Below are 72089 nucleotides of genomic sequence, written 5' to 3' on the forward strand. Positions count from 1 at the left end.
CGAGATTGATAGGGAATGGTCTAGAGGTGGTTGTGAAGCTATTGGAAGTGACGGATGGCCGTGGGTGGCGGCGGAATGGCCGGAAATGGCCAAAAAGAGCAAATCGGAAAACAAGCTCGTGGGAGCTGCTCCGGTGGTCGTTGGAGGCCGGAAATGGGTGGGTTAGGACGGCAAGAGGCCGGTGATGAAGTGGTGAAGAAATGGTGGCCGGAGGTGGAGCGACGGCGGCGGATCGGAGTGAAATCCGTGGGTGCTTGTTGGGCTTTTTCCGGCCAAATGGCCGGCCGGTTGGGGGTGGCTTTCGGAGGGGTGGTGCGCCGGAGGGAGGGGGAACTTTTGGGACCGGTGGGGGTCCGGTTGGTGGCCGGACGGCGATGGGCTGGAAGAGAGAGAGAGCCGGCGCGGGGGAGAGGGAGGAGAGAGAGAGAGCACGGGGGGGTCCGAACGCGGGAGAGAGGAAGAGAAAAGAAAAAAAGAAAAGAAAAGAAAAAAAAAAGAAAAAGAAGGAAAAAGGAAAAGAAGGGAAAAAGAAAAAGGAAAAAGAGAAAAAAAAAAGGAAAAAGATGTGAAAAGAGATGAGGTCCAATCCTCACTCCGGGAAAACGAAACAAACCGCCAAAAAGAGATTAAAACCACAAAACAACTTAAAGAAATAAAACACAACCTCAAATAAATTAAATTAAAATAACTGATATATTAATTAAAATAAAAACAATTATTTCAGCGAAAATACACTTAAAAGCGGGTCATCACAAAATATCTCTTGCCTTTTTCTAATAAATGTCCAAAATTCAACACTAGTTAGCCTCTTTTTTTTCTTTTCCATTCATATACGTCCAGACCACCCACCTCCATGTCCTTCACTTATTTTTCTTTTTAACGTGCCTCCTCTTGGTTTCAGCCCACTTTTTAGACTTTGACATTGCATGTTTCTTTGTATTTTCTCTCAATTGTACTTTTGGTCAAATGTTTTAACCGGATCCTATGTGAATTTTATTTAAGCTGAAAATAAAGAGAGAAAAATAATACTTAAAAGAAAAATAGATTATCAAAAATAGATTATATATGTGAGGAAATATTGTCCAATTAAATCATAGTTATAAAATTAAGCATAAACATTATATCAATCAATTAAAAATCACAACTCGTATTTATGCTTATTAACCATTTTTTCATCTAAAACTAATAATAATGTCACAAAGCATTTAAAATACATTGATTTTAAATAGCTAAAATATGCAATATTTCAACTCAATCAATAGGAGCAGATTTAGATTGTATACAAGAAGGAATAATATCTTCTAAATATTTTAAAAAATAAAGGAGACATTATCTCAAGCTAATGAAGTAAAATTAAATATAAATTATAAATTATCAAATGCACAATATTTGCAATAATAGAATTTGCTTTAAAATAACATTTATTTGAGAAAAAAATATCAACATTAGAATAATATTAAGAAATCCGTTCTGTGTTTTATCTTATCATTTCTATGTAACAGATGAAGGAATTTCTAAAAAAATATTAGGTAAATAAGTTCAATTTAAATTTCTATTTCGTCCAATTTCAAAAGGAATTAATGTTCTTTTATACTTTTTGGAATAGAGAATAACATATAGTTGAATTACCCTATGAAAAATATTTCCCTAAAAAGAATATTTCTACTAAAGCTAGACCAATTCAAATGAATAATGAATTATTAGAATTATGTTAAAAGGAAATTAATGACTTTTTTATTAAAATGATTAATTAGAAAAAGTAAATCATCATAGAGTCGTACTGCTTTTTATATTCAGAAACAAATAGAATTACAAAGAGATGTTTCTCGATTAGCCATAAATTATATGCCATCAAATAAAGTATTATAATGGATAAGGTACATTATTCCTAATAAAAATGATTTATTATCCCGACCTTATGATGCTGCTTTATTTTCAAAATTTGATATGAAAAGTAGATTTTGGCAAACCCAAATTGTTGAAAAAGATAGATACAAAACGGCGTTTACAATCCTATTTGGACATTATGAATGGAATGTTATGCCATTTGGATTAAAAATGCTCATAATGAATTTTAAAATATTATGAATGAAATATTTACTCTTTTTATTCATTTTTCAATAGTTTACATAAATGATGTATTAATCTTTTCTTCATCTATTGAACAACATTGAAAGTATTTAAACATTTTTGTTTAAATTATTAAACAAAACGGATTAGTTGTTTCAACACCTAAAATAAAATTATTTCAAAATAAAATTAGATTTCTTGGACATGATATCTACCAAGGAACTATAACACTAATTAGTAGAGCAATAGAATTTTTTAATAAATTTTCTGATGAAATAAAAGATAAGCAACAATTATAGAAAATTCTAAGCAGTTTGAATTATGTTGCAGATTTTTATCCATCTCTCAAACTATTATACAATCCATTAATCAAAAGATTAAAAAAGAATCTACCTCCATAGACAGAAAATCATACAAATATTATAAAATATATAAAAACTCATGTTAAGAAATTACCATGTTTAGAACTTCCATCTCCTCATACTTTTAAAATTATTGAAACATATGCATCTAATCTTGGTTATAGAGGAATTATAAAACAAAAATTATCAAATGATTTTGAATAAATTATTAGATTTAATTCAAGATGTTGGAATCCTACTCAAAAGAATTATAATACTATTAACAAATTAGCTATTATATTATATATTTCTAAATTTCAAGATGATTTGTTGAATCAAAAATTTTTACTTAAAATATACTGTAAATCAGCCAAGAAAGTTTTGATTAAAGATGTGAAAAATCTGGCTGCTAAATAAATATTTGCTATATGACAAATTATATTAAATATTTTTTATCTTGATATTGAACATATTAAAGGAGAATTTAATTCTATTCCTGATTTTCTATCTTAAGAATTCTTACAGAGAAATTCATGTCATCCTCAAAGTCCATAATTAAGTCTAAATTTTCCTATGCCAGACCACCATTTTCTTCTTATCCTTCACCTTATTCTTCTGTCACTTCAAAACCTTACACGGTATTAGAGACATTACCACAAAATATTAGACCATCTTACAATCTATTTTCACCATTATCTTCTTCAAAATTAGTAACATATTCAAAAGTTGTTTCTCCTTCTCCTTCTACTCATTCTCATATTATCAATTCTCCATTATTATCTCAGCTTTCAACAGCTCCTATTATCCTCAAAACTCATTAGCACCTAGTCTTTCTATTGAATCTGAATCATAGCACCTTTTCGATCCTAAAAAATTACTTGATATTTTTTTATTACTAGATTGACATTATGTTCCACAAAATATTACAAAAGTTTAGAATTTTTATGATTTTATTTTAGTAGATACATGTTCTATTATTATTTCTAAAATCTCATTTTCTTTTCAACCTCAACTTTCTCCACATGCATCTCTGATTATTGCCTTTCATAAAATTATTATTAAACAAGTCCTTACCTTAGAACAGTGGAGAAAAGGCCCTAATCTAACAAGAAGATTTTCTCAATCATATGATTCACCGTATTTTGATTATTATGACTATCACCAGCATGGACAAAAACTTTTTTAAGACAACAAAAATTTGCGTCATTCCTGATTTCTTCAATTTGACAAATTACAGGAAATTAAAACACTCTCACAATAGTTCTTGCTATGGTAAGATCAGTTTAAATCAGAATCTTTTATTCTTCCTACTCCTCTCTATGAAAGTCTCTAGATTTTACATAACAAAATGATTATCTACCTTCCTTATCACATTATCCACCACTTCTTCTTTTATTTCTTAAGACAAAATTAAACTAGATTATAAAGTGAAAATATGTCATTAAATCTCATCCCTCTCTTAAAAATATTATGTTCTTGACTCGCCAAGTTTCTATCAAATACCGGGAAAAATAGAATTATGATCATGTTATAAAAATATTTTCAAAACTACCAAAGTTCTTGAGGTGTTAGTCCAATGGACTAGATTTCAAACTTAATTAGCATCAATTATCATAAGAAAAGATCTGAAAAAATTGGTTGAAAAAATGTCACAAGTCTCAAATAGTGACAATGAAGAAAATCCTCAATAACAAGCCAAATTATCTCCATTACAGCAAGTAACATCGTTAGCAATAGCATCATCACAAATTAATCAGGCCTCTCCTTCTCAACAGGCCTTTCATTCTCAAAATTATCTACTACATTGGATGGATTTTCAGGATCAATTTGATTCGAAACTGTTAAATTATGACCCTCAAATTATGTGATTCCAAAATATTATTGTTTCCAAAATTATTCAACATAACAAATTAAAGTTGTCAGAACATTATCTTTTCAGTCGTCAGAAGCATTATCTCCTTAAAGAACAAGACAAGAAACTTTGTCTATTAAGATTACTATCCACCGTTCTTATCAGATTACTTTCAGATTCAATGCAAGAATTATTCAAGGGGACAAAAATGACTATTCAAGGATAATAAAGACATGTGCGTTTCAAGATTAGTTTCCATGTCCACTAAAAGATAAATAATTTTGTCTATTTTTGCTTTCGTAGGATGATAGATAATAGTCCAAAAGACTTTGTATATTATTTAGTCTTTATAGTGTCAAATGGTCTTGATGGGATTAGAGTCAGGCGACACATATTATTGATCTATATTGCACATGTGTCTATATAAGGAGAGTCTGTATGTGAAGGAAGGCATTCAGAACTTCTCATTTGAAGCCATTCCTTCTTTTGTCTTCTTTACTTCCAAATATTCTCTCTTGTAAATTAAGTTTCCTTTCATGTTTTCTGCTCCTAATTCATTTGAGAATTAATCTCCTTATAAGTATTATGTTATGCTTTCAATAAAGTCAATTTTATTCTCTTCTGTCTATTATTTTAATTTATGCAAAGGGTTGGTTCTACCACCTTTTATTATTTATATATTACTGGCAAGTTCTACTGTCTATTGTAATAATTATTAAATATATATATCCATTATATATTACCTTGGATACGCATATAGTGTCAGAGCCATTGGCTACTATATATTGCTATTTTATTGCTTTTAATTTCATAATGAACTATTATGTTATTCATGCTGTTTTCGTGATCATAAAGAATTAATTTGTGAAGAATACAATACAATACTTGAGTTAAACCATTTAATGGAAAGAATAAAGCATCTTAAAGAAAAACAATTAAAAATAAGACTAGATTATTGTTTAATGATGGAAAGATATTATATATATCAAAGTATACAAGTAGCAAAAGAAGAATTTAAAAATCATTGTAAGTTCTTAAAAGAAAAAATTAAAAGTATAAGAAACCAACTAAGTATTCTTGTTTAAAAAAAAAATCACTGATGTAGATTTTTTAACAATGATGACCTATATAAAAGAAAATGAAGTATATTGGGAGTCTTGTGGTGGTAAGTCATAAAAATTTGTTGGTCAGCCTATCTGTGCTAGAGAAGCTTTAAGGGTGGTCCATGTGGTATTCCTTAATATTTTGATCTACTTATTTTTCTTTGAATATAGGAAATCTTTGTTTTAAAAACCTCTCTCAATGAATTCTTTATTTAAGTTAGATGAATACACTACTAGTATACCTATAAAATCTAAACCTGATAATATTAACCAAGAAGACTATAGTATAATAGATATAGAAATAAATTTACAAGACTGGACAATTCCTAATGTTCCTAAAAATCAAATATACAAACAATGTATTTCTTTTCTAAATTATCATTTCTTACTAATTATGCTATTAAAACGGTAAAAAAACTATTAATCTAAATAATGATTATGAATCATTACAATTATTAACAAAATAAGCTATTAAAAATTATAAATAACAAAAATATTCTTTTACACATGTTGGATTAGTACAGGTGGCCATAAAACCACTCACCAGAAGTGGATTAAATACCTCACTATTATTCTGTCTAAGAGACGGAAGATACTATAATCTTCATGATTCATTACTTGGAATGGTAGAATCTAGCCTGTTTCAAGGACCAATTTATTTCAATTGTTATCTTAATTATTCACTTTCATTATTTGATATTAATGTTTTACGTACTTTAACATTAAATATTAAAACAAGAGTAGTACTACACAACCTTCCCATTTTACTTACATCGCACGAATTTCTAACATCTTCTATTTCTTTTTTTTAAATCTCTTATTCCTATTCCAACTCCCCCCATTTCCCACCCCACACCCACATTCTCCCTCTTGCTCCCCCCTCCCCCGCGTTCTCACCTGGCATTTCCCTCCCAGCCCCTACGTCGCCACCCCGCTGTCCCATCCCCTGCATCAGACATAAGGCTTCTCCCTCTCATTTTCCCCCCTCCCCTGCATTCAATCGAAAGTCCCTTGCCTATGCCAATCCGTACAAGCTCCTCCCCCACCAATAAGTTTGCTATGTTGTGCTTCATTTAAAAACATATTTTTTCACAGACTGTTGTGGGTGCTGAACCTGCTCTTCAAAGTAAAAAAGGTTCCTTCTGTACCAAAAGGACCAGGCCATAAGAAAAAACTTCTCAGGATCTCTTGGCTGCCCTTCCTTTGTCACTCTCATGGCTATCTCCATAAACCCCTGCTGGTTTCCTCCCCGAAATAAAAAACCAAACAAAGACTTCCATAAGGGTAAAATGGATGGACAATATATCAGAGCATGACTTGTGTCTTCCCTTCCCTCATGGCAGAACTTGCAGGTATCTTCAGAAACAACCTTCCTGACCCTCAGGTTTTGCAAGGTGGGCAGTCCATGCTTGCATGCTCTCCAAGAGAAGACTCTAACCCTGTGTGGTATTGGCATTGACCATAACTGCTTCCAGAATCCCCGCAATGCCTGATAGTTTGAGCAACCCCCTTCTACCCTATGGTTCTTTATAGACCAGAACAGCCTATAAGCACTCCTCACTGTGTATTCTCTTGAGTTTTCATAGTGCCATATGAGCTTATCCTCTCTAGGTGAAGGTCCTAGGGGAATCCTCAGAACATCAAAAGCTTCTCTTGGAGGGAGAGTTCTCCTAACTATCTCAGTATCCCACCAACCTGTCTCCCCATCAATCAATTGTGCAACACGTTGACAACTGCTTCTACTTTCTTGATATAGGCCTAAAGGGGTTTGATTCTGTCCTGGTAGCCAGATATCAGTCCAGATATTTATGGACTCCCCATCCCCTACTCGCCACCTGCACCCCTTCACCATTAGTCTTGTAGATTCCCATATCCCTCTCCATGCATATGATGGGGCATTTCCCAACTGTGCGTACTAGATGCATGAATTGGGGAAGTACTTGGACTTGTAGATTCTATGGAGGAGAGAAGACTTTTCATTCATTATCCTTCATGCTTGCTTTGCTAATAGGGCCATATTGAAACTATGCAGGTCCTTAAACCCCATTCCCCCATCTTGCTTAGGAGCACACATTTTTGTCCAGCTCACCCACCTGATTTTGTTTTCCTCCCTCCTTTGGCCCCACCAGAACTTTGCCATCATATTCTCTAGCTCTTTACACAAACTTTCAGGTAACTTGAAGCATTTCATAGAGTATGAAGGGATTGATAGTGCTACTGCTTTAATTAGTACTTCCTTCCCCCCTTGTGAGAGTAGCCTCTCCTTCCATCCTTGAAGCTTCTTCCAAACCCTGCTCTTGATATTTGCAAAGGCCCTTTTCTTTGATCTTCCTACCACTGATGGGAGGCCAAGGTACTTTTCATACTTCTGAGCCTGCTGTATCCCCCAAGATGCCATAATTTCCTGCTGCAGTTGGGGGTTAACATTGGTGCTAAAAACCATTGCTGTCTTCTCTTTATTGACTTTCTGACCCGATGCCAGTTCATACTCCTTTAGAAGTTGGTGGATATGTGCATTAGTTTGCAAAGTGGCCCTGGAAAAAAACAAACTATCATCTGCAAAGAGGAGGTTGTTGATCCTTGGGCTGCCTCTACAGATTTTTACTCCTTCCACCCGCTTGTTCTCCTCTGCTTGTCTTAGCATAGCTATCAACCCTTCAGTGCACAGAAGAAAGAGATAAGGGGAGAGAGGATCCCCTTGCCTCAGACCTCTCGAGGGCTTAATAGGGCCCTTTGGACTACCATTCACAATAATAGAGTATGTAACAGTCTGCACACAGCACATTACAAGCTTTCTCCACCTTTCATTGAACCCCATCTTGCCCATTATATTATCTAGGAATCCCCACTCCACCCTATCGTACGCTTTGCTCATATCCAATTTGAGTGACATATACCCTTTCTTCCCTTTCCTCTTCTGTCTTAAGTAATGAACCAATTCATAAGCAACTAGCACATTATCTGTAATTAGTCTCCCGGGTACAAAGGCTGATTGAGACAAGGATATAACCTGAGGCAGGACTTGTTTTAGCCTATTGGAGAGGACTTTGGATATAAGCTTGTAGGCAACATTGCACAGACTGATTGGTCTGTATTCTACTACTGTTTCTGGTTTATCCTTCTTAGGAATTAAAGCAATGTGTGTGTGGTTAAGTTCAGCTGGGAAGACCCCTTCATTTAGTACTTTTAGCACAGCCTCGGTGACATCCTTTCCTACCACAGTCCAGTACTTTTGGTAAAATAAAGGGGGCATGCCATCAGGTCCAGGGGCTTTGGATGGTTCCATCTGGTTTAAAGCCTGAAACACTTCTTCTGCTGAATACTGCTGCATCAGAACCTCATTCATTTCTTCAGTTACACAAGCCTGCAGATTATCTAGGAATCCCACTTGTTCTTGATGGCCTGAAGAGGTGAAAATGGTTTGAAAGTAATCCATTATGATTTGATCCCTTTCTTCTCCCTCCTGCCAGGTATTATTGCTATCTCTTACCCCTTTAATATAATTTCTTTTCTGTCTTTGAGAAGCTTTTTTATGAAAAAACCTTGTGTTCTTGTCCCCCTCCTTTAACCATAATGCCTTCGATCTCTGCCTCCACATGATTTCATCTCTTTCCAACCAAGTTTGCAACTCAGCCTTTGCTTGCTTGTGCTCTTCTGTTCTCAGGCATCTTGGATCAGTTTGGTACAGCAGGTTCATCTTGTCTCGAGCCTTAGTAATATGTCTCTTCACGTGACCAAAGCTGCTCTTATTCCACTGCTGGAGCCTCTCCCCACAGCCCTTTATCTTCTTCATAAGTGAAGAGATGTCCTTGTCCCCTCCCTCTAGGTTCCAAGTAGAAGACACCACCTGCTTGCATCCTTCTGTCTCAGTCCACATGGCCTCAAACCTGAATCCAGGCCCTCTACTACTCAGATTAGGATCGACTTGGGGTTTCAATATAACAGCAAGGTGGTCCGAGTAGGCAATTGGCAGATGAACAACATGCCACATAGCAAATTTGGAGCTCCACTCTTGATTAGAACAAAATCTATCTAGCCTTTCTGACACACTGTGTTCTTCCTGTCTCCCATTCCACCATGTGAATTGAGGTCCACAGAACCCCAGATCCAATAACCTGCACTCAACTAGCATGTCACTAAAATCCTCCATCTGCCACTCAGGTCTGCTTCTTCCTCCCCTCTTCTCCCCCATATGCAAAATTTCATTAAAATCCCCCATTACAAGCCAAGCACAACCTGCTGGTACCATTAGGGACTTTATTAATGACCATGTATCATGTCTTCTTGCAGCTTCTGGGTGACCATACACTCCCGTCAAGTACCAGACAGCTTCCCCTTCCCCTTGCAATTTAATTTCAGCATGTATATGAGACTTTGAATATTGGGTAATCTTAAGATCAATACTGTTTTTCCATAAGAGAGCAATACCTCCCCCTCCTCTGTCATTACTCACTGCTAAACAGTTTGGAAAGCCTAAGATATACTTAATTTTCTCCATTCTAGTGACACTCAATCTTGTCTCTTGTAGAAACAGGATTGTGGGATCTTCCCTTCGAGTCAAGTCTCGAAGTACTTGAACTCCCCGTGGGTTCCCAAGCCCACGTGAGTTCCAACTGATGAATCTCATTGATCTTGGTGGGGCTGTAAACCAGCCTCCACCATGTTTGTGTGTTCATTGCTTTCAGGCCCCTCATTCTCAATCTTTATTTTTTTGTTCTTACCATGGTTTGCAGAGGATGCTGCAATTCTTTTACTTCTCTTTAAAATTGGACTTTTGGCTCTCTTTTTGCTGTATGATACCCCTGATGGGCTTCCTCCCAATCCTGGTGAAAAGTTCTCAGTTTTCAGATTTCTTTCTCGTCTTCTCCATGTAGGATCCTTCTTTGGTTGATTCAGTGCTTTTAGTTGGTCAGACAGGAAACTCTCAATGGAATGAATCTGTGTAACTAAGTCAGTTGAGATCTCCGTACCAGTTATCCCATGTTGTACTGCCTCTTTAGCTGTCAGTGGAGTGTGTGCTATTCCTGTAGGCCTTGTCTGCTCATCGAGCCCCCTTTCTAGTTTTTCATGGGGTACATTTGGAGGGTTTAGTGGAGGGACTCATTTTCCCGCCATCTTTTGTGTACCAACTTGTCTAGGGAAGTTTCCTTGCCTAGTCAACCTCTCTGCTCCTTGAATGTCACTTCTGTCTATTGTCTTGCAGTCCAGCCTGTCTGAAGCTAAGTTTCTCTCCTGACACCCATCCGTGATAGCTGGACTACCACCCTGGAGGTCTTCCCTACCCTCTGTTTCTCTTCTCCATGACTGATCATGCACTTGACCTTCTGGATCCGCAGCTTCCCCATACTTTTTCAATTGCAAGTCACTATCTCTGGTGGCCGGGGCCCTCAACCAGGCTCCATACTGTTGGCTTCCTCCCCTGCTGGTGGCACTCAAACAAGCTAGATGGTTATGCTTGATGGTACCACACTTGAAGCATATAGACGGCAGCCTCTCATATTTGAATGGCACCCAACACTTCTTTCCCTCCACATTGAGAAAAGTACCCCTTAATAGGGCTTTTGTAATATCAACCTCAACCCTTATACGTAAATACTTCCCCCAGCTAATGCCTCTGTAGTCTGCATGGACTTTTAGCACCTTTCCCACGTAACTACCGAGTAGTAATCCTGTTTCTTGTGTCATACAACTAAGAGGCACATCATAGACCTGCAGCCAGAACTCCTCTTTGTTGAAAACTATCTCGTTAATGGATTTGGAACCATCATATGTTTGTAAACACAGAAGCCACCGATCGAAAGCCCACGGTCTTCCTTCTATCACCCTTTTCAAGTCCTGATCACTGTTGAACTCGACAAGAAACTTGTTTGGACCCACCTCCGAGAACTGAATCCAGCTCGTGCATCTCCAGATTTTAGCCATAGTGCTCTTGAAAGCCTCCTTGTTAATAATCTTCTCGGCCATTATCATTACCATAAGACATGAAAGGGCTTGTTCACGCCCTGTTGGCATGTTATGGGGAGCTAGAGACACCCCCTCCTTTTCCCTTTCTGTCAGACTTAGCTTTTCCCACTGCCTTGATAATTCTTCTTCCATTGAAACTCTCTTTCGAGCTAGCAGAGACCAGCCACAATGAGAACGTACTCTATTTCAGAGAAAGACTCTCAACCAGTGAGAGACAGAACTATTTATGAGGTGGTAAGGGAGTCTCGACAACCAGTAAGGGAACTATTTGTTTAAGGAGTCTCGAGAAGCTCAAGCCAGCACTAAACAGAACATGGTAAGGGATATGAGGTGGAAACCCCCCCTATAGGAGCTCTAAAAATCAACACGGATGGGGCTATGTTTCAGGGATGCTGTACCTCAGGTGTGGGAGTTATCTTGAGAGATGAAAAAGGAAAGGTAATTCTGGCTGCGTGTAAAAAAGAACCTGAGTTCTCTGACCCTATGGAAGTGGAGCTTCTTGCCATCCTGAGGGGGCTACAGCTGTGTATCCCATTGGGCATTGGTGAGTTGATTGTGGAAACAGACTCAATGCTCAGTGTAAGAGCCTTAACAGCAGAAGGGGAGTCCATGTCTCCCCATGGTAACCTGATCTATTCCATACTCAGCCTCTCTAAACAGCTACCAAAGGTGACATTCCAACATGCCGGCAGAGTGCACAATGCAGCAGCTGATGGTCTAGCAAAACTAGCAAGATTTGTAGAGGATTTAACAGTTTGGTGGGAATCAATTCCCGAGTGTATTTCCCAAATTGTTTGGCATGAGGCCAGCTTGTAATTCTCTAGATGACTCTATTTTATGAATGAATGTTATAAAAAAAAAAAAAAAAAAAAAAAAAAAAAAAAACATATTTTTTGTGCATGTCTGAATTTATGGCTCAACAAGTTGTTGCCTTTCCAGTTATGGGCTTCTAAGCTTCTCATTTCTTTTTGTTATGGCGATATTTCCTGTCGTGAATGGGATCAGTAGAGACTTTGTATTTTTTACCTCCCACTAAATGTACTGTTCATGTTGGTTTGCTCCATGTTAGAAAATACCCAAAAACCACGTATTTTTCCATAATTGTTTTTTCTTTAATTTATTTCACATCTTCTAAAGGGAAAAGGAAAGAAATTTTTTTTTTTTTTTTTAAAAAGTAGAAAAAGCTTCAGTGGCTTTGCAATTAAGTAGTAATTTTTGACAACTTTCTATTCAATTCTAATTAGAAAGTAGTATTTTGTTCACTTCTCACATTTGTCAAAATATGAAAATCCTAATAGAAACCTTTTAAGCTTGAAAATGTAGTGTTGTGTATACTGAAAAAAGAAAGGATCGCTTTGTACTTTAATTTTTGTGCTACTCTAATGGTGCTCTTAGAATTTTGGTTAATTTAGGAGCTGAGTACTGGATCCTTGAAGAATGTTGGACTCTGGTTTGTTTATAAGACATCAACTACATGAAACAAAAGTTTTTCACTAATTTGTCTGGTGACTGTAATCTCCTATATAGAACACGTTCTCATCCCTATCAAATTCATTATGGTTGAATCACATGTTTGAACCTTTGCTATATAGCTAGAAGGCAATAACACCATGTTTAAGAATTCATTAGCCCTATCAAATTCTCTTTCTTGAATGTTTGACGATGATATTTTGATATCAAATTTTCTCTATGTGGATGTCATAGATTCACTTCTGAGCAATGGCACTATGGCATTGGTTAGTTGTAAAGATTGTAAGGTTAGAGAAGAATATTACAAGATGGAAGGCACGGAGGAAGATAGAAAGTTGCCTAGGCCTTCTACAATGAATTCACCAATTCAGGTATGATAAATGTTCATCATTTGGATATGTTGTTGTCTCTATTGTTGTGTTTGATATTTCCAAGTACTTAATATATTGTTTATTTGTTTATGATAGGGATATTTTGGTCCCAAAAATCTATACCATCCAGCGTATATTATGCCTCAAAATATGTATCCAAATTGATATTTGTATCATTGGGGTAGCCAGGTAGATGCGTTTTATTTTTTTAAAAATCTTTTCGATATGTGCAATTCATTTTTTTCCTATCGTCATGCCTAATTGCAACATCCACCAACTATGCTTTACCCTCCATCGAGTAATCCAAAGGAGTTTAGATGATTTCAAGAGACTATCGAGGTACACGCATTTTAGATTCATTCAAAAAGTCTTTCCCGTATGTGCAAATTTTTTCTAATGCCGTGCCTTATTACAGCAACCGCCAACTATGTCTTACCCTCCGTTGAGTAATCTAGAAGAGTTTAGATGATTTCAAGAGACTATCTAGGTACGTGCATTTTAGATTCATTCAAAAAGTCTTTCCCATACGTGCAATTCTTTTTTTTTTTCTAATGCCGTGTCTAATTGCAGCATCCTCTAACTATGCCCTACCCTTCGTCAAGCAATCCGAAGCAATTCCAAGAGACCTCACAATGCCTAGTTCAATCATCAACTATGCCTAATGAAAGTGAAAAGAATGTTGCAAGTATATCACACACGAGTGCTTTGGAGGTGGAGGGAAGTAATGAAGTATCGAACGTGGATGAGACTAACAAAGTATCGGAGGTGGAGGGGACCAATGAAGTATTAGATAATGATGATGAATGAGTTGAAGAGCCGAAATCTAGTATGAAGGTTGCCACTAAGAAAGACCTTCTTGACTATTACAAACGATATGCGAAACAGTCAAATTTTGGTGTAAAGACATTTAAGACAAAGTGAGAGACAAATAGGAGTGCAAAGTATTTGACCATTAGGTGTGTGCGTGGTGGCACCTACCATCCTAGCCGTAGTAATGTCTCGAGACCACGACCTACAACCAAAACGAATTGTAAGGCAAAGGTAAATGCAAAATTGGTGAAGGGGGTATGGGTTTTTATGACGATTCAAATTGCTCACAATCATAGTATTGTCAGCCCACAGAAGTCTAGATTTTTTAGATCCCACAAGTGTTTAGATTAATAAAATCAGAGGATGCTTGACTTGAATGACAGAGCAAGTATCCGAATGAACAAGAATTTTGAAGCACTTGTTGTTGATGCCGGGGGTTTTGAGAATCTTGAATTTCAAGAGAAAGATGCTCGAAATTTTATTAATAAAGCCAAACACTTAAGGTTAGGTAAAGGAGGTGGCGAAGCACTTAGTGACTACTTTGAGAGAATGAGTATGATGAATGACAGTTTTGTTTCAATCATGGACGTGGATGACGAGTTTAGAGTCAGAAATGTGTTTTGGGCTGGCACATGAAGTTGAGCGGCTTATGAGTACTTTGGAGATGTTATCACATTCGATACAACATATTTAACAATTAGGTACGGTATGCCTTTTGCTCCATTTGTTGGTGTAAACCATCATGGGCAGTCCATATCGTTAGGCACTGGCTTGATTTTAAGTGAAGAAACAAATAATTTTGTCTGCTTGTTCCAAGCATGGTTGAAGTGCATGAATGGTCAGGCTCCCAAAGCAATCATAACAAACCAAGACCGAGAAATGAAGAGTGCTATTGTGATTGTATTCCCAAACATTCACCATAGATATTGTCTCTGGCATATCATGTGAAAACTGCCAAAGAAATTGGGATCCCACTCCCAATTCAATGCAGGGTTGAAGAATGCTATTCAAAGTGTTTTATATAATTCACAAAGTTGCACAGAATTTGAGGATAAATGGGGGGAACTACTTCAAAAGTATGACCTTGGTGAGAATGCATGGTTGTAAGAGTTGTACAATGAGAGCGAGTTCTGAGTACCAGTATATTTGAAGGGCGTATTTTGGGCAGGCATGAGCACTTCACAATGATCTGAAAGCATGAATGCTTTTTTCGACAAGTTTGTGCGTTCTAGTACAACGTTGAAATCAATTTGACAATGCTCTGAGAAAGAAGGTGGAGATCGAAGCGACTGCTGATTTCAATTCCTATAACCAAATAATCCCATACGTATAACCACTCCGCATTGAAAAGCAGTTTCAAGCATTGTATACAAAATGCTAAGTTTAAGGAGGTCCAAAGAGAGGTGTTGGAGATGATTTTATGTAATTGCATAGTTGTCAGCACGCAAGGTTCCATTTCCAGCTTCGAAGTTTTCAACAAAATTTCCACAGATGACTATATAAAAAAGGTGAAGTACTCAGTTTATTATAATGATGAAGAATGCGATGTTAAATGCACATGTGCCTTATTTGAGATGAGAGGAATTATTTGTATGCATATATTTAAAGTCTGTCAAACAAAAGACATTAATGTGCTGCCTGACAATTATGTCTTGTATCGATGGCGAAAGGATTTAAAGAGAAGATATACACTAATCAAAAGTAGTTATAATGACTTACGGAACAATGCGGATGCACAGAGGTATGAGCTCGTGGTTAAGAGATGTTTGAAATTTGTCACGCGTGTATCCCCCAGTGATGAGCATGTCGATGCATTTCTACAGTTGTTAGATGAGTTTGAGTTGCAATGTACAGGCTTAATAACTGACGATGGTTTAAACAAGTTGAGAAAGAACATGGTATTGGAAAAGGGTAAAAAAGTATTAAGCTCTCACGTGTCAGGGGAAAGGGAGACCCCCAGCGAAGAGAAAGGTAGGGGCTATAAAGAACGTTGTCACGAAGAGAAAGAAGAAACAAGTAATAAGTTTTTTGCATTAATAGTTTTTTATATTAATATTATTCTTTTTGGATTGATATGAGATGCCACTTTTGTAATTGTTGTTTATGTTTTTGTCATGGAATTTAGACGTACAAGAAAATATTCAATGATGACGAACAAATGCATGCGGGCCTAGAATTTGCAAGGGTTGCTACTGTGGACAATTTTGTTGTTGAAACCCAGTATAGTTTTGTCACACATCCAACACTATCGAGCAATGAGGAGGTAAGAGGTTGTCAAAATTCTAATTACAAACTATGGTTTTAATCATAACACAAAGATCCAATTCTTAAGTTTAATCCATCCATATACAGTAACAGCAGTAGTTAAAGTATTAGAGTTTTTAAATATGCAAGCATAAGTATACTTGCAAAAAAAAAAAAAAAAACCTAAAATAAACCTAAAATAAAAGAACATGTTTAAATATCCTTAAATTACTACTCTTTAAAGATAAAAATTAGAATAACAGGACAAATTGAAATATTAGATAAATCTAACATAAATCCCCTTGGATTTTTTTTTTTTTTTGACTATTTAACATGAATCGTAACAAAAGTAAACTATTTATAGAGATGGTTCTTTATTTAAATCTAAAGATCTGATTATAATATTAATCCCCTTGGGGTGCTATTATATTGTGTTATTAATTGATGATTATATTGTATTGTTTACAAAGATGTGCTGGTACTGATCATGTATAACTGAAGACATGAATGTAAGCTTGCTCTGTCATTACATGGAGGATGTGTGTTAGTACTGGTTTTGAAGTTTTTTTTTTTAGTTTTTTGTTGGGGAGTTTGTACCAATGTTTTGGTTGTGCAGCTCTGGGGGAGTTGGTACTAATGTGTAGATGATTGTTTGGTTGTGAATGTTTGGAGTGTTGTGGGAAAAAAAAGTCTCAAACTCCATATTGTGTAGATAATTGTTTGTTGTGAATGGAAGGGGATGAACTTTCTATAATTTGTTAGTGTATAGTTTATGTCCTCCCTTTAATCCTTTTTCAAATTTGAAGGCTTTCAAATTTGCATATCTGACTGTGGGCGTTGAAATTAGGCATGATTGGATGTCACCAGATTTCAAGTTCTATCAATTGTTTGTGATATTTTGATATTCTGTTATCTCTCTTTCAAAATATACTTAAATTAAATTCGTCTATGTAAAAGAAACTTGTCTGAAAGGTGTGCATCTCTAACTTCAAAATTTCATGTCCATTTGATTTTCATTAAGACAGGCAAAAAATAGATAATCTGAAATTTGAAGAAATGGATTGGATGTCGTATGACTTCAAAGCTATCATTCTTCTAACATAATCTCAACCAAAACTTGAAGAAATTTTCCACTAATTACAACATATTGTTGGGGTAACTTTTGTACATTAATTTGGCATAAATGAGAGACCATTTTCCTGGACTGGCACTGCATGAAATCTCGAAACCTACCAAGAAAAAAAAATTGTGGAAAAGAAAAGGGGAGCGGGAATGACAAGTAGCATGGTCTCCACATCTCCATGCAACTGAATAAACAGCTAATTTTAAAATTTCAAAATTCAACACTTCACTTGATCCCAAAGAATAGTCTTTTATGTTCATAGCATGGTGATATTTACGAAGCCCCTTTTTTCATACAATGCATGCTATTCCAAGACTTTAGCTGGCCAAACTCGCTTCCATGTGAAAATCTCATTCTCATTCTTAAGCTTTCTGATTCCTCCATAAAACCCATCTCCCTCGTTCTTCTGGAAGAAGTCTTTTTTGTTGGTAGTTGCAGGTCTCCACCACGAACCAGGGATGTAATAGTTAAATTTCAGCACTATAGTATCTGTGGCAGATATTGAAGGTTGTGATTAGCATTGCAAACTGATTTGGCCTTGTTACATGTCAAAAGATCACAGCAAATTGTGGCAATTTAGGTAAAGGAGATAAGGACTTATGTAACTTCCCTAGCTTTTTCTGAAATTTACAGTGAATTTTAATGGCCATTTGAACAAAGCATGGAAATCAAAATTTTCATATTTCATTGTCATGCCCTTTCAAAACACTCTAATAGCCTAATGAATCGTGCCACAAGTGCAAAAGCATGGACCCAAATAATCCTTAGACAGAAGTTGGTAAGGATAAAACAACTGAAACTGGGACCAACTATGTAAATAAGTTTTTTATATCAGAAATCGGTTAGAAAATGAGTTCACTTGCTCACTTGCCCAAAAAATATTTTGGCTGCTTAAAAGTGAACTCATTTGTTTTAACATGCAAAATTACAGCACTTCATCACATGGCAAGTAAGCACAAATTATAGCACTTCATTAAACATATGTCATGACATTTTGTGTTAAAATGAGTACTAATTCATCCATCATCTGAGATTACTTGAAGAGTTTTTTTTTTTTTTTTTCCCCGAAAGAAACTAGTTGAATGGTTTACCTTTTACCATCCTAAACTCAAAGAACGGTAGGTAGAAAATTATTTTCAAGAAAAAATCTTAGTTGTTAAATTGTCCAAACACTTAACCCCCAATAAATCATAAACCACATAAATTTTCATATCAAATCAGAAAATCAGTTCAAATAACACAAAAATTAGGAATAATCCCAAACAAATCGTGCTACCACTGCCTAAAAAAATAGTAAAATAAAAATAAGAGTAAAAATAAGATACCGAATGGAAGCATGCTTACCAGCTTTGGAGGAAGATGCATGGATAGGGAGAGGGCTAGACTTGCACAAATTTGCCATGTTGTGGGACATATTTGCACGGTAGGAGAACGGCGCATAAAGAGGAAGAGATTCTCAGATTCGGGGAGTTATTCTTGTAAATATTATACATATACCAATATATATTGTTAATCATACTAATATAATATCCACCTCTTGAAATCTCCAACAATGAAAAGAATCTTATTCTCCAACATATTTACAAGCAATTAGAGATGATACTCGAATATTCACCCTGAATAAAGAAAAATTTAAAATTAATAAAAATTATCTTAAACAAGATTATATGAAGGAAAAAAATAAATAGAAAAGATTAGCTTTTTTCTCTACTAATAGAAAAGATTAGCTTTTTTCTCTACTTTCACAAAAATAGAAAGAGATTATATCTAAACAAAATATTATGAGTACTTAGAAAGTATACAGATTAATATACATTTCTTTACATGGTTTAAAATATATAGATCAAATCAATTATCAACCATAAATATGACTACTAATCAATGGATTAAAGGAGATAATAATTAAATTATTTATAAAAAATATCCCATTTTTGAAACTATAAAGTATAATCAAATAAGTACACAAATATTAGCTTTACCAATAAAGAAATATAATTCTACAAGAAAAATTAAAAACACTGAAAATATAATCCAATAAAATAATTATAATAATTTATATCTAAAAACCATGAGTAAACAATTAGAAAGAATTGAAAATCAATTATCTCCTATCAATACTCCTTTCAAGGAAGCAAAAGAAATTCTTTTATTCATTCTCCATGAAATTCATTCTCACTTAAAATCTAATTTTTCTAAAACTAAAGATGATTTATTAGAACAAATCTTTAATAAATTAGAAAATTTAAAAGAAAAATCTAATTGCAAGTACAACTATATACTAATATGTATACTAATTTAATGTGATTGATGAAAAAATAAATTTTATTAAAAATAATGTTAATTTAAATTTTAAATATGAATAAATCAATATTGATACACAGATTAGTACGCGACTTTGTTTGTACGTAACAAAACTCAAATTTAAATATTACTAATACTACATCTAGTTCAAAATAATCTCATATTAATATATTAAATAAAATAGACTCATCTAATTTATTCGATTCTAAAATTAATAATATTAAAAATTAATTTAAAAATTTAGATTTATAATTATACCCGATATTTATTTTTTAGCATGGCGTAACTCAATTCAAATTGAATGTTAACCAATAAATTTGTCCATCACTTTATTAAAAAAAAAAAAAAATTGACTTGCGTATGACTCCAACCTCAAAATCAAGAGCCCTGCATCTCTCCCTCCTCCCTAGGGTTTTAGGAAAGTGCTTTTAGATTCTCTACAGGGTTTAGTGGGAGACGCTTACAGATTCAGATTCTGACTCGGGTGTATAAGAAAATCCTAAGACTTTTTGATTGATTGTTGGATAAGGGATTGAATACAATGGCGGCGGCCCTGAACGTTCCTCTCACTACTTCAACTACTACAGTTACTACGATTCCGCAGATGACGAAAGGGGAGGAGAAAGTGGATTACTTGAACCTCCCTTGTCCTATTCCCTACGAGGAGATCCACCGTGAAGCTCTCAGTTTGTCTTTCTCTCTCTGGATCACTGTTTTTCCCATTTTTAAAGACTCCAGTCTGTGTGTTTGGTTGCATGTTTTTCAATCTGGAGCTTACAATTGCTGAAACGTTTGAATGTTTTTTTCTTTTTTCTCTTTGTTTCTTTTTTATTTTTTATATGCAAGGTAAGACGGTATGCAATGTGTTGACAATGTGCATTTGTTTGGGCAGTGTCTCTAAAGCCAGAACTTTTTGAAGGGATGCGCTTTGATTTTACCAAAGGGCTCAATCAGAAGTTCTCACTAAGTCACAGGTAGCTTTGGCTTTCTCGATTTTGTTTTCAGATTTCTGTGCATGATTTTCATTTTTTTAGTATTGATTTTGATGGTAACTGTTCGTTGTTCACCGCGTAACAGTGTGTTTATGGGACCAATGGAGATTCCTTCGCAATCTTCTGAAACAATTAAAATTCCTGCTGCTCACTATGAATTTGGTGCCAACTTTATAGACCCAAAGGTACCTGACCTCTTGTCCAAGGACATTGGCTCTTTCATCATGAATTGTAGTTAACAATATGCTGCTGGCATGTATGGATTTTACTTAGCTGATGCTTTTTGGGAGAATAATGACTGATGGGAGGCTCAATGCTAGAGTGAAGTGTGATTTAACGGAAAATCTTTCGTTGAAGGCTAATTCTCAGGTGAAGTATACTTGATAACGTCTCCTTGATGGAATTTTTCCCTTTTTTTCCACACACATCTTTTACATACATATGTATATTTTGCTGACAACGTCCCTTACAATGTACAAGGCAGTTGATAATCTTTTTCTTGTGATTTCTCAGCTTACAAATGAGCCACATATGTCACATGGCATGGTTTCTTTTGATTACAAGGTTAAATTCTTTTGCTTAAAAGCATGCTATTTGTTTTTACATTGTGATTTACTGATGATATTGTGGTAAATGAGCATATTTATTATTTATTTAAGCATCAAATCATGCATAACTTGTAAACTACCAGGTGTTTTACTATTTGTAGACCAAACTATCAAAATTGACACATTGCACCCTCAAAACACTAGGACTTGGGAAATAACTCTTCATCCAATCTAACCATTAATATGGCAAAAACTAGACACGTGACATAATCTTAACTGTCAAATCCTACTGAATGTTGCTATTTCCTAGTTGGCAGTAGTTGCTGGATGCAATGGGTTGGGTTGGATGGTTTTGAGTGCGAAGTGTAAAACCCTTGGTAGTTTAGGGATGAAAAGTATTAATGTTTTATTTTATTTTGTTTCCTGATTTGCTGAGAGTTCTTTTCGACTCTAGTTGCACTTTAATTTCTTGAAAGTCTGTTACCTTCATAAGTACTAAGAGTGCTGGACTTCTCATTTTCTGAAATTCATACATGGACACAAATTTCTACTAATAGAGTTTATTTGGCCCTTCATGTAACTATAGTTAAGTGGGCTAAAAATGCACATTTTTTAAAAATCAATTAAACTATTTAAAAAGAAAGTCATTTCAGTATAGTGATTATCTCATCTTATTCAAATTAAGCATATAGCTACCAAGTTTCTTTTCTTTTCTTTTCTTTTTTTTTTTTTTTTTTTTCCCCTTAAATATCCAAGAAGTCATCAAAATATATTGGAAAACCCCTAGGGGTTGGCTCAAGTGGTAAAGGGCTTGGTCTTGGAGGTATGCTCCCTCCAGGTCTTAGGTTCAAATCCCATTGGGTGCAAATAATCTCTAGGGGTTATTGGATTGGGGGATTTTTCTCTTGAATTACCCGAAGTGCATTTGTGGGGAACTCTTTGCCGAGAGCCTGTGCACCTCCAAGATTAGTTGGGATGCTGTTCTAGGACACCGTGTGCCAATTAAACAAAAAATTTATATTGGAAAATGTTTGGGAGTTAATCAATTCCACTAGATTTTTCGTGTTAATAATGAAAATAAAACCCCTAGGGGTTGACTCAAGTAGTAAAAGTCTTGGGTTTTGGAGTATGCACCCCCCCAGGTCTAAGGTTCAAATCCCCTTGGATTCAAACAATCTTTAGGGGTCATCGAGGTGTGGAATTTCCCCTTGAATTGCTCGATTTGCACTTGTAAGAAATTCCTTGCTGAGAGACTGTGCATGATCTTAAAATGAAAAAAAAAAAAAATGCTTTTTTGCAATGTTCTCGAGTATTTAGTTGATATTGACTATCATTTACGTACAATGCCTCATGTTGTCATATGTTATGTATATGCTTTGAACCCTATATAATAGCCCAAGTTGGCTTTCTAGAGAGATTGATATTTGACTGCTTATGTTAGCATAAAAGTCTATACTACAATTCTTGAGCTTCTTTGGTCATGCCTTTTTTTAGTGTATTTTTTTATTCAACCATGTAATTTAATTTAATTATGGCTATGACATATCATAGATGCTATACTTAGAGAAGCACAAGAGAATTATATAAAATGTTGTGTTTATATTCTATGTAATTAGTTGATTTAACTCAGAAAATATATGTAATTAGTTGATCACTTAATTTTCATGTTGAATAATACTATAATAAATTGACTTAAGAGACAAATTGTGTTACCACCTTGCTTTTTAAATTGGTTTATTGTAGTTTGTGGATTTTTTTATTGTTATACCATTTTTAAAAATGTGCTCTTTACTTCAGTGAGTAGTGCGCTTAGGCTGTAGATGGCGTTTGTGCTAAGTGCACCTAGCCCGCTTTTACCGTCACTGAGTGGGTGAAGTTAGGTAGGTTATAGGGTTAAATTTTTTTAGTGCATGTAGGGCTGTAAATGAACCATTCTGTTCGATAGCCCGCTCGGTTAAATTCGAGTCGAACTCGACTCGTGAAAAAAAAAAAAAACTCGTTCGTGAAAGCAAATACTCACTCGATATGTAAATGACACATACCCGACAAAACTCGATTCGACTTGGCTAAGACTCGTTTAGGCTCGCTTGTTTCTGCTCGAGTCTTAGAACGAGTCGACTCGATTAAAACCCATTCATATATTGATAAATATATATATACACTTATGCATGTATATATGTATTAGCTAATAATATAAGCATATCACTTTTATAATTAAATATATAATATGTATTCTAATTACTTATGTCTATATAGTGAATATGTTTCATAGACATAAGTAATTATAATTTGTATAATAATTATAATTAGTTGATAAAATTTAATAATTTCATATACTAGTATGTGGGAACCATATTAAGTGTATTTATTAATAATATATGTAGGCATATAATATATTGTTGTTGTGGGTAAATATCAATTAGTTAGATATTAATTATTTATAAATTTTTTAAAATTTTATAATTTAGTAGAGGTTCTACTTGTTAGTTGTAGAAATTCAATATTAGTTTTTTTTTTTAATTTATTTATTAATTATTAAATCTTATTCCAAAGAAAAAAAACAATTCAAACTCGAGCTCGAGTTGAGAGTTTAGTTTATTGAGTCGAACTCGAACAAAGAATAAAAAAAAAATCTCGAGCTCGAGTATTTTGAGTCGAGCCGAGCCGAGCTTAGCAAGGCAAAAACCGGCTCAGTTCGGCTCGATTACAGCCCTAAGTGCATGATTGTGACGCCTCTAGATATCTGTTTGGGATCAGACGAACATCTGAAGTGTCGGGACATGCAACACAATATTACCTGCTCCTGTTAATGACAAATAATGATATAATGCACCTAGTATGCATCTATTAATATGTAATATTCGCAATTAATAATTTTTTTCTTTAACCAATACTATGCACTAACTAAAGATATCCCAAATACATAAAACATAATCCATACATATTGAAATGCGAAACATCCACGATTACTGTGCGAGGATTAAAAGTATTGTAATTTCAAAGTATGAGAGACAAAGCTCCATCATTACATCACCAAAACATAAATACTGGGCTAGTTTGTTAAGCAACTCAACTAACGAAGCCATAAGACTGTCCAAAAATCTAACTATGGAGGCCGCAAGCTCCGTGTCGCATTGGCACCTCCTAATCAATCTCCTTTAGTTTGCCAGGCTCCTTCCTCTCTAGGTCCTGACACATTGTCTACCATTCAGGAGGAATGATAGTTGGGACTACCACAGTGTAGGGCTGTACAAAAATCGGCCAAACTGACCATAACCTCCTTAGACTGGATGCCAGAGTATGGAACCAATTGAAACAAGCGTAGAACAGGTTAGGTAGAGGTAGAATTATGTCAAAACTGCTGTTGGCCAATTCAGTCTTGGTTTGAGGCTGGATCGGACCTCTGAACTGACCGTATATATAATTATATATTGTAATTATACATATACAAAATGACGCCGTTTCACTTGAGTGAATGACATGGTGTCATTTTGAACTGATAGTTTAAAAAACAATATAAATGAAATAGCGTGCCATTTTGACCTAGGGTTTAAACACCCCCTCCCTCTTCTTCTTTCCTTCGACTTCCTCTCACTTCTCAAATATGCCGCCCCCAACCCCCCCCCCCTCTCTCTCTCTCTCACAACACATGCAGGGCCACCTCTAACGTGAACTTAAAGAAGACATAAAGTTGAACGTGAATTGAACTTGAACTGAAGATGAACTAAACATGAACTGACTGAAATTGAACATGAACTGGACGGAATGTTAAATAACATGAGTATGAATGCGACATACATGAACTTTTAATCTTGTTCAATAATTAAGCATAATTAATAAAAGTGAAATGTGGGTGCTATACGGTTCCCTTTGTGCCGTATATCCCTACCGATTACCACATCACAACACAGGTATCTGTACCAGCTGTGAATGTGTTAACATATGTGCCAGTTCACAAGTATCTGCACCTGCTATGGATACACACAATGTACGTATCCCATGTCAGGTATCTGTACCAACACGAGTATGTATAAAATAAAATGGAAACGTATGGGGGCACCATCGGCGTTAATGTCCTTCACTTCAGTGACTAGTTAATAGATCCTATTCGAAGACCTTTGAACTTTACCTTGTCAACCTAGGGGATTTAACATTAGAATTAGACACTTCAACGTGAGCAAATGAGTTCTACTAGGATATTACCCCATCATAGCACTTAGGGTCATGATAAATGATAACTAACTTGATTTGTCTTGAAAGGCTGTTCTTGAGATACACAAATTGTACTCAAGACAGAAGGGGACGGGTGACGAAAGGACAAAAGTTCTAATGTGAACGTGAGACGTAAGAGAATGATGTAATATGAGACAAACAGTATTTCATAACATGGCATCACATGTAACAGGCAGCATTTTGTAACATGGCATAACTTGTAACAGATAGCATTCTGTAACATGGCATAACGTATAACAGTTAGCATTTTGTAACGTGGCATACATGTAATAGATAGCATTTCGTAACATGATATACGTGTAATAGATAACATTATGTAATATGGCATACATGTAACAGATAGCATTACGTAACAGAATAAGTTGTGTGACAGATAAGTGTTTTGTGACAAAGTGTAATACATAACAAACGTACATGAGGTGACATGGCATAACATGACATATAGGATAACATTACATAAACAGTAGTTCCCTTACCCATTACACATATACAATGATCTGATAGTAAGTTAAGAGCTAACTTACAGTGATTGTTGTGCTTTACGAGGCAAAGTACAAAACATGAGAAAATGTAAGTAGGAGTTCTAAATGTTAGAAACTTTATCACTAATAACTTTTTTTTTTTTTTTTGATAAGTTCTTTATCACTAATAACTTAGAAACATGAAAAATGCTAACTTAGAGTAAAATTACCATTTTACCATCTCTACATGTGGAAAAATGATCATTTTACCCATAATTTAAGAATTCCACATCCTAACTCAAAAAATACCGAAATTTACATTCCTTGTGTAAATTTTGTTCTAAATTCAAATATCAACTTAGAAAAATTTAAAACCAATCAAACTATGAAAAACACTAAGGCTGAAACTTCCAAAAGCCATATTTGTTGATTTTTGTTATAATTTCATTCAACTTCAAAACTCATGATCAAACCGAAATATTGCAACAAGGATCCTCATATCCTAAGCTAAAAAATATACTTAAAACATACAAGAAAAGTTTACTTCACATAAACACACAACTTTTTAAGCAAAAGATCTATATTTTTAACCAAAGCACAAACCCTTGAATCTCGAGGTTTTGACTTTTTTCAAAGCATCTCCAAGAACTTCCAAAAATTTAAAACTTTCTTCTAACATGTCCATAACACACTCCTAAAAATTATCATGCTTTGAATCAACATATAAAAGTCACCAAAAATCACAAAATCTCCCTTGAAATACTCGGCCCCAACACTTAGTCAAAAATATAATTTTTTTTTCAACGTTGGTTTGATCAAATACTTAATCCGAAATATACCTTGATGAAATCTTCAAACCAATAATATCATATGGTTTAAAAATGTATCCTAAAGTAGATCCAACATTAAACTTAAAATCACATGGTTAAAAATAAACCAAAATATGGATCCGAAATCATCAAACTTTTGAGCCAACCAAGTATTCTCTTGCATAAAAATTCATATCTTTGAAACTAGCACAAAAAATCTTCAAACTAATTTACTAAGATATAGGTAAACGGCTAAAGATCATCAAATAAAATTATCAAAGCCATTGGAGTAAGATTAAATTACAAAAGATTCACACTTTATTTAAACAGAAACTGCTTTTAGGGTTTCACTAGGGTTGAAACTCTCTTTAGTTTGGCACAATTTGGTTGGTTGGATGAAACAGTGTTTTACTTAGGTGGCATGATCTCACATCTTGATTTCCTTCACATTTCCATCTCATAGTTTCTCTTGGTGCCAAGTGTCCAACACTATTCATTAAATGTGACTAAGATCTTGTCAAGTGTTTAAATAAAACTTTCCTAACTTAATTCGGACATTCCACACTGTAATTTTGAAAACATTGCACTTAGTACTATTATCGTCAGAAAAAAAGTGAAAATAAACTTTGCACTGCAAAATCCTAAATATACACACTAACCTAATTGTGCAATTCATTTATCCTAAATATATAAACAAAATGCATTTTTGAACAAGTGTTTCGTTTGAAAACTAAAAATAGGTTAATTACTCTATAAAATCCTTATAATCAACTAAGTCTAATGGCGCAGACCATATTGCATCCTTTTTTGATAAGTAATAATCTTTATTGAATAGAATGAAACTAGGCAATGCCCAAGTATATAGGAAGTATACAAAATGAGACACCTAATTCCATTCTAGTAAATTGGAAAGAAGATAAAAACTCATGAACATTCCCACCCTTCAATACAATATTAGAAAACCATTGGAAAAGAGGGAATACAAAAAAATCCCAGATTTCCCCCACTTCATGCTCCTTCTTGTGCTCCTTCTTGTTAAAGCACCTATCATTCCTTTTTGACCATATACACCACATTAAGCACAAAGGTATCATCCACCACACTATGCCTGTTCCATATTGCATTCTGACACTTCTAACTACCTCAAATAAATAAAATCACGTTTTTGGCACCATCTTACCACTCACTATGCTGACAAACTAAAACCTACGCGATTGGTCGATTAGTGAAAACTTGCAGAGTTTTCACAAGGTTCCTAAAGTCTAGAGAAATTTCACCATTTAATTTCTAGTAGGCTGTTACAATGATGATTGCTGCCCATGAGCTTTAACTCAAATGACATATACTTTTTTTTATATAAGAAGTAAATTTTATAAAAAGAAAATTATATGTCAAATGAAATATACTCCCTATATAGGAAAAGGGTTGAGGGTGAGGTTGTGATTTATAGGGCTACTAACTGATTGTATAGCTTACTAATGAAAAAAACAAATAGTACTTACCTGTAATGATATCCTCTTATCCTTCGTACATCTTTGAGTTGAGTACTTTAGTGCTCCAAATTAGTAGTTCTTGGAATTAAAACTTTGGAATCTCACTGTCAAGGTGCTGCCAAGTAGTCAAAGGCCAGGTTTAGAATGGGGTTAGTGGCGGAACCAACAATTCTTTTGAGGTGGGGCCAACTTTTCTACTGTGTAACACATTTATGTAAAATAAAAAGAGATTAACAAATCATAAAAACATAACTATATGTAAAATTAAACCTTGATAATTTGCTACATATACGTAGAAATAAAATTCTAAAAACACAACTTTATATATGTTTCCGATTTTTGTCAATAATGTTTCATAGAATAATATTCATCCATTATTATTTTTGTAATGAAATATTTAAAATTTTTTTTCTTCATAAAAACTATCAAGTGATATGTAAAATCTAAATATTTTCATGTCACATTAAACATATAATGCTATAAGTAAGACCTTAAATAAATTGTGTCTTGCTCAATGAAGTCTAGAGGTTAAAAGCTCTAAACTATTTTTCATATAGATCATCAACCTTAAATGATTTTTCCTGTATTTTCATTTTTGATTCCATAAGAAGCATAATAATGTATAACAAAAAACTCTAGGACATATTAATAAGTTTAGTACTTCTCCTAAACTTAGTTTTAACTTAATTTTAGTGGGGCCACATCTTAAAAATAGATAATATATAGAAATTATACAAAATTTTGGGACTATAGGAAAAAATTGGAGGCATTTCTAGATATATTGAAAATTTAGAAAGAGAGCATAGGGGGATTATAAATTTTTTAGGGGGCCATTTTCTATATTTATAGAATTATGAATAAAATCTAGGGGTATTTTGAATTTTCAAAAAAAATTAGGGGGGCCATGGCCACCCCCCTAAGCTCAATGTGGGTCTGCCGCTAGATGAGGTGTAGACTTAGACTGTTTTTGGGTCCATAACATACTACAGAGTTCATAATTTTTTTGGTGTTCTCTTTCCAAATTTGTTGGTTAAAATCTAATGGTGGACCTTCAAGACCCCTACAGAGTGTACTTGGGCTATGCCTATTTACTTGTTTCAATAAAACTTCTTATTACTTATCAAAAATAAATAAATTCTTGGTTAAAATCTAATGGACCTTCTAGTGGACCTTCTATATCCAATAGGACTTCTCCTGGATTGCTTAATAAGCTGTTCTAGTGGGTGTGTTTGTGTATTTAGGATTTACTCCCAACAGGTGGGTCCAAAAGGCCCTGCCTTGGTGAGGTTCTATTTCACAAAACAAAATATGGATCTTTCAATTTGTTGAAACCCATTGTATTCTGTGCAGGGCAAAGACTACAGGACCCAGTTTCAACTGGGAAATGGTGCCTTATTTGGAGCAAATTATATTCAGGTATAAGATATGCATTCTTGCGATGTCTTTATTTTTATTTTGGTTTATTGTCTTTAAAACCCTTTTGTGGTGGTTGGATTATAAACAATTTTGCAAAAAGTGTATTATGAACTTATAAAAAATTGTATTGAAAATCTGCTCATGGGTATATGGAAATAAAGGAGTATTATCAGTCATAGGTGGCATGTTGTATAGAATTTGTTGATGTGTTTGTATTATGGAAAGACCAGCCTGGAATAAAATAGTCAACTACAGGAACTGAGAAACATGATGTTTGTAAATTCTTGTCTAGCTATGACCATATAGAGAGATCATTCATTGTAGGCCCTGGTTCCTGCAAAAGATTGTTCCACCTAATATTCTCTTCAAGCATACAAAGATAGTTTTCATAATGATGCTTATATGGCCTCATCCATATAAGCATTCTTTGTGTGGTCTGCTTCATTGGGCAAGATCCTCACAACGGATAACTTGAGAAAACGAAGGGTGATCATCGCAGATTGGTGTTGTATGTGCAAGAAGGGGGGAGAATCTGTTGACCATCTTTTATTACACTGTGAGGTAGCTCGAGGGCTATGGAACGAGGTTTTCTGTAGATTAGACTTGGGTTGGGTTATGCCGGAATCAGTTGTGGCGGTTCTTGCTAGCTGGACAGGTTTGAGGGGCAACACCCAGATTAAGGCAATTTGGAAGATGATCCCGATATGCATTATGTGGTGTGTGTGGCAAGAACGCAATGAGCGGACATTCGAGGACAAAGAGAGATCAAGGGAGGAGCTGAAAGTCTTCTTTTTTAGAACTCTCTGTACTTGGGCTATTGCTGTTAGTTTTAATGGCCAGAATTTACATGAGTTTCTTACTTCTTTTGATCCTACGTAGTGTAGGACATTCTTTGTACTGAACGTGGCATTTTGCCTATTCTTTTGAATATATCTTCTTACTTTTCTCAAAAAAAAAAAATATGGCCTCATCCAAAACTGCTTAGATTTTTATCCAAACATTCTTTAAAGTTAAATGGCACTGACCTTGCAGTTAGTGTGTTTTATCCTTCTCTTAATTTAATTTATTTAAATTTGGTTGATTTTTTTATGAGAAAAGTAAGTTATATTAACAATCAAAAGGATAATATCCAAGTATATGGGGAGTATGCATAAGATACCACTAGGAAAAAAAGAAAAAGAAAAAAAGGTCAAGAGTATTCCTGAAGCTAAAGCTAGAGGAATATAAGTGAGCAGACATCCAATGGTACAAAATGTATTAAAAAAAGAAAGCTTTGAGTACCTCTGTTGCCCTCGTGTTTCTTTATAACCATATGCATCATTAAACAAATTGGGATCATTCTCCGCAAGATCCTATCGGAATCACTCTCTAAGTCTTCCTTTTCAACATGATAGTAAGTTTTCCATCCATCTAGGCATCACCCAATCTAGCCTAAAGAGAACAAAAACTACTTGCCTCATAGTTCTAGCCATCTTACAATGAAGTAAGAGGTGATCCATGGCTTCCCCGTCTATCCCACACCTGTAATAGAAATTTACCATGTTATTTCTTCTACATAGTGTTTCTAGATAAGGATCTTCCCTAGTGCAGCCATTCAGAGATCAATGCACTACGAAGTTTCTTGACCTCAAAAACCCGTCTCTTGGACATAACCAATGTATTTTGTCTTCCCCATCTTGTCTCAATCGAGCAAAATAAAACTGACTGTGAAATGAGTTAAAGAGATCCATCTCCAAATCCTGTGCTGCTGCTATGATAAATTATACTTCCCATCAAGAAGATTTACTTGAAATTTAGAACCAGGGGTGATGTTCGAGGAAGAAGAGCCAAACCCGCCTGAATCCTAAGGACGGAAGCTTGTCTATGTCATAGGAGCGCATCATTTTGATTTGTATCTAGTTACCTACCAAAAAACGATTTACTTGAAAATTGTAAATGATCAGCATCGATGCATCCTTTGCCCAAGCAATGAGGAACTAGATTTGGCAAGAACCCACTAAGAGGCTTATCTCCACAATATAGATCATGCCAGTATAGATCATGCTAGAACTTTTTCTTTTGTTTGAAGTTTTAACATGTGGAGATACACTATTCTACTTCTAAGATTATGGATAAAAATTCAAAACATGTGGTATTTCAAAGATAGCTAGATCATAATGGGGTCAAGAAATCTAGAATGTGCAAGATTTTTGGCACAAATCAAGAAACAAGATTATTAAAGCCAATTCTCTCTTTTGTTTTGCTGATGGGTGATATGACTCTGAAGATTTGCTGGAGCAACTCAATAATTGGCGTAAAAGGGCTCGTTTGGACACTTAAAATATCTCAAAATATATGTGAATAGTAGTGAAATGATTTGTGAACAATAGTAAAATGGTTTGAGTTAAGATGTTTTATTGGGTTTTGGAAGAGAGAAAAAGTTGAATAAAAATATTATAAAGTTAAAAAATTGTTTGAATATAATTTTTTTATATTAAATATGTTTTAAGATTTGAAAAAGTTGTATTGTTTTTGTATTTTGTTTGAAAGTTTGAGAAAGTTTTTTTTTTTTTTTTAAGTTGTAATGATTAGATGAAAAAGTTGAAGATTTGAAATTGAAAAGTGTTTTGTTTTAAGTTATGTTTAGGAAGGAAATATGTGAGAATACCTTGTTAAACAAACAAGGCCTAAAAGATGCCATACCAACTAACTGGTAACCATGAATTATAGCTAATAATTAAATCATAAAAAATTGGTAAACTAATGTTCACAGTGAGCATTCTCATTCACTGCCACTCATTTGCAAAGCCTATGTAGATTGTTATTAGGTCCATTACAGTCTAAAGAGTTCAAACTTTTTCCTGCTTTTCTATTTCCAAATTTGCTGGTTAAAACTTTAACCTTCCTTTCATTTCTAGGAGGTTTGGTGTTGCCAAATGGTGGTAATATATTGGACGTTTTTAATGTAGGGAAATTTAAGAAAAATATAAGGAAGAGTACGTTTGCACCCCTAAACTAACACCAAATTTTCAATTTATGACTGAAACTACCAAAATTGTCAATTTTCACCCAAACTACCTTTTTATTTTATTTTTTTGACAAATTGATGGTTTTGGTAGTTTGGGGTGAAATATGAAAAAAGAGTTGTAGTTTGGCAGTGCAAAATCGATTTCCCCAAAAATATATGAATGTTGAATGCAATGGTGACCATTTTTTATCCAATATGGACATTGATTCTTCCTAGTTGCATAAAGTTCAGGTGTATGTTAGCCATGTTGTTGCTTCTGCAATTTTTTTATCTTCTCCAATTTTTTGACTAAAAGTTAGAAACTCAAAATTATGCTCTTTTTTATTTTATTTTATTTTTATTTTTATTTTTATTTTTATTTTTTATAAATTATATTAATACAACTCTTCTATCATAATGCCTATTAAGCCTCGGACTGGGTAAGTGGAGTATGATGAAGTGAATGAGCATGGCAAAGATGTATTGAGTGGCAAGCCCGACATTGATTCCTTACTACATGTAACCAAGTTTTATAATTATTTTAATGAGCTCTCATTGTAACCTTAATCGGTTCTTTTGGAGTATAAGCCCAGATGTTGCTTGATCTTTCTGTGGGTTGTTACAAATGCTATCAAAGCCACAAGTGCTCTCAAGGCGATGTCAGGCCTGACGAAGATGTTAGGGATTTGGGTGGAGGAGATTGTAATGCCCTGCTAGGTCCCACATTGGGGTGGGTGAATTATAAAAGCAGTGAATGAGTATGGTAAATATGCTCCGAGTGTTGAGTTGCACATTGGTTTCTTATTGGATGGAATTGGGTTTTATAATGATTTCATCGAGTTCCCAATTGTAAATTTGATTAATTTTTTTTCTTAAGTACAAGTTCTGGTGTTGATTGGACTCTCATTGGGTTGGGACATTTGTATATTCCATGTGCACTTGGACAACACCTTTCCCTGTTAAGAAAATTTGACTTATCAAAAAATTATTCTTCATAAGATTAGAAAAGGTGCGGGATGCCACATTAATCGACTTTACTAAAGATCTTGCTTTCATACTTTGACCAATGTGTAAGAAAGAAGGGAATATCATTTTAACTTTTAATATCAAGGCAGAGGAAGACCAATCTACACGCTGCTGTGATGTTCTTCATGGCACCTTGAATCACAAAATACGTAATGTGTATATTCTACATGCTACTTAGAAAATGCTTAGGAAAGTGCTTAGAAAATGATTAATTTCTTGGATTATATTTGTGATTTTCAGTTTTAGTAGCTTGGTATGTTCTTTGGAGTGGTATGATAAATTCCAAAAAATATGTTTTCCAAAATGCCTTGAAATTACAGAACCTATATTGTTGATCCTGATGCTAGTTATTGCAGATATGCTTTATGCTATTACTTTAAATTACCATGCTATTGTCATTCTGTTTTTCTGCATTTGCAATCATCAACCTCTCTCTTTTTAGAGAGAGAGAGAGCGAGAGAGAGGAGAGGATTAAGTTTTTTCTGAGAGAACTTAGTTTTTTTCAGAGTGTGACCCCCCATTTGTCTTTTGGTGGTGAAGTATTTTGGGCTGGTCAGCATCGGAAGTCTGGCATTGGTTATGCTGCTCGATACAATACAGATAAGATGGTATGCTGGCCACAGTTTTTTTTTTAATTATTATTGCACAATCATTATAAAAACAATGTACTGATTTTTTATGCATTTGTAGTTATTTATTTATTTTCCTATATAAGCTTCTCTGTTCTTTTCTATGCTACTAAGATTTTTTCTTCTTTTCTTGTTTCTGTTGTGAAATTCCCTGTGGCTGTCTTTATTCCCCTAATAAAATGTCACAATTTCTGACTGGCATTCTTTGCCGACAAAAAATGAAAAATTGCTGACTGACTTAAAGAGCTAGGCAAAGTGATAAGTATCTGTGGTGTACATTTTTGCTCTTCCCAAAAACTGAATTGACTCCTGAATACATTATGAGATGGTTTGGTTCAAGTTTTGGTGTAAACCCAAATATTATGTGACTTTGTATTTATTATTAAGACAATGAAAGTGATGGTAATCTTTATTTACTGTGGATTCTGTGACACTCTAGTTTTCAACCCTTCTTTGCAGACCTGTGATATTTGAGGTCATCTTTTCTTACTATCTAACATACGGTTTCCCAGTAGCTGCCTAGAGTTTGGAGTTCCATACTTCAGCAGGCTAAGTTTCTCTGTTATTGTTGAATTTTGAGCTTCTTTATTCCCTTATGTGGAAAACCATGTATGCATGGTAGTGGGGATGACTTTATGTTGCTCACTTAAAACCAATCGACAGAGGTGCTGAGGAATATATCTTATTTTCTAGCAACTCATTTGTGTGTTTTAATTCATATCCACGTTTATACTTCATGTGAGTCTGTGTTTTACATGTTGGCATAAGTTCGGTTATGGTAAAAAGTTTTTCACTTCTTGCTAACTATTAGATAACTTTTATTCCGTCTGTTATATTCATTTGTTCTAATGAACTCTATAAGTGGGAGTAGAATTTTTTGTTTTGGGAAAATAATTGTTTTTATTTTTTTATGCATTTGGGAATTTGGGTAGAAGATATTTGGTTCCTTTCAGGGCTGGCAGAAATATTCATGCTTTTTTTCCAACTTTTATTGTATGTGAATTTTTCTTGGGTTGCATTACCAATTGTCCTGCAGGTTGCCACAGGGCAAGTTGCCAGTACAGGATTGGTTGCTCTGAGCTATGTTCAGAAGGTATCTGAGAAGGTGAGTAAATTTAGCTTTAGAGATATTTGTTATGATTGTTACAAGTTTTATTTCTTACACCGTTGTCTTCCGTTTTAGGTTTCTCTAGCATCAGACTTCATGTACAACTACATGTCAAAAGATGTCACGGCCAGTTTTGGTTATGATTACATCCTTCGACAGGTAGTTTCAGCTTTTGTAAATGCTCTTACATCCTAAGTTGTTATATTTTGCCTGTCATTGCATGTACTGTTTAGCTATTTTATATTCCATGTGTGGTTGGTTATCAAATATGACTACATTAATTAGATTAAGATGTGAGAGGTAAGATTGATAGATTTCTTCAGCATCTTCATTGTAATGGATATATCTTTTTCTGGCAGTCTGACTCTGGGCCTAGTCCATAGGCAAGTTTAGACAACCCCTCAAACTGAGTTGCACTCAATTGACACAAGAGTTTAGGATATGCTTGCTTTGTATGCTTTAATCAGGTGGGTACATATACAACTAGAACATGCAGCTAGTAGGTACTATACTAATTGTTTTGCTGTTAATAGATTACTGTGTTTAATCTCCCTCTCTGTCTTTCTCTGCACCAATATAGGATAGCCCTGGAATCTTTTATATATATATATATATATATATAAGTATAAGAAACAATTAGAATTGGAGCGTTCTAATAGGGGGGAAAAAGATCCAACTGGGCTTTCTCTCCGGCGCATATCGACCAACATGTTCTACAGAGGGACTCCCTCCCTCCCTCCCTCCCTCCCCCTCCCATGGTGATCTCTTCCTCTCTTGCTCTCTCTTCTCTTCTCTTCTCTTCCTAAGTTCTACTGCTATTTTTGGTGGAGAAAAATTACTGGTGTTTGTATTTTTTCTTAGTTATTAGTAATTTTTCCATCTCCTGTTGGTTTCTTTATGATGGAAGAGCTTAGACGTTTTTCAGTAGAATCGAAAACTTTCATCTTTGCGAAAGAGGGGGCTTATAACTTCCGTATCACAGAGAAAAGCAGAAGGATGTCTCTTTTCATTCTTTTAAATGGCTCGACTGCCTCTTGGGTGGTGAATATGGTGGGAGAAGCCATCAGAACCAGATGGCGTGGTGATTTCTTCAAAAAACAGAGGGTGGGTAACGGGATGTTCACTATACAGCTTCTCAGAAATTCTAGAGGACATTACCTTCTTTTGGAGGAGTATAGTAATGGAAGGAGAAGAGGTTCAGTGATCATTCCAGAAGGTTTAAAGAGCAACGGCTGGGAAGGCTTTGCCTACAATTTAAAAAAAACAGTGGAACACACGGTGGCGCAACCAGTGTCACGGAGGGATGGAAAGTCTGTCCAGGCCTCGAAATCCTATGCCATGGTGGTTGGTTCTGAGGCAGCTTTCAAATCAGCCATGGAAGAGAAGGAGAAAGCAGCTGGTCCTTTCCCAGGGGACACAGGGACGTCTCTTGTCAGGGGCAAAACAGTAGGGGAAGTGGAGGGTGTACTTTGGGCTGTCAGAGCTCAGCTTTCTGGCGTGCTGGAGGAAGTTTCTTTTCTGGTGCAAAAGGTTGATTTGGGTCTGAATATGGTGATGGGACTGGGTAAGGAGACTTCGGCATCTACTCCTTCGGCGTCAAACTCCCTGCATGCCTCTGAAAAATCATTTCCCAAAGTGGGAAGATATGGGTCTCTAAATGGGAGCAGGAATCTGGTTGTATTGGGAGGGCCAGAGGGTGGGCTGGGCCCGGGCCCGGGCCCATTTACTTCCAATTTATACTCTAAACCCACCTCTTTACCCCAACAGCCTCCAAGCCCACGGGACCCCATCCCAATAGACCACACACCTAGTCCAGGCCAACGGGCCTCAAATCCACGGGCTGCGAGCCCATCTACAAGCCCCGTACCTCAATTACGGGCAACTCCTATCAAGCCGATTCTCAAACAGGCCGATATTTCGGCCTCTCCAAACCTCAGTCCGATACCAGGTGACCCGATGGCTGCTCCGGCCTCTTCACTGACACAGACGTCGCCGGCGGTTGCAGGCGAACCCTCTGGAGGCTTTCCGACGTCCCAAACCCCTACAGTTAGTAGGGTTCCCGAATCTCGGTTCGAGCAGCAGGGTCGGGAAGAGGAAAATAACGCCTCGGCTACACTTCTGTCTTCACAGAACTCGCCGATAGGTTCGGGTGACCATCCCTGTTTGGCGCTAGCGAGTTGGGAGGCTGTCTCTGAGGAACAGCTAGGGGTACAGGCAAATACGAATGAAGAGGAAGAGGCTGGCATTTCCTCAGGGGAGTCGAGATCTACACTAGAGGTGGGGATTGTGAAGTCCACCTTTGTTTCAACAGATGGGGATGCTGTTGAAGCTACTGATGCCGTTATCGAGGGAGAAATAGGGTCTGTATATACACGGGTTCCTTGCTCCAAGTTTTCTAATCCCGAGCTGCAATTGGTATTAGGTGGGGATGCTTCTACATTAGGTGAAGCTGGTGAGTTACCAGACTCCGATGAAGACCTTGATATAGCTCCTTTATGCTCTTTTAGCCCTGGTACTGATTGGTCTAGTAATCCTTCTGATTGGGTTGTAAGAAAGGCAGAAGACCTTAGTAGTTTTCTTGGTATTTCTTGTGAGGGTTATGAAGAGCAATTCAGAGCTCTCCTCACGGCTATTGAAGCTGGGCATCCTGCCCTGGCAAGGTCTGCAATTAAGAAGGAAAGGGAGCTCAAGAGGTTGGAATGCACGGTTAATTACAATTCCAAGGGTGGGAGTACTCTTAGAGATAAAGGTAAGGAGAGGGCTGTTAATGTTCTTTATGAAACCTAAAATTATTTCTTGGAATGTTCGGGGGTTGAACGACTTTAGAAAGCGTCTTCGGGTGAAAAATATGTTAAGGCAGTGGAAGGCTGATATTTACTGTCTTCAAGAAACTAAACTGAAAGCGGTTAGCCAATCGGTGATTCATAATTTATGGAATTGTAACTATGTGGGTTGGGTTGAGTTAGTCTCTAACGGAGCCTCCGGAGGTATCATTGTTATGTGGGATCGAAGGGTAGTGGAAGTGGTTAATCACTATGTGGGAGAATTCTTGGTGGCTTGCCATTTTAAGAACGTAGTTGATGGTGTTGAATGGGCTTTTGCTGGTATCTATGGGCCAAATTTAGACTCTTGTAGGAGTTCTTTGTGGGATGAAATTGCGGGCATTTGTAGTTGGTGGGATCTTCCATGGTGCATTGGAGGGGACTTCAACATTACCCGTTTTCCTTGTGAGAGAGATGGGGACTCGATTATTTCTAAAGCCATGTTTGACTTTTCTGAATTTATTTCTGACATGCAATTGATTGATTTGCCCATGGTGGGTGGAGATTTCACTTGGTCAAACGGAAGGGCTTGGTCCCGTATCGATAGATTTCTTGTTTCAGCATCATGGGAAGCCACTTTTCCGGAGTTAAGTCAGAAAAGGTTACAGCGCGTTGTTTCTGACCATTATCCTATTTTGTTGGACTGTGGGGGCATTGCTAGTGGCCCAAGACCCTTTAAATTTGAAAATATGTGGTTGAAGGAGGAAGGTTTCGTTGATAGAGTTAGAAGGTGGTGGGCCTCCTATCACTTTATAGGTACACCCAGCTTTATCTTGGCAGGAAAATTAAAAGAACTCAAAAGAGATTTGAAGAAATGGAATGCTGAGTTTTTTGGCAATGTCAAGAACAACAGATTATGCCTGCTGGAACAGTTGTCTAATTTGGAGGAAAAGGAGTTGAGGGGTACAATTTCTAGTGATGAAAAGGAATTGAAGATAAGGGTGTCGGCGGATATTAATAAATTAATGCTTATGGAAGAAATCTCTTGGAGGCAAAAATCCAGGATTTTATGGCTCAAGGAAGGAGACAAATGCACGAAATTCTTTCATAGAATGGCTAATTCACATCGCAGAAATAATGCCATAGAAGTCCTCCAGGTTGACGATAATGTGATTTGTGATAAGGAAGAGATAAAAGAGCATATTGCGAATTTTTATGAGAAACTTTTTCGGGAAGATTTCTCTTGGAGGCCCAAGTTAGAGGGGCTGGTTTTTGACTCCATAGATAATCAAACTGCTTCTTGGCTGGAGAGGCCCTTTGAGGAAGATGAAGTGCTAGATGTGGTTAGGGGCATGTCTAAGGATAAAGCTCCGGGTCCTGACGGTTTCTCTATGGCTTTTTTCCAAGCTTGTTGGGATATTTTGAAGGATGATGTTATGAAAGTCTTTGAAGAATTTTACTCCTTCAGCAAATTCGAAAAGAGTCTTAGTACTACTTTTTTAGCCCTTATCCCTAAGAAGGTAGGTGCTGTTGAAATAAGGGATTTTCGACCAATCAGCTTGGTCAACGGGGTCTATAAGATCCTCTCTAAGGTGTTAGCCAATCGCCTCAGCATGGTTATGGATAAAATTATCACAAAGCCTCAAAACGCGTTTGTGAAGGGAAGACAAATTCTTGATTCGGTTCTTATTGCTCATGAGTGTTTGGAAAACAGAATAAGGACAGGTCAATCTGGAATCTTAGTCAAATTAGACATGGAAAAAGCTTTTGACCATGTAAATTGGGATTTTCTTCTTTATTTGCTTAAGAAATTTGGCTTTGGGGAGAAATGGTGCTCTTGGATAACTCATTGTATTTCTACGACCAAGTTTTCTATTTTGGTGAATGGCTGTCCGGCTGGTTTTTTCAGCAGTTCTCGTGGCTTAAGGCAAGGAGATCCCTTGTCTCCTTTCCTCTTTGTCTTAGTCATGGACGCTTTGAGTCGTATGATTGAGTTGGCAATTGATGGAGGTTATATGGCAGGCTTCAAGGTGGGAGATGCTGATAGGGGCTGCATCACTGTTTCTCATCTTCTCTTCGCAGATGACACTTTACTTTTCTGCGAAGCTAACCAGGATCATCTTCGGGCCTTGAGAGCTTTATTGTTATGTTATGAAGCTGTTTCTGGACTTAGAGTAAACCTAAATAAGTCTGAAATCGTTCCAGTGGGTTCAGTCAGCAATATATATGATTTGGCTAATATTATGGGCTGCAAAGTTTCTTCGCTACCTATGAAATACCTTGGTTTACCTTTGGGGAGTCCCCATAATTCTGTCTCCATTTGGGATGGGGTGATAGAAAAGATTGAAAGGAGATTAGCTGGCTGGAAAAAGATCTATTTATCCAAAGGGGGCAGAGTTACATTAATTAAAAGCACCTTGTCTAATTTACCTACTTATTTCCTCTCTCTTTTTCCTATTCCAATGAGAGTGGTAAATCTTATTGAGAGGATTTTCAGAAATTTCTTATGGGATGGAAAAGGGGGGGAAAGAAAACTTCACTTGGTGAATTGGAAGAAGGTTACTACTCCGGTGTCTTTTGGAGGTTTGGGTGTGCGGAATCTGAAAATTTTTAATAAAGCTCTTCTTGGGAAGTGGCTTTGGAGGTATAACAATGAGGATACTGCTTTGTGGAAACAGATTGTTGATGCTAAATATGGAAGGATTTGGGGGAATTGGTGTACTAATGAAATAAAAGGGGTGTTTGGGGTGGGTCTATGGAAGTCTATTCGTAAGGGATGGGGGGACTTTGTCAGAAACACTAATCTCAAAGTGGGGACGGGATCCAACATCTCTTTTTGGCATGATGTATGGTGTGGTGATCTAGCTCTTAAATTAGCATTCCCTCGCCTATTCAGGATTGCTACATGTAAAGGGGCTGCTGTGGCAGATTCTTACTTGTTCACTAATAACATGCTAAACTGGAATGTGGATTTCTCTAGAGACTTACAGGACTGGGAAGTGAGCGAAGCTGCTGATTTCTATGCTATCCTTTATGCTTCTAAGATTGATCAGACCAGGGATGATATGCTGCAGTGGACTCATGATTCTAAAAGCAGATTTTCTGTGAAATCCTATTACAAGATCTTAACTAGCCTTGGTAATATAACTTTTCCCTGGAAATGTATTTGGAAAGCTAAAGTGCCCAGTAAAGTTGCGTTTTTTGGCTGGTTGGTGTCGCTTGAGAAAGTTTTAACTACCGATAATTTGAGGAAAAGGGGCTTTTATGTGATGGACTGGTGCACCATGTGTAAAAATGATGGTGAATCTGTCAACCATTTGTTTCTTCATTGTGAAATGGCAACGGCTTTGTGGAATGAGTTATTCGTCAAACTAGGCATCGTTTGGGTCATGCCTTTTCAAGTGGTGGATTTTTTGATTTGCTGGCAAGGAGCAGCTGGAAGTAGGCGAAATATAGAGGAGTGGAGAATGATCCCACTGTGCTTATTCTGGTGTCTATGGCTCGAGAGAAATGGGAGGTGTTTTGAAGATCGAGAACGCACAAGGATGGAACTTAGGGACTTTTTCTTCAACACTTTAAACTTTTGGGCGAATAATCTTTTAAGGGATATCAACTTTTGTAATGTTTTTCTTTAGTTCTGTTTCTGTTTTAGATTGTATTTAGGTTTATTCTCTTGTATACTACCCGTGTACTTGGGCATTGCCTATTTACTATGAATAAAATCCATATTATCTATAAAAAAAAAAAATAATCCTGGAATATTTTTTACACACTTCCCTTCTTTTGCCATGCATGTCCACATATAATTTTATCAAGACACTGAAGGCCCAGCTATATGGGTGTATTTCCATTCATAAAAAGGTTTCTTGGCATAAATGATCTGGTGATGCTTCAAGTTTTTGACTTGGGATGATGTGGTTGTAGTATGCTGGAGATCTGTGCAAATCCAGTTTCTTTGCAGTGTGTTAGCATATTGCACATCTCAAAGGTGAAGAGTCATTAATCTTTAATGATATTTCTACCGATATATTACTTAAAAGCTTACCAATAACTACATTTTCACATAGGTTGCTGTATTGACAAAATTGACTCGCCTGGTTGACGCTTCGTTTTTGGTTTTCTATTTCCTTTTCGTTTATTGGGGTTTTGCTGTAAAATATTGTTTGGATATGAGGCTTCATTTAGGTGCCGTTTGGATAGTAAGTTGAAATGAGATGAAAGTTAAATAACATATCGTTATAACATTATTTTTTAATATTATTATTATTTTGAAATTTGAAAAAGTTGAATTGTTTATCATATTTTGTGTGGGAATTTGGAAAAGTTGTAATGATTAGATGAGATAAGATAAGATGAAATACTTCTTATATCCATACCAAGGTAGTTTGTTGGAAAAGTTACCCCGGGATGTTAGAAGAACTTTAGCGGATAGCATTTCCAGAATCTACAAGTCAAGAGACGATTGCCTAAGCAAAGTTAAATCAAATCCAGATTTAGACAACTTTCTTGTACAAATTTGTAACTATAAAATTTCCTTATATAGCTAGAGGGATGCCTATAGGACTGTGCAGAAGTATTGAAGGAGGACATGTAAGTTGAACTTCTGTGACTCACCAAAGACCCTGATAATAGTCCCCTATTTACTTGAGGCGCCAACATTCTACTAGGTTTCCATGACAACTACAAACAGTAGGGGAGATAAGAGAATTGCTATTCGTTATCCTCTTACTTATCATCTCCTGACATAGCGTTAAATAATTGAAACCTATTTGTTATTTTTTTTATTTATCTACCAATCATTTGATGTTATATTCGGAGATAATGAAACATTGATAGTTAAAAGAATGATGAATAGCATTTTTCATGGAGATAAAAGATTCCCTCTTTTTAATCGTCTGAAACCTGCTACTTACAAAAAAAATCCTCGTAAGTTGCCAAAGAAACCTGAGGGTGATCCACGATTCATTTCCATTCTTACTCTCTCTCGGATGTATCATCAGACAGTCTGACAAGCCCACCCAAGATAGTTCATTGCGTGGTACAGAGGGCTCATATGGGGTCTGCTCTCTCAATAGGAAAAGGGATCTAATATTTAATTGGAAGTTCTAATCAGGAATTCATGCTGTATCATCTGTGAATGACTAGCTGGAATCTATGCTTTAGTCACAATCCATCATTCTGCTTGACTAATTTTTACAATTCTTTCAGTGCCGCCTTAGAGGGAAGATTGATTCCAATGGCTGTGCAGCTGCTTTTCTGGAAGAACGATTGAATATGGGTCTAAATTTTATTCTTTCTGCGGAGGTGAGGATCAATTCTTATATATTTTATCTTACCTGCATAAGTTGCGGCGAATGTATTTAGTTCCTATGATAGGATATGTTGCATGTATCAATGAACATAGAATTGTCACCACACGGAAAAGTGTAGAAAAGTTCCATAAGATTGTTATTAGTGTAGAACATAGAATAACAGGTTATTCAAATGTTTGTCTTGCAGCTAGACCACAGGAAGAAAGACTATAAATTTGGGTTTGGGCTGACAGTTGGCGAGTAGAATTAGAGTGGCTACATGCTGTTTTATCCTCACTGTTGGTAGCAGCAACTTTGCAGGCTATTGCTTTATTTCTCCCATGTCGCAGATCAGTTTTGTACCTCTAGCATTATTTCTGGGTAGCTTTAGTGCTGCCTGCCACAATTCAAGCGGTTGGTTATATTGATTGATTTTAGTCTTGTTGCCGTAGGGCTGTAGAATGAGATCAAATCATGAAATTGAAGATACTGAGCTTTTCAATAACTTGATTATCTTGCTTCCATCTCTCTCTTTATTGAGTGAGAGATATCGGAAAAGCATAAAAAAAAACAAAAAAACAAAAAAAAAACGAAAGGGTGGAATCTACATTATGCACCTTCAATGAAACTACCATCTATTTTTCAGTTTGCAAGTTAAACTATCAAGATTGACTGCTGACTTCTAACCTTTCAAGTTTTTAAAAATGTACCCTTGGTAAAATTCTGACCGTTGAGATCTTTTAATTGTAAGATTTTAATTGAGTGCGTAGATTATAAAAAGTTTGGTAGTTTAAGGTCTGGAAGGTGTTACTTGAGCATTCCCAGCCGGCTAGGGAAAATTTTAGCTACAATTTACCCCAATTTCTGATTTAGCTATCCAGTTATTTCACGTCTCTCTATTTTAACCATTCGTTTTTGTTATTTTAATTAAAATATTATTTTTTTTATATTTTTATTTTTTCTCTTACAATCATTATTTCTCTTACTCTTCCAATTATTATATTTTTCAAAATCTATATATTTTAAATAATTTTTTAAATATTCCAAACTTTCTAATGATCATTAATTTTCAAAAATTATCTTTATCTAATGGTTGTATTCTTGAAAAACATTTTCTTTCAACGATTATAAATTTTCTTTCAATAAAAATAAGTTTATTTTTCTTCCAACTTTATTTTAAGTTTGTTTTCTATTGAATCTCAATTCTTACTCTTATGGCTTGTCAGTTTTTTAAAAGTACTTCTTTCGTTTGCAATATATTTCTTGATCATTTTGACGATGAGTTAAAGATTAATAATGTTATGGGAAAAGAAAAAGAAGAAGAAGAAAGATCGGCACCCCTTCGTCAATACATCAGGCATAATCCACTTCTTCAATATATTAGGCATAATCGTTTGCAAAGCCAAGAAAGACCTTTTTATGATTATTTTGCCAAAGCACTAGTATATGCTCCCAAAGTATTTTGTACGAGATTCAGGATGAGGTAATCTCTTTTTTTTCGAATTCAATCTAAGGTTGAGGTGCACGATCCATATTTTGTCCAGAGAGACAATGCTAGAAGATTTGGTTGTTCTACCTTCAAAAGATTACCGTTGCACTAAGAGTTTGACATACGAAGTAATTGGTAATTTTGTATATAAATATCTACGGATTTTAGAGACCACTGTAATGGAAAGTCTAAAACTATTTGCTAAAAGCAATGCTTTGTATTTTTTAGGACCAATACTTGAGATCAACAACAAACCATTATGTTTCGAGATTGCTGATTAACGAAAGTTGTGGTTTCCCAAAAATGTTGGGAATCATTAATTGCATGCATTGGCGATAGAAAAATTGCCTAAATACATGGAAATATATGTATTCTGGCCATGGTTGTGAAAGCAACTATTATTTTTGAAGTGGTTGCATCTCATGATCTTAGGATATGGCATACACTTTTTTTGTTGCTTGGGTCTCACAATGATATCGATATCTTGTAAATAACTTTTGTATTTAGTAAGCTCGCTCAAGGATATGCTTCTTGCATAAATCACTCAATTAATAGTTACGATTACACAATGGCATACTACCTTGTTGATAGTATATACCCACAATACCATTTTGCTGTAGTTCAAGAATCTACAAGGAACAATATAGATTGTGCATTTGGAGTGCTCCAAGCATGTTTTGCCATTGTGCATCAACTTGCACGGATGCTCAAAGTCTCTATTGGCAATTAGTTGCTAGATCTTCGCTTTTCAAATATTTCCACTTGTCGTTGGTGTCAATACTTCTGTTGTATTTAAGTCATCCCACTTGTGTCCATTATCATTATTCTCTCGTCCTGATCTAATTGTTGCAATTGAAAATTTTCCTTTCTATATCAGTTATCTCATTTTCTCTTCCTTAATATAAAATCTCCATTCTTGTTCTAATTGCTTGTCATGCTTGGTAACACCACTTCGATTTTGATATTCAACTTGAGCTGGGCATTAACAAAACTTAATGGTTACTTGCTAAATTTTTGACCAGCGACTCATTAAAGAGTTAGAACTACATACATTTATAGTTGGGAAGTCCTTGTGTTCAAGGAAGTATGGAGTAACTCAATCCCAAAGTGTTTGATGTTTTTGGCCAGCTCCATGAACAACATCAATGCTAACATTTAGCCATGATGATACAAGAAGCTTGTCTTCCTTTATAGAGAAGTTATCACCCCCATTGTGTTTTCTTAGTACAAATAGTTTCTTGAGGTTGAGAGTCTTGGATGGACATTGGAACATTTTGAGATTCTTCCAAAGAATGAGTTGTCAATGTTAACATTTCCTTACAAAAGACTTGGGAAAAATATATTTCCTTGAACTTGGGAATCCATCCTCAAAGGCAACATAGTTAACACTACTTTAGAACTTGAATAATGAGCCATAAAACCTACACCAAAGGCATAGACACTAGTTTTTTGATTGAAGAATTTTCTATTTTGTTTAATTCTCAACTCCTTAATTTCTAAGAAAAAAATTGCTAGTCAACCTGTCCTTATTAGCAAGAGTCAAGGACACTAACTTTTTTCCCTAAGATTATCACAGCGACACATGCCTCATTAGATCTAGTAACCTTAAATGTGGGGCCAAATAAATGGTTAATGAAAATCTGACCCCTAGCCAAATGGAGGCTAGTAGTCAAACCATTTGCTTCATCCTTATTTAACAGGTTGGTAAGGCTTATGAAACTAGGATAAAAAGGAAGGGTGAGAAAGGATCATCTTGCCTAATACCTCTAGAAGGATTGAAGCTTTCCTGTGGAGTTCTATTAATGACAAGGGTGAAGTTCTTTGCAAATCCATCTTTTTGCACACTGCACTATAAGGTCATTCCATCTTTTTGTAAATCCCATCTTGTGGCCCCCAATCCCCCCTTGCGAAGTTCTTTTGCTTTAGTGGGCTACCGTTTTCAAGTCTTTCAACTATCTGTCCTTCCAACCAAATAAGATGGGGTGCACTGGCCCGAGAGCAAACTATGAACTATTACCCTATTTTTAAAGAATTTTTTGTTGAATAAGATAAGGGGAGACTCCTTCTTATAGGTAGGGGAAGCTCAATAACTGTATTTTAGAGTACAATTTAGACTATGCAAATGCAACGCCATCCCTAGAGTCTGCTTTGTTTTCATAGTCTGAATCTTAGATTGAAATCCTACACACATTTACAAAATTGTCACATAGGGTTTCTTTTCTTTTCCTTACAGGGGAAAAAAATATTGAAAAGGAGTTAGACTCAAGATTTTGAGGTCAATTCATTTCTTGGTCTAACGGAAGGGAGGAAGGCCCTATTCTCAGGAAGCTAGATGGAGCACTTGTTAATGTTGAGTGGGAGAGCAGATTCATTGGGTTAGAAGCAATTCCATAACTGCCTTCTAGAAACTCCATTCAACCATCATATGCTTTGCTCATGTCTAGCTTTAGGGCCATAAATTATTATTCCTTTCATTCTATTTTTCAATGTATGCATAGACTGAAAAACCACTATCACATTGTTAGTAATGAGCTTGCTAGGAACAAAAGCACTCTGAGTTGGGGAAATGATTTATAGTAGTATAGACTTCAATTTGTTGGCCAAGACCTTTGCAGATATTTTATAAACCACATTACAGAGGTTGATTGGTTTGAACTCGGTTACCTTTGATAGGGCTTTTGTCTTTGGGATAAGGGCAATGTGAGGATCATTACCCACTATGTCCCAATGGTTTTGGTAAAAAGCAGCAGTAAAACTAGGCCTAAGCACTGACCAAGATGGCCAACTCCGACTCTGACTCTAACTTACAAATACTCCACTTCGACTCTGACTATAATTTGTTGGAGCAAATTCAGATTTTAGGCATTTTTTTTTTCTTTTATTTTGTAACTACATATTTGGGCCACCTTTTTTTTTTTTTTAAAATGTGTAGGCTTTCAAATTTCAATTTTTTCAAAAATTACAATCTAAACTAAACAATTCACTTTTGATTATAACAAAAAATACAACTAACATGTATGGTTCTTTTTTTCCTAAACCCTAAATCAAATTCTAAACAAATTCTGATCTTTGTTTTAATCATAAATTTCTTTATTTATGGTTTTTATAATATTTTTTATTACTAAATGTAATTCTTAGTATTGATTATTAGTAATTAGTATTACATGTTAATATGTTCTTACGCATTAGTGGCTTAGTGCTTATAGACTATTAGTATTACATGTTATTATAGATTGATTACTATTAGATGTGATTATATTTTAATATTTATACATTAGTGTTATATGTTATTATACATTTATTATAATACATTACTAGTACATGTTATACATTAGTATTAAATGTTATTAAACATTAGTTATTATATATTACTATTACATGTTACTATACATTAGTAATTAGTATTACATGTTAATATGTTACTATGCATTAGTGGTTTAGTGCATATACATTATTAGTACTACATATTATTATAAAATCATAGATTGATTAATATATTCTATACGTTACTACTACATGGTATATTAGGTACATTAATGTTACATGTTATTATAGTATAAGTGTATTATTTTAGATACATTTGTTCATAATAGTATTTAATGCACCATATAAGTTATTGTTATATAAAATATATATAATTAATATATAAAAAATACAGATATGTTTATAAAAACATGTAAAATATCAAAGTCGGAGTTGGAACCGGAGTTGGACAGTCAAAGTCAGAGCCAAAGCGGCGTTGGTACACTGACACCTTCGATTCCAATTTTTTTGAGGAAAAAAAAAAAATCTAACTCCGACTCCGACTTATTAGAGCCCAAGCAGAGTTGGGGTTGGAGTCAAATAGTTGGAGTTTTGCTCAGCCCTAAGTAAAACCATCAAGAGTCAAGACTAGGGAGAGTCTAGGGGGTTTATGGTGAATATAGCTTCCTTCACTTCCATTGTAGAGAAATCTTGGGTAAGAGTAATATTCATTTCCTCCTGGTAGAAATTTTGGAATATGTGACTAATTTCTGTTGCCTAAAAGAGGTATAGTCTTTCCGATCATTAATGCTCAAAATTGTGTTGGTTTTCATCTTTTGGCTAGCACAGTTATGTAAATACTTTTGTGTTCTTGTCCCACATTTGTTTAGCCCTTTACTCAGCCACAGTAGTTTAGCCTTTTGTTTCCATTTTGTGTCTGCCTCTTCTAGTAATTGCTCCACCTCCTTCTAAAGCTGTTTAATTGTATTTTTAAGGCTACCATCATTAGTCTCTTGTAAGCTCTTGATCAAATCAAGCATTGATTTGATAAACTTTCCCTGACTTTTATGAAAATCCTGACTCCATTGCTTTAAACTCTGTTGACATCTTCTTATCCCAGCAGTAGCTTCTGTTAACAGATTAGAGGAGCTCAAAGTACCAGACCATGCACCTTGAATTACTTGGTTATAACCTTCTATTTTAGCCCAACTAACTTCATGTCTAAATATCCTCTTATTCCTATTTCCATCCAGAGTTTGCAAAGAAATATGAAGAGGAAAATGGTTTGAGCAGTTGGCGGCCAGATTGCTAACAGTGTATTTGTCATACAAATTGAATTCAAATTACTAAAATTCATTTTTTTTAATTAGATTTTTAACACTACGTGGTTTAAGAAAAATCAGATCGATCTATTCGTCAAAATTCCAAACAGTAACGACACATAACACCAATCACAACTCAACACGTATAATTTCACAAGCTACGCGTATAAAAATCTAAAAGCTTTAAAGACTAATATAGAAAAAAAAAATTAAATATGTCCAAAATTAAAAAATAAGGAAAAAAATAAATTAAAAATTAAAAAAAAAAACACACCTTGGCCTCCCTCCTTTTCAGCTACGTTTGTATTTAATATAATTTTTGTATTTTTTTGTGGGATTTCTTTATTTAAATTTTGGTTTCATTTGGCTTTAAAATGTTTTTATATATTATTTTAGTATATATATTTTTTAATGTTTTATACATGTGGGCGCACACATCGTTGAGCAGAGTTTTGTTGCTAATGTAATGCTACTAATGGATTTTGATCTTTCTTAAAATTATAAGGAGTTAAAAATCTAATAAAACAAAGAGTAATTTGACTTTAATGAAAAGCAAAACCGAATATATTTAAAGTTTTACTACGTACAAACAAAGTCACGTATTAATCTACATATTAATACTGATTTCTTTATATTTAAAATTTAAATTAGCATTATTTTTAATAAAATTTAATTTTTAACCAATCACATTAAATTGGTATACATATTAATACGCAGTTATGCTTGCAATTAGATTTTTTTATATATTAACCCTTACCACACAAATTCTCAAACTTTTATGTTTTCCCAAATATATTAATCTTTCCAAAATTTTGGTCCAGCACTCATTTTACCTTGGCACTTTGTTTAGTTTTTTGCTTTGTGGAATAACCTTATATTATTCTAATATTACTATACCGAGAGTTGTTGCTGTCGAATGTTCTTGAGCTAAGCTGAAACAGAGAGGAAGATAACAATCAAACTTTAGATGACGGGAACTAAGGAGCAAAATCAAGAAATGGAAGAGAGAAACGGAGAGAACATGCTAGGAAATGGAAGAGAGAGGTTCAGACTGTTATGGTGTGAAATAAAATAATAAAATAAAAATATAACTGAGTTATCGTAACATGTTAAATATGACCCAAGGTTGCAAAATCCTGTAACTCAAAGCATTTGATTTGGATTTGCCTAGTCCAATACAAGTGTTTTTTAAGTTTTATCAGGCAAAGTTTTAACTTTGTTAGAGGATGCCTAATTCAATGATAATGCTTTTATAAATTCTGTCGATTCTTACTAAGGAAAGAGAACTCACACTTCATGGACTTGTGGGAAATTTAGATTTCGTTTAGAAAATAATATAAAAATTTGAGAGAAAAATAATTGAAATTTCATAATATTCATTTTTAAAAAATTATAGGTTTTGAAAAAAAAAAATACATAAGCTGTCATGACATTATCAGAGCATTCTCATCGGGTTATGTATTTTTAAAATATATTGTACTTTTTGACTATTAGGTATCAAACACACTTGCAATGGATTATCTATTAATAAAATTTGTAGCTTTTAGTCTTTTAGCTACAGTATCAATAAAGAAAAGATTAAATTTGGTCTATACTGTATAAGGAGTAAATCTTATTTTATTATTTGGTTATAATTCTCTCTCTTTTCTCTATCTACATCTATAAACTTTCATAAATTTCTAGCGAAATGTGATAAAATAAAATAAACTAATGATTAATAATTAAAATACGATAAATAAAATAAATTAATGCTTAAAAAAATTAAATATTTTTTAAATTATTAATTACTCATTATTATATAATAAATAAATGAATATCTAAAGTGGAGATTTAATGTGAATAATTAGAGTTAAATTTATCTTATATTATTTTATTATTATATAATAAAAAATAGGTATTCCAATGTGGAGACTTATATAAATGAAATAGTCAAAATTTAAATTTTTCTTACATTCATCAAAATTATTCTTTACATATGTATAATTCATTAACAATGTTCTTTTCGACACAAACTTATCTTTCTAATCTATATTTTAAAAATAATTTCTATTATTATTATTATTTTCTAAATTATTATTTGTTTATTTTTTAAATTAAGATTTTCAAATGAAATGTTATTGATTGACACGTTCTTTATTAGTTTTAAGGGATTATGGATTACAGGGTGGGGATTATTGATGGTGGACGTTGACTCTTCTTACCACTTAGAAAACAAGAAAAAAAAAATAAAAAACTGGTAGGTAAATAAAAAACATTCAACGAAGCCATGTGCCGAAGTCAGTGGCGGACGCGGAGCCCTCTCTCTCTCACCAGACAACACGTTTGTCTCCCACTGTAAACCAAAAATCCAAAATTCCGAGCCATGGCTGTGGCGACCATGAAGATCGTGTTCGGCCTGCTAACACTCGTCACAGTCGGAATGATTATAGGTAGCTGACTAAATCTATTTTTTCTTTCTTTCATTTATTTTTTTACATTAATACTTAGTTTGTCAAAGCCCTGATCAATCGATCTTAGTCCTCCGAGTGAAGTAATCTCTAAAATTTCCATGCTCTACTTCTCTTAACAATTTAGAGCTCTATGCTAACGTAATTGTACTGACGTGTTGTTTGTTGTTTTGGAATTGCAGGTGCTTTGTTTCAATTAGCATTCATACGAAGGTTGGAAGATTCCTATGGTATATTTCTTGGCATTCTATCTATTCTGTTTTACATGTTCTCTATCGTATAATCTGGGCCGGCTCAATATGTTGTAGGCCTAAGGCGGAAATTTTGAGCAAAGTTTTTTTTTTTTTTTTATTTAAAAAAAATAAAATAATTTTAAATTTAATTTTTACATTACTTTTTTATTTAAAAATAATTCCTATCTTTTTGCAAAGTAAATTAGTGATTAGAATTTTATATCACATTTTCAACTAATAATCGACTTAATCTTATTAGAAAATTATCAGTTTAGAGAGGATTTGATCTAATTTAATTTTACAAGACATGCTCTAGACTCTTAGGACTAGTTTGAATTCAGAGATGAGATGAGATGAGATAGTTTTAGATGAAAGATGTAAGATAAAAGTTAAATAAAATATTGTTAGAATATTATTTTTTAATATTATTATTGTTTTGGGATTTGAAAATGTTGAATTGAGATTTGAAAATTTTGAATTGTTTATTATATTTTGTGCGAGAATTTTGAAAAGTTGTAATGATGAAATAAAGTAAAATGAAATGCTTTTCAAATCTATACGGGGCCTTAGAAGCAATTATAATCATTATTTTCAATAAAGTTCTATAAACAATCTATGCATTTGGGAAAATTTTGGCCCTTGCCTCTTCAAAGGATAATACAAAAAGTTTTTATGAATAGATTTTGCAATTTATAATTTTCACATTATATATTAAACTAATAATGACAAAGGAGAAGTGTATTTTTATAAGGAGAGTATGAGAGATAATTATTACGTGAGGATACTTTTTAAAACTAGTAATGACATAATATCTATTTGATATTTTTGATGTTTTATCATTGAGTTAATTTTTTTTTTTAATTAGGTATTTTTTTCTTTTTAATTAATTTTACTTAGAATTTTTTTTGGGCCTTCTTCCACTAGGGGCCTTAGGCAATTGCCTAAGTTGCCTCATGGAAGAGCTGGCCCTGCGTATAATTATTTACCTATAAAAAAATGCTCTCTATCAAATAATATTAAAGGTATGACCATTGACAAAAGCCTTAGGACAGTTAGATAATGATTTGGTTAAGCCAACTTTAGGATCATAACATTCCACTATGCTTTCAACCTGATGTCCAAGGCGGACTACGTTATCAACATTGATTTAGTGGTAGCCCTTTCCCTTTTGGCTGTTTCACTCATCTATCATTATTCAATGACTTAACACCATTACCATGTATAGCACCAAGACATTTTAATCCAGCCTAAATATCGCCCCCTTTGTGACTTGAAGACATGACGTAGTCCCTACTTTGATACCAATTGTTAAAGGCCCAACCAATGATCCAAAATCCCGAACGCTATTGGATACTGATTTGGTTAAGTCTTTAACACTTGGGATCATAACATCTAATTATATGGTAAGTTGAAAAGTCAATAAGAAATGTATGTTAGGGAAATCTTGATTCGTGCATCCTAGGTTTGCAGGCAATTATCTAGTATTTGTGGGTAGGAATGAGATTTGACTGGAAATTACGTTGGTAACCTATACTTGTACTTATATAAAAAAGCAAACTATACTTGTAAGAGGATCACTTCACTTTAACTAGGTAGCACATATGATTAGAAGATGAGAAACTTAAGTCAGTAAATGGAAGGAAGAAGCACAGATGCTGAAGTTTGCTGGAGATTGATGATATTTGACAATTTATTGACATTCTTTTTTTGGATTCAGATATCTTTAATCCAGGGAAGTAAGCAGCCATTCTATGAAATAAAGTGTGGCTTTGAAACTAATAGGTGTCGATAAGCAAATTTTGTATTTAACTTCACAAATGAAGTGATAAGCTTGATATTATAAATAACTGTTGTTACATCACAAAGATTTTATGATAACTGTAAGGGCATTAGAGTCATCTCAATCAACTCTAGAAAAAAGTTTGTTTTTTCTAAACAACTCTTGAAAGATTTTGTTGAGGAGCTTAGTGTTAACAATATGCTATTCATCAACCTCCAAAATTTTTATTTTTGATTAATGCTGTTTATACTAAAAAAATAACTTTGCTGCTGATATTTGTGAATCATATCCTTTATGGGCACAGAGGTTCCATCGTTTAGAAGATTGCAGGGACATCAGAATGATGGCTATCTTCACCTGCCCAGAGGTTGGCATGCTTCCTAACCATTATTTTTGTTCCTAAAAGTGAGTTTTTGATAATGAATTTTGATTTCATTGTATTCTAAGTTCATTGCATCTGTGGATTTGTTGAACGAGTGGTCATTCTCTCTCTCCCATTTCTTTTCATTTCTTAGCATAGAGTAGTATTGAGTTTTTTTATGCATAAAAAAGATTTAGTGGAGTTTGGGAGTACGCATGCTCTGATCTATTACATTTTTACAATTTTCAGGTATTCCCCTCTGGGATAATGACAAGGAAGCAAGAATTTTACGTCTTGGATTTGTAAGCTCATAATTTTGTTATTAGCGTTGAATTTTAAATTTCCTATATCTTATGTACAAAGATGGTTGGGGGGTATATGGAGGAAAAATGAATGCTGGTAAAAGCACTGGGAGCACTTAAGCACAAATGCCATTTAGAGCCTCTGCGCTTTGTGCCTGATTGAACCAAAGAGCACATTTTTAAAGATGATGTACAATTAAAAAAAAAAAAACCCATAAAAAAAGAAGCAAAGATGGTTATTTAGCCTATTAACTCAATTTATTAGAGTATTTTGCAACATATAAATCAAGTACTCAACTAATTTCGTTACATTTAAACATAAAATTTAATATAATTCTCTTATTTATTGCTAAATATATATATATATCTATGATATTTGATAGCCATAATCAAATAAAAATACATGTTTCAATAAAAAAATATATTAAAAAGTGCCATGACCAAAAAGGCTCAAGAATTGTAGATATTGACTTCTTTGCTAACATAAAAAATGAAATATCAATCCATCTAGAAAACCAACTTAAGTATACACATCACATGTGACAGCATGTGGTGCCATGACGGGTAAACGATCTTCAATATCAAACTAAATACTTAAGAAGATTTGCTTACTTAAGTTTTTGGGTCTTGAACTGATATATATATATATATATATTTTAAAAAATTACAGAAGTGCACTTTTTTTCCTTTGAAGCTTACACTAAAAGTGCAAAAAAGCGCACCTTTATAAATACATTTTCACTTTGGTTAGTGAAGCGCTTTGGTTTTGGCACTTTGTGCTTTGCGCTCAAGTGTGCTTTTACCAACACTGTGACAGATTCAGTTTTACTCTTGATTATTTGCATTTTGAAATAGTAAATTTTTAAAGCATACTTGACACTATTATTAGTTCAGCATGGAAACCCTGCCTACATGATCCTAAATGATCATGTTCTGTCAAGGATGAAAACTATACTTGGTGCATATATGAGTTTATAAAATGGAAACCTTGTATCTTTCAAATTCCAGTGATATGCAATATGATTAATCTGTCTTGGGTTACTCTATCTCTCCCCCTTATCTATTTTTCTAACCAGCATATATTTGGTTTTGATATGTCAGAATTATATGAAACGTTTTACTCTCAAATTAGTTTGTCATTGAAATAAATTCTTCTTTTGGTAACAATCGAGTATTTTATTAAAAGATGCAAAATACATAGTCCATTATATAGGAGATGAATACCTAATTAGAAATAGAAAAAGATAAAAGGAAATCATAAAAACTCAGCATCTTAAATTCTAGAGTGGCTGCCCAAAGGAACATAGTATTAAAGAAGAAAGTTTTAAGTCCTTCCATTGTCTGCACAAGCTCTCAAAATTTTGTATCATTCATTTCACTTCAAATACATTATACTAAACAGGTATGGACCATCTTCCATACTGCTTCAATCTTAGTGCCACCATATAACCAACTGTCTCTAATTTGCAATAAAGTCTACTGCCATTTTGGGCATAAACAAAGCCAACCAAACTTTAGTGAAGCAGTCATTCCACAAGGCTCTAGCAATCTCACTATGGAGTTAAAGGTGGTCTATAAATTCCTTGCCCTGTCTGCACATACAACACCAATCTATTTCAATGATATGACGTTTCTACTTTTAGGAAACTTTAATGCTCAAGCCTCCTATTCCCTTATATATTTTTTTCTTTCTTTTTGATGCAGGTCAAACCTGAAATAATGAGCTGGTCACCTCGAATAATTTTACTTCATAATTTTTTGAGCAATGAGGTAACTGTATGTGCTATTTTGGAGTGGCTTCTATTGTTTGCATGATTATCCCTGGCTCTTTAGGTATTTAAATGAGCTCGGGGTTTTGGCTGCTATAGTGCTTTTCAGCAAACCGGAAATATGGAGTCTGAATATAATCAATTGATTTTTTAGAGCCGAATAACTATTTGTTGTCTTGCAAAATGCAAGTGCTGAATTTGGTTAAATAGTACGATGAGTATAAATGTGGAGTATTTTAGAAGAACTTGTACTAGCAAAAAGCAACAAGCATAAAATGTGGACCACATTAAGACTTCCTCTACTTCATACACTTCCAAACATTGTGGACAGCATAATTACGAGCTACGCCACATATTTCGATTTTACGTGTAATTTCTAGTTAGTGTAGTGTATGCTACTTCTTGCTACCTTGTAATGTGGGTTATCTAAAAGTTGTTTTCCATAGCTTGACATATAAACAACCATAACAAAAATTGTCTTCCTCTGTATGGATAGAAGCTCTCAATTAGGACGATTGATCTCAAGCCAGCAGTGGCTGAGTGCACAAATGCAAGTTGGCAACAAGTTTGAAACCTTGGTGGAACTTAAAATATTCTCTGCTTGATTCTTGAATAGTTTAAAGATGTTCTTTTAACAATTGTGGATGAAGATACAAGTGGTAATATAAAGTTGAAAATTTGTTGGTATTTACAGGAATGTGACTATCTTAGAGCTATAGCCCTCCCCCGACTTCAAATTTCTACTGTAGTGGATACGAAAACTGGGAAGGTAGAGATAGTTTCCTTCCTTCTTCTCCTTCAAATTAGTCTTTTATTGTTCTTTAATATTGTCATACTCCCATCTCTCTATAAGCTATTTGATAGTTCCTCTGTTGTGTGATTTCGTCTCATGATTTACAGTCCCGTTCTCTCTTTTAGATTTGATACTGAAGCTGACAATTGATTGCAAGAGAGGAACTTTAGGCTAGTTTCTTGTAAGACAGTCTAGTGCTTAAAAGTTGGTAGGATTAATTTGTTGCAGCAGCTTGTTGGGTTTAGTGAGAGCTACAGTTAGGGTTCAATTGCAGAAAAGGTAGATTAGGTACTTTAGAGTTTCTAATAGAGAAGGGAAAAAACTGTTTTGGTGTTGAAATAGAAGAGGAAAACTCATTGGTTGAGTAACATTCCTTGACCTGTTTATTTTACCCAGTGGCCATCATTTTTGTATGATTGATTGAACGCTATGTTGCAAGAGTGTTATATAAAAGCATACTTTCCTATCTATACTTGTATCTTTGTTTAGTAACATACTGCTAGGTGGTTAGTTCACACCGACAGCTAATTCACACCAGGTGGCAGTGAATGGGGGTTAACACGCATTTACTTAGTTACCTTCAACAGAGCCCTTATGGGAAATGGCTGTGGCGCTATGCTAATGAAATAGATATCCTGTGGCAAGTGGATGCAAATCTGAAATTGGCCATGAATGGTGGTGGTTGGATGCTAGTGCTCAAATGAGGTGACTTGGAGTTGTGGGTTGGGGTTATGAAAGAACATTCGAAGGGTTTGGCGGGTAATTCTCATGGTACATTAGATATGGGGTGGGAGAAGGAACAAAAATATAATTTCAGTATGATCAATGCCATAGTGATTCATCTCTTAAATGGTCTTCTCAGATTTGTTCAACTTGGCTAGCAAAAAAGATGCATTGATAGCAGATAGCTTTCAACTTATTTACAGAACTTCACCTATCGAAAAAAGAAACTTATTTACAGAACTTCAGGTTGTTAATCCTTGTTTCAGTTCATACTGATCTGATAGTTATACTTAAAACTTTACATTGACCAAATATGAAGAAAATATCAAAAAATTTGAAATCTCGTGAATTCTTTGGCAAACAATGCTTAAGAATTTGGTTCAGGAGATTCAATATGTTTCCTGGCATCTAGAAATATAGGAATGAAATGTTTACAATATGGATGCCTATAAATGTAATGATGCCCACATTTGGTTTGGTTAAAAATCTGACAAGCTTTCCTGGAACTTGAGATCCTTGCATCTGGAATATTCCTGAGAGTCCATTACAAATTATTTAGTGTCACAAAAACTGGATAAAAATGGGACCCAAGGGAAAGAAAATAATAAATACCACAAAAGCTTACTCATGAAAAGGAAAAAGAAAACCCACAAAAGTTCAAATCACAGAATAACTTATGTTATGTGAATACCTATTGTACCAAAGGGAGGGAATGTTCATGAGTTTTTGTTTTCTTTTCAGCCTTCTAGTATGTAATTAGGTGTCTTTTTTGTATACTTCTTGTGTACATTGGCTTCACCTAGTTTCATTCGATCAATAAAGTTTCTTATTTATCAAAAATAAAGAAATGTTACTTGAATACCTAAATCATGCACTGAATTAAAAAGTCAGTTGTCTTAAACAAAACCATAATATCACAAACATAGCATCATCCATTGGCATGTCTGAATGGGCTTCAGCGGCATAAATACAACAAAATAAATTTTGTTCCATCATAAATCCATAAAACTGAGATGAGGTTGCCTTACTTTTGTTAAGCTTAGAAATTTGAGTGTATTGATGTAATTAATCTGAAACTGTCACATTACCTTGCCGTGGAATGGGGATACCCAAACCCTTTCATGCAAATCAACATTACTATGAAAACACAGTGTTTTGGTAATCTGAATGGCTGGCATGTAGATTCCTATAACTTCTTTACAAACAAACCTGAGAACGCAAAGGACTATCGAGGGGATTCTGGGGAATGCGAAAATGTTCTGTAAAAAAAAAAAAAAATTCCCTGTAAGAGTGTTTTATCATCATCCAATCATGATCAAACATAGAGCTCTTGATATGAAACGTTTGCTTGCCTGAAGAGAACATTTTTCGTTTAACTTGCAATCTGAAGTGTGCCTGCCTTTTTTCAGGGAATTAAAAGTGATGTTAGGACTAGCTCTGGTATGTTTTTGAGTCCTGAAGAAAAGAAGTATCCAATGATACAGGTTAGTTTATTTTTTTACTTCTCTGACTATAATATTGGTGCTCAATTCATGGATGCTCTACAGGATACCAAATGCTTGTAATAAACACTATGTTTGTGGCCCTGTTGCTATAGACATTATTGATTGTTTTGGCTGTTGGGGTTGACATTGTTTTTCTGTACATAATACCAACAAGTTTGTTTGCCTTGGCTGTTGCTGTTTTGACATCATATTGAGGTATGGCATTTGAAGCAAATGCACTCTTCATTAAATAAGGCATTTGCTGGTGTATATACTTGAGCAATTGGGGTTCAGGAGCATGTAATAGAAATATGTGATTTAAAAGTTTTATGTTTGATTTCTTACCCTTGTTCGACATGGAGCAACTCAAAACTGTACAGGGACAATCAGCTATTTAGAGGTATGTTTTATGGTGGTTGCCATCTCCTGGAGGAATATGTGGCCCAACTTGATGCCTTTTCATGGAACCCAACACACACGTATACAAGCATTGTTTCTACCCTTGTGCCTGCTGTTTGTAAATGGAGTAAAATTTTGAAGTTGGCCCCTTTGCATTTGATATCTGGGCCTGACCCATTGATAAGTGTTACCTCATTTCAGTGTTGATCACAAAGGAACATTTTGATAAGAACTACTAAAACATGATTAAGATTAAAATCCCACATTCAACCTTTATTTTCTTTTCTTTCGCTCTTTTTTCTTTTCTTTTTTAAGTCATGGGGAGGCTGAGGGGATTGTTTGCACTTGTGTGTCATAGAGAGAGGGAGTAGGGAGAGATTTTCAATGATATAATTTACATGTACTCTTATGAGTTGGACATACATACAATTTTATTTCCTAAGCTGTACCAATTGAGGTGGATCTCACTTTTTGTTGGAGACCTGTAATTGAGTGCTGTACTAAAATTGTCTCTTTCTTGCATAATCAGGCAATTGAAAAACGAATATCTATCTATTCTCAAGTACCAGTAGAAAATGGTGAGCTCATACAAGTGTTAAGGTGGGAATATAATCTGCATCCTAGTAATGTATTCTTTATGAACAGAAATACTTATAGGTTTCAGTACCAAGGCTAACATCTGCAGCAGCGCAGGTATGAGAAGACTCAGTTTTACAAACCCCACCATGACTACTTTTCTGATACTGTAAGTTATTTACCTGTCTTTGTGACTATTGGAATCTATTCTGTAGCAATTATTGCTCATATATGTTGTATTTAAGTCATTTTCTGGAAAGGAAACAAAATCTTTTTTCGTTTTTTTTTTTTTGTCAGTTCAATGTGAAGCGAGGTGGTCAGCGAATAGCAACAATCCTCATGTATTTAAGTGACAATGTTGAAGGAGGAGAAACATATTTCCCTTTGGTAATTACCTTTTAAAATTTCATGCTTAACATTTATTTATTTTTCATTATATAGATGAATGTTAGACCATAAGTGCTTCAAGTTATTATTTGTATTTTTAAGCGCATGTGCTTCAAGTATTGGGCACCTTTTTCAAGTTTTTCATTTTCAGAAAAAATTCCAACATCCACTATAGTTCACATTTGAGCCATTTTCCTCCTTTTGTTATAAAACATTTTCCACTGTTACCAACCAGACAAGTGAACCACAGTTTTTTGCTTTTTCTTCATAAAGTGCTCTGAAATATGCCCTAAAATTTTCTTAAATAACCAAATATGCCCTGAAATTTTCTTCATCTGAATATATGCATAATTTATTTAATCATGGGTCCATTAGGAACTACTACTAGGAAGTCCCTTGTTCAAAAGAAAATACTTGGGCAAAACTCGCTGAACTGAGAGTATAACTTTGGTACCTAGGTGGTCCTGCAGGTGGTTGACACAAGTCATTCTATGATTCCTTTTTCTTCCTTCAAATTTGCACATGCATATGTGATATTTAATAGACAATCCCACATGCCTTGAGGTGTATGTGGATACTGACCATAAAAGGAAGAATGGCAAGCACACTTTAGTTTTGTTAGAAGTTTTTTTTACCTGTTAAGGATTCAACCTAGTGATCAAGGGACGAGGATGGGATAAGATGGTTCAGGTATTTTGGGTTTGATTCCGTGCTAGCAATTCTTCTGGATTACTTGATGCATGGTTTGGGCTGGTGGCATCATGTGTTCAGGTTTACTCTCTTGCTTGGGAATGGGATCCCACATTGCTTGAGAGTAGGGCCGGCTCAAGGGTAAGGTCACTTAGGCCATTGCCTAAGGCCCAGGGCAAGGGTCCCAAAATTAAAGTGAAGATGCTTTTTTGGAAAAAAAAAAAAAATTAAAATATATGAAAACCATTTCATTAAATAATTTTTATATTTTTCAATGTGTGCAATGGTCTAGATTTTTTTTTTTTTATTTTCTTGTTTCCAAAGAATTCTCTTAACTAAGTTTCAACCCTTGCTGTGTACTTGGGCTATGCCTATTCTCATTAGTAAAATTATTACTTATAAAACAAAATGTGGAAGGCCCCATGATACTAAGGCCCCGTTTGGAAGTTGAGATTGGGGAAATTATAGATTCACGGTTTGGGGAAGTTTGGGGAGGATGGTGCTCAAATGAGGTACGAGGCACTCATGGAGTGGGGTTGTGGAAAAATATTAGGAGTCTTTGGGAGATCTTTCGAGGCCATGAACATTTTGTGGTGGGTGATGGCTCTAGGGTCAGTTTTTGGTTGGATAAATGGTGTGGTAACCTTTGTCTACGAGACACCTTCCTCACTATCTTTGTGCTCACTAGAGATAAGGAGGCAACGATCGCCGATCGTATGGTATTTTCAAATGGCTCCTCTCAATGGAATATTGATTTCATTAGGGCAACCCAATATTGGGAGTTAGAGCCTATTACTGAGTTCCTTGCCGCTTTATATTCCACTACTATCTCAGGGAGTATAGGAGACAAGATGCATTGGAGTCATTCTAAGAAAGGTATTTTATCTGTCAGTTCCTTTTATCAAGTGCTTATGAACTCAAGAATGTCTGTGTTCCCGTGGAAGAGCATATGACAGACGAAAACTCCTTCAAAAGCAGCTTTTTTTGTTTGGACAGCATCTTTGGACAAGATCTTCACTACTGATAATTTGTGGAAACGACAGGTAATTGTGCTAGATTGGTGTTGCATGTGCAGAAAGCATGGAGAGTCAATGGATCATTTGCTTTTACACTGTGAGGTGGCCAGGATCATGTGGGATGATTTTTCCTCAAGAGTTGGATTGGCTTGGGTTATGCCTTGTAGATTGGTGGATTTCCTCGCAAGTTGGAGAGGACTATACGGCAATTCACAAGTTGCGGCAATTTGGAGATTGCCAATATGCATGTGTTGGTGCATTTGAAGGGAGAGAAATGCTAGAAGTTTCGACGATCAAGAGAGAACAATGGATGAGCTAAAAGCTTTCTTTTATAAGTCATTGTTCTTATGGGTGGAGGCCATAGTTTGTAACAGACTAAGTGTCCATGACCTTCTTCTTTTCATTGTACCACTAGCTAGGCATTTTTCATGTATACTTCCTGTGTACCTGAGCTTTGCCTATTTCTATGAATATAATATCTTTGATTACCTGGGCTTTGCCTTTTTTTTTTTCATCAAAAAAATAATATCTTTGATTACCTATAAAAAAAAAAGATTGTCTCAACCCATCTCATCTCATCTCAACATCCAAACACTACTCAAACACACTTTTCAATTTCAAATTTTCAACATTTCAAATTTTTTATCTAATCATTACGACTTTCCCAAACTTCCAAACAAAATATAAAAAACAATTCAACTTTTTTAAATCCCAAAACAAAAATAATACTAAAAAAATTATATTATAACAATATTTTAACTCTATAATTGTTTTATTCAACTTTTTTCTCACTCCTTTTCCAAAACCCCATAAAACATCTTAACTCAAACTATTTCATTACCATTCATAGATTTCTCATCTCAACATCCTAATGAGGCCTAAATTTAATATTTAATTCAATGAATAATTATATTTTTAAAGAATTTTTTCGAAGATCTTGCCAAATTGAGGCACAAAATTTACAATGAAGCCTCATTTTAAATTGTTGTATTAAATATAAATTCATAAAATTTTATTTAAATATTTTAAATAAAGCCTCATTTTTTGAAAACTTTAAAAAATATTCAATATAATAATTTATATTTTATTGTATTATAATTAAGAATGATTTACTTAAAATTTGCCTTAAGCCTCAATTTGTATTGAGCCGCCCCTGCTTGAGAGGGAGAAGCTCAAGCCCATAATGATTGCATGGAGCTCCAATTGTAATCTTGACTAATCCTTTTGGAGAATAGGCCTAAATGTGGCTTGAGCTTTGCTTAGATTGTTATATATGGTATCAAAGTCAATCCCAACTAGAAGTGTGGGACTTGAGCCTAGGACTTGAGTAGTACCAATTATGAAGGAATGACCCAATAAAGATGTTTGGAATTTAAGGGGGGAGATTGTGCAATTGCATATAGGATGGTGGTAAATGCGATTCCACATTGCTTGGTATGGAGAAGTTCAAGTCCTTTAGAAGGATTCCAAGGGGCTCTAATTGTAAGGCTTGACTAGTTCTTTTGGAGTATGGACCTAGATGTGGCTTGGGCCCCTCTTGGATTGTTACACCTTGTCTTGGCAAGGTTCCATGTCATAAAAAAACCTTGTTAATGTTGGATTACATTAAACCGAAAACCTTGGAAGATAAAAGAATCATGAACAGTGATCATCTTGATTATTCACATATATCAAGTTGTGGCTTTGGGATTTGGGAACTTGGGAGTCCTGGATCTGTGAAGGGAAATGACTTTTCTAGGGAAAATGTACTTGCTACCTAATTGACTGGTTTTCACATTTACCAGTTTAGTCGAGATGGTTACCAGGAGAATGGTTCTTTGTTGCGTATGAGACAAAATGAATGAAGTGGGATAGAGACGGTTACAAGGCTTCTTGATACTTGCAAGTCATGGAGATTATAAAAATGTAGAAAAGTTTATCACGGTCTTGGGTCTTGGGTCTTGAGTTTCTGTTTCTTTCTTTAGAAGTTTCAGGCCAAATGCATCTAATGTTTTTGCCTCTAGGTGGCATGATTCCAATGTTATTCATTTGAATAAATAAATTTCATTATTAATATATTCTCGTTATATACATTTTGTGTTTGTCTACTTGGTAAGAGTTCAACATCTGGACATTAGCCAGGCATCTACTTATGGTTTCTTGAGGATTGATTGCCCTGGTTTCATTTAGCACCTGATTGCCTAGGCAGTTGTGTTTATGCTCTGTTAATATTTGTTCAACAGAGGCATTTGGACAGATTGGAAGGTGTAGTTTATTCTTATACATGATCACTTCCTAACCGTATAATGCAAGAAAAAGGAAAGCACTTTATGTATAGATAGTTAATACATTCTCCGAAAATAAAAATTGAATTACTAGGTCTGCCCTTGTGCGGGACTGTAAGGTAGTCTGTATTGGGCCTATTCATGGATTTATGCACATACATAGAAGTACTGATAAATGAAAGAAAGTGAAACTTCTATTATACCCTCCATAGTTCTTTGTTTCTGCAAAGTTCTCACACATCAACATTTCTGCCAGATCCACTCACTATTGTTTAGCAAAGCTTTATTAGCAAGGGCCCAAGATTACTGCATGATTTCATCTTATTTTTTTTTTTCCTATGCTCACTAGTCTCTTCTTTAAAACAAAATATGGTCATAAATTATTATCATCTGTAATATTGGTGGTAAAGTATTAATAATCGAGAAATTGGACATTTTTTTTGTAAGTGTGTTTTTCGTCATTGAAAATTTATGGAAGACAACTGGCTTCCAGCACTAGAAAGATCTCAAAGCGTTCTTCCTGAGAAGAGTTCTTCAATAAAATGCTTTGGTAAGTGGACCAATATGGAACTGCAAATGCTGGAATCACCAGTCTGGTAGAGAAATTTATTGTTTCCAGTTCCGGTACTTGACAAGATACCAAAGAGATATGTTATCTTAATGAGTCATGTCCAAATATTGTGATTCCTTTTTGGTAAACCCCTGTGAGCATAGTTTTGTGTTATCAGAGTTGATGATCAGGTAATTTTTGGTGATCTTAACCATGTGGAAATTGAAATTTTGTTTATTAATGGTGATGGGCATCTATTGCTGTCATAGATGCTACCTGTGTGATGATCTTGTTGATATAGTAGTACCTATCGCTTCCTGAATCCTGCCATTTTTTTTTTTGGGGTAAATAACCTGTAATTCTTGATTATTGATTTTCTTTCCATCCTTGTCTCTGCAAGAATTATTATGTTCTTGAAAGTTTTGTTTCATATTTATCAGAGAAGGAAAAAAGGTTTTCTTGAAATAATTCTGTTTGAAATTTTGATTGATAATTCTCAGGCTGGTACGGGTGAGTGTAGCTGTGGTGGGAAGATGGTTAAAGGGTTGTCTGTTAAACCGATTAAAGGAGATGCAGTACTTTTTTGGAGCATGGTTTGTTTTCTTAATGTTAATTGTTAATTTGTGCATCTTTATATCTTGTGAAAGATAGATAGTTTACTGTTTACCTCTTATTTGCCTACATATTTATGATATTTGAAGTGGTAAAATGTAAATGATGTAGGGCTTGCATTGCTCAATGTGCCCTCAGTGAATGGACCAAATTCAAATCTGTCTTCTTTTTCCCTTGGTTGCTCCTCTCAGGGTCTAGATGGACAGTCAGATCCAAGTAGCATACATGGAGGATGTGAGGTGCTAGCTGGGGAAAAGTGGTCGGCTACAAAATGGATGAGGCAGAGATCTGCAAATTGATTTTTATAGCTTTTACCCATCTCTCCGAAATTCAGAAAAGGGCTTCTTCCTCTTCATGGGCTTTTCGTCCTGACATATTAACCCCCTTATTTCAATGACTGGTGACTGAATAATTTGTAAGAATGCAAGTATCAAATACGCAAACAAATTATTAGGCAAGTTGAGTTGAGAACCTTGTGTTGACACCCTTTGTGTACTGAAGAGATTGGTCTTCCTCCACTGTCAGCGGCGTCCCGCATAGGGGCAGCCATTCTAGTTTATGATAACAGCAAGGACCGATTCATATTTACAACTATAGTTGTATGTATAAAGTACATCAGGCTGACGACATGAAGAAAAGTAAGGATTTAAGATGAATAAAAGAGTGGGGACGTCTAAACAAAATATTCATATGAACTGTTTTATTAATCAAAACCCTCTTAATTTGTTTTTTTAGATACTGACTTGTATTCGTGTGTCTGTGTCTGTGTTTGTGTGTGTGTGTGTAGAGAGAGAGAGAGAGAGAGAGAGAGACGTGGGGGAGAATGAATAAACAAAAATGTGGAGAACGAGTTTTTTTTTTTCCCCCTAAGAAAGCATGCATATATTAAAAAAGAGGGTCTTTTCCACTGTCTATAAGTAAAATACTAGAAGGAATAATATATATTGGAATGCTATCAAACACGAGAGTTTCATTGCGCAATTGAATGTACAAGTTGATTTTGTGATCGATCAATTTTGTCAAAGCTCCAGCCAATGTGGGATTTTAAAAAATTTGCAATGTCATCCAATATGGTGGATATTTGCCAAACCACTTCCGTTTTAGAGATAGAAGAAATAACCAACTGAGAGTCTCCAACTAAAGAGGTAGATGGAGAGTTGATATATTTTGCCATTTTGAAAGTTAATTTTGCTGCAAGAGCTTCCACCATCATCGGGATAGTAGTGGGGTTTTCCTCAGTCCAGATTTGAATGACTAACCCTTTTGAATTTCTATTTACTGCTGAGACCAAAGAAAAGGAGTTTCTAACCACTGCATCAAAAGATATACAAATTTGATTTGTAGAAGGATTTTGCTATTTTTCCCCCATTTTGGTGCTAATTTTTTCTTTCCAAGCATGTAGATTTTCTAAATAAGAGAGATTCAGCTGTTGTGATATCTTTTGGAGAGATAACTCATTTTGATTGTGAACCAAGTTATTTCGAAGCCTCCAAATAAAATCTAAAATCAGGTAAAAAAAAAACTTTGAAAGGATGCTCTTCCCGTGAAGTTAGACCCAGTTTTTGCATGGGGTTTAAAATGAATTGAAGCCAGTCCTTCATTGAGGTTAAACCCAAGGAAGAGAGATTCAAGGGCCATTTGCTCTGACTCCATAGAATTCTAGATGTAGGGCATTCTATAAAAAGATGAAGCAGAGTTTCCTCTGTTTCATCACAAAGAGGGCAATTTATGGAGGATAAATTTGGGATAAACGTTTAATGCGCTCTCTTGTAGGTAGAATATTCCAAAAAAATTTCTATAAAAGGAGTTTATGCCAATCGTGGATTCCGAGGTTCCAAATTTTCCTCCATTGGATATCAGGAGTTACTTCCCTAAAAGGAAGAGCAAGATTGGAAGCAATGTGATGGGCAGTTTTAACTGAGAAAATCCCATTCTGTGTTTTGGTCTAGATAAGGCTATCCAAGCCTTGATTGGAAATAGGCAAAGGGATTTTTAGGATTTCATTAATGTTATCTTGTTGAAAGAGAGAGGCTAAGCCAGGAATATTCCAGGATTTGGTGGCCTGAATAATCAACTCTGAGACTTTGAGAGTAGTTGAGAGATCTGATGAGGGGTCGAGGGGAGTAGGCTTGAAATCTTCCAAAGTTAGAATCCAGGGATCAAGTCAAACCTAACAGACAAGCCATTTGTAATTTTGAAACACATACCTTTTTCCAATAAAGGTCTAGTCTTGAGTAATCTTTTTTAGAAATGTGAATCTGTGATCTTTGGGGTCGTTTTTTCAAAGAAACTTGATTTCAATTATTTCTTTGATAAGAGCTTTTGCCAAATACTGATATTTGTTTTGCATATTTCGCATCCTGTCTTTGCTAGCAGAGCTACATTCATATTTTCCATCAAATGTAAACCCAAGTCTCCTTTTTTTGGTTGGCATATGGTTTTCCAAGATTTTAGGTATAGCTTATGCTTTTGATCTTTTGATTTTCCCAACCAAAAATTTTTGAAGCTAGCATTCAGTGTCTTACAAATGGATTTTGGAAGCATGTGAATTGACATTTGGTATGTGGGGATGGCGCTTACAACTGATTTGATGGGTATAGTTCTACCCGCTTGAGAGAGCATTTTTTATTTCCAACCACCTAGTCTTTTATTTATTTTCTCTAACAATTCTTTGTAGTCTTCTTTTTGGATCGACCAAACACTGTCAGCATTCCTAGATATTTCATCTTTGAGGTTGATTCTTTGTATGACAGATTCGCCGAGATTAACTTTCTGGTTGCTTGACTTGTATTTTGGGTAATGAAGATGGAAGACTTACTTTGGTTTATGCGTTGACCAGACCAAGCTTGATATTTCTTTAAGACTATTAGTTGCCTGGATCGACTTTGCCTTTGATTTCCCAAAGATAATTAAATCATCTGTAAAAAGAAGATGAGAAATGGGAGGGCAATCTCTGCTAAGCTTAATACCTTCTAGATTCCTTAATGTTTCTGATCTTGTCAGTAGTCTTGAGAGAACCTCTGTGCACAGAATGAAGAGAAAATGTGAAATTGGGTCACCTTGCTAGAGTCCTCTTTAAGCTTTAAAGAAACCTTTTGGGGATCCATTGATGAGAATTGAGAATGAAGCCGTCGAAATACATTCTTTGATGAGATTTATCCAAGTCATATTGAAACCCAAAGCTTTCATCACCACAAAAAGAAAGTTTTATTCTATATAGTCAAAAGCTTTTTCCATATCTAGCTTTAATGCCATCTGGCCTTTTTTTCCTTTATGATGTTTTAGATGATGAAACATCTCTTGAGCTATTATGGAATTTTCCTTTATATTATGACCAGGAACGAAAGCTGTTTGGAAATGGGATATGATGCTTGAGAGAGATTTCTTTAAGTGGTTTGCAAGGATTTTTATGATGACTTTGTATATGACATTTGTCAGACTCATGGGTCTGTAATGTTGAGGTCTGACAAATGTCGAGGAGAGCTTGGGCTTGCAATTTTTTGAATGAGAGCTATGTGTGTATGATTCATCTGTTTCAGTAGTTTCTCGCTTCTGCAGAAATTTTGCACCACTGCAACCACATCTATTTTGATGATATGCCAGAATGTTTGTAAAAAAGGGTTGTCATCCCATCTGGTCCTGGAGCTTTATTGTTTAGGATTTGCTTTAAAGCTCCATGAATTTCAGTTTCTGAAGGCAAGGCTGTTAGAAGTTCATTTTCTTCGTTTGAAATCTGACTTTCAAAAATATTTTTGAGTTGCTCCAAGAAAATTGGATTCGTGGAGGTATAGGTGGATACAAAGTAATTTATGAAAGTAGAATAAATAATATCCTGATCCATAGTCCAAATACCTGGACTTATCTTGATCGAATCAATCCCATTTCTTCTATGATGGATGGTAGTTGACAAATGATAGAATTTTGTGTTTAGGTTCATTGTGGTGAGCCAATTGATTCTTAACTTTTGCCTCCATATAATTTCTTCTTTCTTTAGTTGTTCTTGAATTTTGAGATGAAGAAAACTTTCTCTTTGTAAGCTCCATTGATTTGGTAGATTGCTTTGAAAGTTGCTAAGCTTCATTTCAAGTTGCTGAATATTTGTTTTGATTCTCTCGAAGTGATTTTTGTTTCAAAGTTTGAGAGCCTTTTTTATTTCCTTGATTTTGTTGCAGAGGATGAAAGCTAGATTCCCATAGAATTGATAACGCCAAGCCTCTTGAATTATAACATTGCTGAGAGGTTCTCTAGTCCAGAGTTCCTCAAATTTGAAAGAGTAGAGATTCTGCCTTGCCTTCAAAGTATTTAGTGAGAGAGGATTATGCTCTAAGGCCGCAAAAACTATGTGCTGGATAGTGGCAATTGGGAAGAGTAGGCACCATTATGCATTTTCTATACCACGATCCAGCCGCTCTCCAATCATCGCTCTACTTGTCCTGTTATTCGTCCAAGTGAAAGAGGGTCTCGAGAAACCAATATCAATTAGGCCATAAGAATTCATTAGATTTTGCAATCCATCTATGGAAGTTGATGAGACTGGCCTTCCTTCATACTTATCATGTTGGCTTAATAAGTCGTTGAAATCCCCTATACAGAGCCAAGGACCTGTAAATGAGCTATGAGTTGAGTTCAAATGATTCCAAAAGTTTGCTTTAAATTTCCATTGGGCCGGAGCATAAACGAAAAAAACTAGCCAAGGATGATTAGGAGGATTACAATAAACCAAAATAGAAATGGCATTAACATTAGTATGGACCGGTTCAATATCAACACCGATCTCCATAATAACAAAAGGCCACCTTTCTTTCCCAAGGCTGGGACGTTTATAAAATGGTGGAAACCTAGTCTATTTACAATAGTAGGGGTGCTACCATTATCCACCAAGGTTTCTGACAAAAAGATAATATCTAGTTTATACTTATTAATAAAGGCTCTAAGACTTCTGATTGTTTTGAGGCGGGCTAAACCCCTGCAATTCCATACCAAAGGCTTCATGGATTAGCTAGAGGCATGGTTGAGTATGCCTCGTCAACTTTCTTAACATGTTGAGATGCCTTTGGTGAAAACCTACTGGTTTTGATCTCGTTGCTTCCTTAGGTTTTTTAGTTTTCCCTGATGGCTTTGATTTTATAAATAGAAGCATGACTACCGCTTCCTTTTCCTCATTCCCAATTTCTTTGATTTTGATTCTAGATTGTTGGTATGATATTTTTTGTACTTTTGATCTCTGAGAATTAGGACCAGTAGAACCAGAAAAAGCCAACCTTTTTTGTGAAGCTTCCTTCCCAGATAAAGGGATCAATTTTACTGAACCTTTAAAAGAGAAGTGGGATAAGTCGATGTCTATAGGGCCATATGAAGGAGGGGTTATGTTCTTTGCCATATAACTAGTGGTTGACCCAGGTTTCTTTGAAATAGATTGGGAACTAGATATTAGATCTATTTGAGAAATCAGCTGGACTGGATGATAAATGATAGAAGGCACATAATTTAATACCTTGGGCTTTACATTCAGTGGGGCATGAGCATTGTATGGGGGACCAGTATCCCCTTTTAAGTCGATTGGCCTTACTATTTGAATGGGACTGAAAATCTTCTAGGCCTTGAGCACCCTTCATTTTCTCCCACGGGCCTAAATGGAGCTGCTCCTCTTTTGGGCCTTGAGTGCCCTTCATTTCCTCCCACGGGCTAGATAGATTTACTCCAACTGCAAGTTTCAAAGTGTCCTTATCTTCAACTAACGAGAGTGCACTCAGTTTAGTTTTCATAAACAATTCAATACTTGATTTCAACCACTGAGAGACCCAATCCTCAATCTCTATAGATTGTTCCGCCCCTTTTGTACTACTACGACTAGTCTGCAGTTGCATGATTTTATTTTTTTCTTGAGAAAGATCCTTGCTATTCTCCCATGTGCCTCTCACAAATAAATTTCCTCTAAGCGAGAAGCTGCTATCTTTGGCCACCTCTTTCCCTTTCCCAATCGGTGCTTCTATTAGTGGTTCTTCCCTTTTATCCATCGGAGGGGACAATGGCAGAGTTAGAGCCGAAAGACTCACTACCTTGTTTTCCTTTAACTCAGCACTAAAAAGTGGAGTTTCTTGGCACAACTCTTCCTATACCCATTGAGTGATCTGGAGTCTGGGGACCTTTTCTTGACCTCGATGCATCGGATTAACAGTCATGAAAATAGGAGATTCAGCATGTAGCCAAGATCCAAACGGCATTTGTTCTGGGATAGAGTTTAGG

The 72089-nt window shown here is 35.1% G+C and overlaps 2 protein-coding genes across 4 annotated transcripts; both read left to right on the forward strand.

Moving 5' to 3' along the window:
- The first annotated feature begins 19981 nt into the window (after positions 1-19981).
- LOC122300203 (mitochondrial import receptor subunit TOM40-1-like) lies at positions 19982-43908 on the forward strand. Of its 2 annotated transcripts, none has more exons than XM_043110703.1 (11): positions 19982-20335; positions 20542-20623; positions 20727-20826; positions 20915-21010; positions 21155-21205; positions 29536-29601; positions 34120-34221; positions 35279-35347; positions 35426-35509; positions 42037-42100; positions 43321-43416. In XM_043110703.1, the coding sequence occupies exons 1-10, from the start codon at positions 20191-20193 to the stop codon at positions 42079-42081; spliced, it is 840 nt and encodes a 279-aa protein (XP_042966637.1). In that variant the 5' UTR covers positions 19982-20190; the 3' UTR covers positions 42082-42100; positions 43321-43416. The 2 variants fall into 2 exon arrangements, with proteins under 2 accessions (XP_042966637.1, XP_042966636.1); XM_043110702.1 differs by lacking the exon at positions 42037-42100 and adding an exon at positions 43612-43908 and having other exon boundaries at positions 19984-20335.
- A 7790-nt stretch (positions 43909-51698) lies between these two features.
- LOC122300204 (prolyl 4-hydroxylase 1) lies at positions 51699-66526 on the forward strand. 2 transcript variants are annotated; one of them, XM_043110705.1, is made up of 12 exons: positions 51699-51886; positions 52087-52134; positions 54222-54284; positions 54528-54580; positions 56285-56350; positions 57044-57118; positions 59275-59349; positions 60278-60348; positions 60442-60493; positions 60622-60711; positions 65732-65824; positions 65955-66103. In XM_043110705.1, the coding sequence occupies exons 1-12, from the start codon at positions 51820-51822 to the stop codon at positions 65982-65984; spliced, it is 783 nt and encodes a 260-aa protein (XP_042966639.1). In that variant the 5' UTR covers positions 51699-51819; the 3' UTR covers positions 65985-66103. The 2 variants fall into 2 exon arrangements, with proteins under 2 accessions (XP_042966639.1, XP_042966638.1); XM_043110704.1 differs by having other exon boundaries at positions 51702-51886; positions 66035-66526.
- The last annotated feature ends 5563 nt before the right edge of the window (positions 66527-72089 follow it).

Source organism: Carya illinoinensis, chromosome 2 (assembly GCF_018687715.1).
Source record: "Carya illinoinensis cultivar Pawnee chromosome 2, C.illinoinensisPawnee_v1, whole genome shotgun sequence".
Lineage (NCBI taxonomy): Eukaryota > Viridiplantae > Streptophyta > Magnoliopsida > Fagales > Juglandaceae > Carya > Carya illinoinensis.

Excerpts from the sequence above, each read along its gene's own strand:
- LOC122300203 (XM_043110702.1), top strand. The coding sequence starts at position 20,191 with ATGGCGGCGGCCCTGAACGTTCCTCTCACTACTTCAACTACTACAGTT. Across the intron at positions 29,602-34,119 it reads TTGGAGCAAATTATATTCAG|AGTGTGACCCCCCATTTGTC; the intron begins GTATAAGATATG and ends AGTTTTTTTCAG. Across the intron at positions 35,348-35,425 it reads TTCAGAAGGTATCTGAGAAG|GTTTCTCTAGCATCAGACTT; the intron begins GTGAGTAAATTT and ends CTTCCGTTTTAG.
- LOC122300204 (XM_043110704.1), top strand. The coding sequence starts at position 51,820 with ATGGCTGTGGCGACCATGAAGATCGTGTTCGGCCTGCTAACACTCGTC. Across the intron at positions 52,135-54,221 it reads AAGGTTGGAAGATTCCTATG|AGGTTCCATCGTTTAGAAGA; the intron begins GTATATTTCTTG and ends TTATGGGCACAG. Across the intron at positions 56,351-57,043 it reads ATAATTTTTTGAGCAATGAG|GAATGTGACTATCTTAGAGC; the intron begins GTAACTGTATGT and ends TGGTATTTACAG.